This window comes from Sorex fumeus, unplaced genomic scaffold, assembly GCF_029834395.1.
Source record: "Sorex fumeus unplaced genomic scaffold, SorFum_2.1 ptg000054l, whole genome shotgun sequence".
In the NCBI taxonomy this organism is placed as follows: domain Eukaryota; kingdom Metazoa; phylum Chordata; class Mammalia; order Eulipotyphla; family Soricidae; genus Sorex; species Sorex fumeus.
This window is the reverse complement of record NW_026606111.1, coordinates 32,104,580-32,176,668: the sequence shown is the minus strand read 5'-3', so window position 1 is coordinate 32,176,668 and position 72,089 is coordinate 32,104,580. Positions and strand designations below refer to the sequence as shown.

Genomic DNA, 72,089 nt, shown 5'->3' with positions numbered 1-72,089 from the left:
GAGGACGAAGAACCTCCAGCTCCGGGCACATCTCTTTGATTCCACTGTTCTTCCTGCATTAACATATGCCTCAGAGACCTGGGCCCTACGCAAACAGGAGGAGAATGCTATTCAGGTCTCCCAAAGAAGAATAGAAAGAACTATGCTTGGAATATCACGTTTCACTATAAAATCCAGATCCCGGACGAGAACAGTGCAGTCTCTGCCCCCGCGCCTGGGTGTTCCTTCCCGGAGTCCCTTGGAGGGGAGCGGGTCGAGCTTTCCTCCCCGCCCCGACCAGGGCTACGGCAGCCGAAGACCTCCAGGACCAGCCACCACCATGCTGAGACCACTCTCCGCACACATGAAGGTACTGGCAGAGGGACAAAGCCACGCGGGTTCCGGGGCCGAGACCTCCAAGCCTACTCGAATTGGAGTCGAGCATCTTCCACCCAGATCCTCCAAATTCCAGTAGGCGGGGGTCACACCCACCACCTGGCCCCCTGGTGCCGTGTAATCCCATCAGCGGCCAAGACTCAGAGACTATAAAATCCAGATCCCGGAACCGCGTGGCCGCAAATGCGCATCCTGACAGAACTTTTTTTTTATGACATCTTATTGTCTTATTCCTACTTTGGACAAACTTGCAGGCTATCGAATGTAGCCTGCCCACAGGGCAGAGTCTGGCAAATTCCCCGTGGCGTACCAAATATGCCAAATACCAGTAACAATGATGGGTCTCATTCTCCTAAATAGCCTTGAATATAATCTCAGGGCTAGGATGAAAGAGACGTTACTGGGGCCTGCTCGAGGCAATTGACGAAAATTCACTCAAATGAGAGAAAAAATCTGGAGTTCAGACATCCATCGACGATCAAGAATCAGGGATGCTGTCTCATTTGCCAAGGTGTCAAAAATCAGATGGGCTGGTCACGTAATGAGATTTAAAGACGACCACTGGACTAGAGCTGTTACTGACTGGATTCTATGGGATGTCAAAAGACCACGTGGCCGCCCACCTACCAGATGGTCAGACTTCTTCGTGAAGATCATGAACGATCGGTTTGAGGCTCTTCATGATCCCAGAGCAAACAGATGCCATTGGGCTACACTAGCACGCGACAGGGACAAATGGAGACGTTACTGGCGCCCGCTCGAGCAAATCGACGACTAATGGGAAGTTAAGTGATTTAAGTGATAAATACTGATTATTTAAGCTTCAGAAGAAATAAAAATGTGCTTGTCTAGTAAAGTTACCACCACAAATGATATGCAATAAAAGCAAACTATAGGGATGAAATGATAGCACCAGGATTAGGTACTTACCTTACACATGACAGACTCAAACTTGATCCCCAGCACTGCATATGGTCACCCAAGGACCACCAGGAGTTATTCCCTAGCGCCTCTGCGTGTGTTTCAAACACCCTTTACTCTCCCTCAAAAAGGAAAGAAAACTATAAAGCATCTGATGGAGCAAAGAAACTAAGTCTTAATATCCTACTTCTAAAGCTTTGCCTAAAAAATTCTTTCTAAAACCTAATATACCAACAAGTGCATATATTTAATATGTCAACAGGCAGGGGGAAAAAATCTAGTTTCAAATACTCCCGCACTAGGAAAACAAAATATCCAAATTGTGATACCTTACCATCAACTGAGGATTATGAAGAACATTATTGGCACAAATGTTACTAGATATTCCATAGTGAAATACTTAATGCTTTAGAAAATAAGAAAACTTTGTTATAGAAACTAGAGTGAGTAGCATAGAGGGCCCAATCTTTGCGGCTTGCACACACTCAGGTGGAAATTATTGCTATATTAAGAAAATATGGCAATCACAACCCTTTTGGAAAACAGTATGGACGATTCTCAAAAAATTAGAATTTGATCTCCCATTTGACCCAGCAATACCACTCCTGGGAATATATCCCAGAGAGGCAAAAAGGTATAGTCGAAGTGACATCTGCAATTGTTTGTTCATTGCAGCACTCTTTACAATAGCCAGAATCTGGAAAAAACCTGAATGCCCGAGAACAGATGACTGGTTAAAGAAACTTTGGTACATTTACACAATAGAGTACTATGTAGCTGTTAGAAAAGATGAAGTTATGAAATTTACATACAAGTGGTACTACATGGAAAGTATCATGTTAAGCGAAATGAGTCAGAAAGAGCGGGATAGACACAGAAAGATTGCATTCATCTGGGGAACATAAAGCAACAAAACGGGAGACTAACACCCAGGAATGGCTGAGATTAGTACCAGGAATTTTGCTCCATGACTTGAAGGCCAGCCACATGTGCTAGGTGAGAAGGAAGCTCAGATAGAGAAGAGAGCACCAAATAAAGGGTGTTGTGAAGACCCTCCCAGGGTGGGAGAGACGTGCTAAAAGTAGTCTATAGACCAAACATGATTGCCACTCAATGCCTCTCTTGCAAAACACAGTACCCAAAAGAAAACAGAGAGAACAAGGGGGAATGCCCTGCCACAGCGGCAGGGTGGGACGGGGTGGGGGGGGATGGGGGGTGGGAGGGATGCTAGGACCCGTGGTGGGGGAGGATGGGCACTGGTGGAGGGATGGGTACTTGATCATTGTATAACTGAAACCCAAGCACAAAAATTTATAAGTCTATAACTGTACCTCATGGTGTTTCACTAATAAAAAAAATGATAATAAAAAAAACAGTATGACAAAACCTGGTACCTAAAATAGAAAAAAAAAAAAGAAAAAGAAAATATGGCAATCACTTGGTAGCACTGTAGCACTATCCTCCCGTTGTTCATTGATTTGCTCGAGCGGGCCTAGTAAAGTCTCCATCGTGGGACTCTGTTGTTACTGTGTTTGGCATATCAAACACATCACAGGTAGCTTGCCAGGCTTTGCCATGCAGGCGAGATACTCTCGGTAGCTTGCCAGGCTCTCCGAGAGGGGCGGAGGAATCGAACTGGGGTCGGTCAGGTTGGCTGCATGCAAGGCAAACGCCCTCCCTGTTGTGCTATCGCTCCAGACCAATAAGCAATATGAAATAAATTACCATTACCTGCTAAGGGGGCAGGCTTGGGGATGGTTGGGAAAGGGGGACAGTGGTGGAGGGAAGGTCACTCTGGAGCTGGGGTTGGTGTCAGAACATCGAAAGCCCCTAACAACTGCACTGTGAACAACCCTGTAAACCACGGTGCTTAAATAAAGCTTTTTTTAAAAAAAAGAAAAAAGAAGAAGAAGAAGAAGAAAGTTCTAGAACTTGTCCAAGTCCAAATCACTTGGTACCCAAAAACAAAAAGTTGAGGTGGAAAAAATACCACATGTCAGTTACATTTCAATAAAGCTAAGAGAAGTAAGGCAGTGTTAGTGAGAGAAGAAAGTGAAGACAAAGTTAGCTGCCCTAACCAAACTGCTGCATGATATAACCATTTTCATAAAGAGACAGAATATAAAATGATATTGAATCTTCAATAGTTTATGATGTTAATCAAGTACTTTTGCTCAACTTTAAAAAGAAAAAGTATATGTGCATATATATGTGGAGTGATAGCACAGTGCGTTTGCCTTGCACATGGCCAACCCAGGTTTGATTCCTCCATCCTTCTCAGAAAGCCCAGCAAACTACCTAGAGTATCCTGCCCGCACGGCAGAAACTGGCAAGCTCCCTGTGGCATATCCGATATGTCAAAAACAATAACAACAAGTCTCAAAATGGAGACGTTACTGGTGCCAGCTGGAGCAAATCGATAAACAACAGGAGGACAGTGATGCTCAGAAGGCCCAAGGGTCCCTTCAGGTGATTTTTTAAAGATTGTTTATTAAATTTTCCAAAATCACCATGATTGACAGTTATTCATAGATGAGCTTTAGACATACAATATTGCAGTACCAATCCCATCACCAGTGTTAGCTCCCTCCACCAGTGTTCCCATGTTCCTTCCTATAGGTTCCTCCTAGCTGCCCTCTTGACAGGCATCTTTCTAAGTTCAATTCTTAGAAAGTTTGGATCTCTTGATTTCAGTGTTGTTGACTTTGTGGTTTGTATATTTGGCCCTATCATCCCTTAACCCCACCTTTGCACCTTAATCTCCTGACCTGGCCTCCTTTCCCTCTCATCTGTCTCTTCTCCCCCTCCACTCCACTCGTCCTTTCCCTCTCTCCCGATACTCTGTGGCCAAGAGTGATCTGGGCATCACCCCTTTAAACCACTGCAGTCCTTCATTCAGTTATTCTAAATATCATATATAAGCGATATTTGTGTTTATCTTACTTCTTCTGACTTCATTTAATGTGATGTCTTCCTGTTCCATCCATGTTGCCACGAATTGCATGATTTCATCATTCCTTGCAGCTGTGTGGGATTCTGGTGATTTTTGGTGACTGTGGCAGCTATTTACTGCAGAGGCCCTGCAATGCTGAAGATTAACTGGGTCACACTCAGGGGCCTCAGGGACCACACCCAAGTCATTCTTGGGTGGCCTCCAGAGCTGCATCCAAAGATGCTCAGGAGACTATGTGACACTGGGATCAAACTTGGGTTGATCTCATACAAGACTCTCCAGTCCCATAACTCAAGCTTTTTTTTTTTTTGTATTAACATGAGCATAAATGGGGAATGTAAGAATTTTACTGGCAATTTGATGGTCAAATCAACCTTTAATTTTCCAATTAAACCTAGTCAAAGCTAATGTGCAGTTGCCTCAGAACTTTTATATTTTTCTTCTTAGATTGGGATAAAGAATCTAAGATTTACCTTGAGTTAGATATAAAGTCGCTTTGGGTTCATCGTAGAAGGTAAACATTTCTCATTGCCAAGGATCTTCTGGCATTAAATGTATCCCTGTAGAGATTTGTATCCCTCCTTCCAAGCAAATAAGTTAACATGTTACTGTTCCCTGGCTGCTGACAGAAGACAGGCACTTCTGATTAGGGGATTCTTTTGACTGACACCTTTTAAGTTTGCTTAATAAAGTTTGGGTTTCATTACTTCAGTGTTGTTGACACTGTGGTTTGGCTATTTGGCTCTATCATTCCTTTGTACCTGGATCCCCTTGACTCTGTCCTCATTTCTTCTCACCTATCTCTTCTTCCCTTCTTCACTCTTATTTCTTTCCTCTGACCCCTGTACTTACCAGGGTCAAGGGTAATTCAGGCATTGCTCCTCTAAACTACTGCAATTCCTCCTCTAGTTACTCTAAGTACCACATAGGAGTAACATCATCATGTGTTTATCATTCTTCTTCTTACTTCATTTAATATATCTTCCACTTACATTCACATTGCACGAAATTGCGTGATTTCATCATTTTTCATAGCTGTGTAGTTTCCATTGTGTATATGTACCACATATTCATGATCCACTGATCTGTAGTTGGATATCTAGGTTGATACCAAATCTTAGCTATTTTACTAAGTGCTGCAATGAATAATGGTGTGCATACGCTCTTTTGAATGAACGTTTTTCTGTGCTGGGGTACCCAAAAGTGGATTTGCCGGGTCATATGTTGGCTTAATTTTAAGTTTTCTGAGAACCATCTATACTGTTTTCCATAGGATTGAACTAGACAACATTCCCACGAACAGTGGATGAAAGTAGATTCAGAATTTTCCATGTCATCAAGCAATTCTACCTTGTGCTTGTTCTGACCAGTAAGTTGGGTTGAATCTACCTGTCATTTAAGTCTCAGCAATCAGTTTCACTTGCTCAAGGACAAATTTTTACCACTTTTTTAAATTAGTTCAGTCACACATTAAGATAACTGATCACAGAGTAGGTCATTCCTCTCGGGAGTTTTTCTAAGTTAATAAGGTGGCCCCCCAATAGACATAACTCCACAGACACCCTAGGGCTCTTCCATCCATTAGTGGTTCCTGAAACACCTGAAACTTTCATGACCATATCTTGCATGCAAGTTACTATAACCTTAGTAGTGAAGAAATTAATGCTTAGTTTCCACACTAGAAGTATAGCCCTGGGGGTAAACGAAGTAACCCCAGAAACTTGATTTGAAATGTTGGGGTTCCCCTATGGGACCAAAATAAATCTAGGTGTACAGACTAGTTGTGCATCTGACATGGTAAAAAAAAAAACCAGGAGTTTATGGCGAAGAGTTTCAAAATTAGGACCCTGTTCAGGCAACTGTCTTTAAATCTGCTTCCTGGTATTCAGCCCACAATCCCCTCCCCAAATGGTCTTCATCAACTTCAATCCCTTCCCCACCCCCCATACACACACACACACACACACACACACACACACACACACACAATTTCTCTTCATCAACAAGCAACAAAAGGAAAGTGCTTAATACCTAGGGGACTATATAATTTGATCAAAATGTTTGCCACTAAATCTCAGGTGTTCCCTCAGCTATTGTAAGTTGGCTGACAAGGCTTTCCTTTTCATAGAATCATGCCCCTTTAACCATCTTATTTCATCACTAAAAACTGTCCAAAAATGTGAAAAATTCAGCCCATTTGCAAGATACAAGATAGCCAACCACAGCTTCGAAGTTGCTGATATAAAACATGAGACTTCTCTGTTAAAGTTATAAGATAATTTTTTTCAATTTTATTTTTTCTGTACCATTTCCCCCACCCCCTAGAGTCAGAGGTAATTGATCAGTCATAATAGCTATGACCATAATGTTGGCATTCTTTTTTTTTTATCTTTTTAATTTTTTTGGTTTGGGGAGCCACACCCAGCAGTTCTTGGTGCTATACTCAGCTCCATGTACTTGTGTTGCTTCCAGCATTGGTCAGGGGACTATATTGTGATGGGGATTGTACTTAAGTTTTCTGCAGGCAAACCATGGGTTTTTCCAATTGAGCTATCTTTCCCACACCAGTATATTTCTGTGTGTCTGTGTGTGTGTGCACATGCAAGTGCTTGTGCAGTTGCTCTAAATCCCAATTTTTATTTATTTTTTTATTTATTTTTTCTAATCATCATTCCCAATAGTGCTCCAGTGCTTAGGGAATGTCATAAACATCAATGTTTTGAAAAGGTTGGCAGATCCAAATGGTACTGGAATTCCAAACTGGACTCTTGCTTATGTAACACCTAAGCCACATACCTATTCCAAATCCCTAGTTTTTATAGGACAAGAGGAAGAGAGCCAGAGGTGGGAGAGGTATTACAGCGTTAAAGCTTGACTTGCATGAATTCAAACTTGGAAAAAACCCCAGCACCACATATAGTTCCCCAGGCTCTGCTAGGAGTGATCCCTGAGCACAGATCCAGGAGTAAGCCTAGAGCACTTCTAGATGTGACTCTCCATTCTGCCAAAGAGGAGGAGAGTTAGATGACCTAAACTTGCATTTGATTTGCATTACAGGAGGAGGAGCCCTTAATTTACGGAATCTACATCTATGTAAAGGGTAGCAATTATTCTGCTGAGGGAGTGAGTACTTTTCCTTCTCTTCCAAACCTGTGCACTATGCAAAGATCTTTGAATAGACTGTATGGAACAAAAGGTATTCAGTACCTCTACTCTCAGGATAATTCAAAAACCCATAAAGAGTTTTCAATAGTGACCTGGATTGTACTCAGTTGCATATACAAAATCCTGACCACAAAGGTTGAACCATCCGTACTGTTTTTATTCAACTTAAAAAAAATGTAACAGTCAAGGAGTCAGGTGTCAGGGGGTGGGAGGGAATCTAAGGCAAGGGATGGAGATACCAGAAGGTAGGAACATCGCACTCCTGAAAGCTCACTGTAAGCAACCACAGAAATAACGTGTCTAAATAAAAGGGAGGGGGAAAGTGTTGTTTTGCTTATTCTTATCTTCCAGATAATAAGATGTGTAAAATCTTGGCCTGGAATAGGTAGAAATGAGATTCTCAAGAATCAGTTTCCTAACCAGCTACTCCACCATTCTCTTTGTTTAGCTTCCACATAACTGTGAGACCCCACATGCACACGCCAAGGCCATGTCTGGTGCTCAGTGGAGAATAGTGGTCAGTGGTCAGATTTGAAGGGAAGTTGAAAAAAGGTGAGATTGGAAGAAGAAGTACAATACATGTGGAGGGTAATTAGGAGACACTCATCAGTGCATTTTCCCAGACATAGTGTTGAGTAAAAAGTTTTACTAGAAAAGTTATACAAGCACACAGAGTGGATTAAATAGTATTGTGCTTTCAGGGTCACAGACAAAGCATCAAGCAATTCAGTCTAATATGTGCTTAATGAAATTAAGTAATTTAGTAGATAAGCTGTGACTGAAAAATATGTTTTAAATAAAAATGGGTAATTTCAAATTTTATTATACAAACTGCACAGTTCAGATAGCACTATAATCTTTCATTATTTGGTGCTGCTGTTCAGATTTATGAGTTACAGCTGTAGAGTACTGTGTGAAAATAGGCACCATGCTTCCAAAGAGATCAGAATTCAGCTTGAGACTGTTTAAATTTATGATAACATCCTGATGTTAGACATTATATTTCTCTACTTCTCTTATAATCTTATAGGATTGCTCCATGAAATATACACAAACAAATCTAAATTTACTTGGAGCAGAAATACACTGTAACACTGTCCTCCCGTTGGTCATTGATTTGCTCAAGCGGGCCCAGTAATGTCTCCATTGTGAGCTTGTTGTTACTGTGTTTGGCATATGAATACGTCATGGGTAGCTTGCCAGGCTTTGCTGTGCAGGCGAGAAACTCTCGGTAGCTTGCTGGGCTAGAATATGAATAATTCTTTTATAAAAATTATTTGGTAGCAGGGTTTCATTTTAAGCATAAACTGAGGCAACTGTTTTCAAAATGGTCTTGTTTTTCAATATAATCTGTCTTTTTTACAGATCCTTTCACTGAATAATCTGAAAATACCAAATATCTTCAAGATTAAAAGAAATAATAATAAATAGAGACAGGGAGATACTCAAAGTGTTGAGGAATATAGAGCCCTGCCTACATTTCAAACAGTAGATGAAGAGGAACTATCAGAGGCAGTGGAGTCTGCCCAGTGTGATAAAGCTGAGTTTGCTCAACAATCAGAGCATGCCCCATGGTTCTTCACTGGCTCCCAGTGAGAATTTCTGCAACAAAAGTACTGGAATACCTGTCTGTTATGCATAGGGCCAGGGTTAGATTCCTAGTACCTTATGGCTTCCCAAGCATCTCTGGCGATAATGGTCCCAGGCACTGGTGAAGGGGTCCGCCTCAAAATAAGAGAAGAAAAGAAAAAGGATTTAAGAAAAGTTAAGTCCGTACTTATAGCACAGAAACTAAATTTAGAAAGTTTAAATTAATTGATCTCACTTATTTGTTCTACAATCATACTCTTACCTTCTATAATCATGCTCTCAACTTGCTCACTTCTACTATATATTGTCTAAAACTTCCATTTGTTTCTTCTTTCTTTTTTCTTTCCTGGTGCCACACCCAGAGGTGCTCAGGAGTTATTCCTGGTTCTACACTCAAGAATCTCTCCTGGTGGTGCTTATAAAACTTCCATTTTCTAATGCTTATAAAGGTCTGATAGAGAGGAATATTAAGCATGGTGAATAAAGTCTGGAGCTTGGTTTCTGATAATGCATTTGATCTAAAGTTTGTTATATGTGTTTAGGAATATCATTCTTTCATCTGTTTTGATTCCCCGCCCCCTTCCCTTCCTGTTGTAGTGCCTGGGTTTGCACACACACCTGGTTGTGATTCTTGCAGAGGGGTGCACACTTGTGGCACCAGGCTCACAAAGGCAATGCTGACAGGACAGTACTTGGCAACTCATGTTGAACTTTGAACAACTGTCGTCACACTTGTAAGGGAGGTGCCCTGCTACTGAGCCACATCACTGGGCTCCTAGGAACACAATTCTTATGCCAGCTCTTACTACTCGATAAAGCTCCAATGCCAGTTTCTAAAGGAAAGATAGCACAGTGGTAGGGCGTTTGCCTTGCACGAGGTCGGCCAAGCCGGGTTCGATTCCTCCATCCCTCTTGGAGAGCCTGGCAAGCTACCGAGAGTATCTTGCCTGCCCGCAAATTTTCACTTATTGGTTTAAAATCATGAAGTAATAAGCCGCATAACAAGTTCTTCATTCGGGTTGAGAGGGATAGTACAGCAGGTAGGGTGCTTGCCTTGTAAGTGGCTGACCCAAATTTGATCCCTGACACCTCATATGGCCCCTGGAGCACCACCAGGAACGGTCTATGAGCACAGAGATACGAGTAAGCCCTGAGTATGGCGGGCATGGCCAAATAACCAAAACCTAAACCAAAAATAACAGAAAAAGAAAAAACAAATTGCTCATGCAGTCAAAATCCATATTCAGGTTCTTCTTTCAAGTTTAAGGCTATGGATGCAAGCAGTAAAAATTATTATGACTACCATTAAAATAATAATGATAATTTATTATATTTGCATAGTTTTTTCTGTTATTGCTGTTTTGTGTTGGGGGGGCTTTCTTAGTGGCGCTAGCAGCTACAAGGGCTACACTAGACAATGTTAGGGAGACCAGGCAGCGCTGGGATCAAACCTAGCCCTATGCATGCCAGTTATGTGTTGTGCCCCAATCCTCTGGGTTATTTCCCTGACCACTTTACTGTTCTTTGTTGCATATCACTTGATCACTTGACTTCCTGTTACTCATCGATTTGCTTGAGCGGGTGCCAGTAATGTCTCCATTCGTCCCTGTCGAGTGCTAGTGTAGCCCAAAGGCGTCTGTTTGTTCTAGGAGCATGAAGTGCCTCAAACCGATCGTTTAGGGTCTTGACGAAGAAGTCTGACCATCTTGTAGGTAGGCCGCCACGCAATCTTTTGACGTCCTGTGGAATTCAGTCGGTAACGGCTCTAGTCCAGCAGTCGTCTCCAAATCTCATTACGTGTCCAGCCCATCTAATTCTAATAATAAATAAGTAAAAAAGTAAAGTAAAGGCCCTCCCGTTGATCATCGATTTGCTCGAGCGGGCCCAGTAACGTCTCCATTGGAGACTTTGTTGTTACTGTGTCTGGCATATCGAATACGTCACGGGGAGCTTGCCAGGCTCTGCCGTGCGGGCGAGATACTCTCGGTAGCTTGCCGGGCTCTCCGAGAGGGGCAGAGGAATCGAACTCGGGTCGGCCATGTTGGCTGCGTGCAAGGCAAACGCCCTACCCGCTGTGGTCACAAGGTCAACCTAAAGTCAACCTGCAGCAAACTAATAATAAATAATAAATAAGAATAAATATTCTAATATTAATTTATTGCTTCAATTACTTTGATATTTCACTCGAAATTTTTAAAAATTAAAATATTAAAGAAACTTAATTTTCTTATTTGAATAATGATTTGATTCTTTGATGATAAATTTTTAATTTTCTCATTTGAGCTACTTGACATTCATCTGAGCAGTTACTCTCTAAGCAACACTGCCTCATTTGACTGATAAAGCAATTCAGGCACACAAAAAGTAACTGGCCTTAAGTCAAAGGAAGCACAGCCATAGTTCGGCCCCTTCTCTCAAGTCACACTGTTCCAAGTCAAGTGTTTAGTGAAGTTTTGGAAGACTGTGACCAAGGAAATCAAGCTGGGCTAGAAGGGTCTACATCAACCACCGGGCAAAGTGGCAGAAAGACGTTTTGCTGGGAGAGGGAGAAGCAGAAGAAAAAGTCTGAGAAATCTTCCCAAAGTGAAAAGACTTCCATGTCAGGTTTCCTTCAGCTGGCTCTTAGAATACCATTTGCTTCTTCAGAAGAACGAACTTATTCTGCTCTCAAAAATCTATCACATGTATTTGGAAATTGAAAGAACAAAACTCTGAACCTCACTATATGTAATTAACTTGACTCTGACTCATTGTTTCGCCAATGTTCCAGTAGGAACTGCACCAGAAACCTGGAGTGCCTGTTAAAAAAAAAAAACACAAAAAACCGGGTGGGGACAGAGCAATAGTACAATGGGTGGGGCATTGCATAAGGTTTACTCCTGTTTGGTTCCCTCATCACCGCCTGGAGTAATTCCTGAGCAATTTCTGAGCAGAGTTTAGAGTAAGTAATCCCTCAGCACCTCCCGTGTGACCTCCCCAAGCCCAAAACCAAACAAACAAAAAACATTGGTGGGGTGGGGGAGGAGGGCTCCACTGAAATTACTTTCTCTAAATTTCTTTTGGGTGAGGTTCAGGAAATTTGCTGCTTAAGGATTGAAATCTTGAGGAGTTTGATGGAAATCAAATAGCAATAGAAACCAAAAGGCCCTTGCTTTAAATTAAAGCCCACTAGTTTTGTATGCCGGTGAGGGAGAGTATATTTGGGGACAATTGTAAATAATAAATTTAGGACAAAAGTACAGCATTGCATAGTGTTAATTCTCCACTCCTTCATTTGCAAGGCTTTGAGTTAGGAGCTTGATAACTGCTTGTGGTCTTTAACACAGGAACACAGCATTTATAACTCCCTTTCTCTTAGTATTCCGGCTCCAATTTTCCAGCGCGCCGCAGCAGCAGCAGCAGCAGCGGCATGGAGTAGTTTGTTGCAGATTTTGAAGACTTTAAGAAGAATTTTGAAGAATTTAAACCCCAGACCATCAATGAAAGGATCCAGTTCCCCTACATGTTCTTACTTAGTTAAAAAGCAATAATAATAATAATAATAATAATAATAATAATAATGCTCTTGGGGAGAGTGGGGTTATCTCAAATATCTTAACAAGTATCTATTATAAGCGGGTATCAACGGGATACATTATAAATGCAAGTACTTAGAATCGAGTTGTTCACAGAAATGCTCATTCAAAGCCAGGCAGTACATTTCACAAGTTAAAGTCTGTAATAGGTCCCCGTGGGAGGTCAGAACCTCGGAGCAATAATCAGAAGAATAAATGAAAACCCCCGTAGCAGTTGTGGGCTGCAGGTTGGAGGGCTCGTGGGGGCCGGAAGGGGTGCGAGGGTGGTATATTTCCCCGCCCGGCTCGTGGCACGTGGTCGGCAGGGCGGGAGCGTCGCGACAGTGGGGGCAGGGAGAGGCGTGGGACGCTGCGGAGGGGGTCTGGGCGGCCCCGGCTACGGTTGGGATGAGTCGACTGCGCATGCTCGGGATGGGCTCTACCACTATGCTCAAACACAGAGGGGGAGAGGTCCACCAGGCTCCACGCTTTTCCCACTTATAAAGAGCTTGCCTCCCTTTTTTCCTGTTTACTACTAGGATTGACGTCGTTCTATCAGAGTCCGTTTTTATTTTTTAAACCTCTTTTGTCAAGATTCCTGAAAGCGTATTCCTCGAGTTGTACCTCCCCTCCCCCCGTGGCGGCTGCAGTGGCTCCGTCCCATCTCCCCTCGGCCTCCGGAGGTGGTTTGGCCGCCCCCTCCCCCTCCCCAGTGTCGCGAGTTGGCGCCGCTGCCACCCCCCGCTCTGCGCTCTCGGCCCCTCGGCCGGGCGGTTCCGAGCCCTCCCGCTGCCCCCTTTCCCCCCCTCCCTGCTCCGGCGCCTGCTTTTCTTCCCCGCGGGACTGACCCCTCCACCTCTGCTCCAGCGCCCCCCCCACTTTTTTTTTTTTTAATCTCCCCGCTGAACCGCGGCGGCAGTAGCCGGAATAGCCCAAGCCGGGAGGCGGCGGTGGCCGGGGAGCCCATGGCGTACAGTCAGGGAGGCGGCAAGAAGAAAGTCTGCTACTACTATGATGGTGAGAGCCCGGGCGGGCGGGAGGCCGGGCGGGCAGCCGTGGGAGCCAGGCCGCCGTCGCGAGTGGGCGCCGGGGCTGAGGGGTGGGGAAGGAGGAGGGACTGACGTTTGGCCGCTTCTTAACCCGTTCCCCACCCGACGCTTGCAGGGGGTCGGTGGTGGGGGGCGGGGGAGAGCTCCCCGCCGACTCTGCGCGGGCCGCAGCGGGGAGGTCCGCCTGGCCTTTCCCCCTGCAACCCGCGCTCTTCGGGCCGCGCGACCAGCCGCCGCCGCCGCTGCCCCGGCCTAGCCGGACGCGGGGTCTGTGGCCACGGGGTCGCGCGCGCTCTCGAGTTCCCGCCCCGCCCCCCGTGGGCGCGGAGAGTGAGTGGTAGGGGGGTGCGCCCGGCTCGGGCCTCCCGGGGCCCAACGCCGAGCCAGCTCGGTTGCACACACAAAGCCCCGCGACCGCGGGAGCTCCACCCCTTTGGCCCCTTCCCTTCCTTCCATCCCGGCTCGGTCCCCTCCCTGCCCCTGGGGGCTCCCGCGGCCCGAGCTGGTGCTTTTTCCCCCGCGGCCAGGCTCACCACGGACCCCCTCCACCTGGATCGGGGCTGCAGAGCGGGGGGAGGGGGGGAATCCCAGGTCCAGGCCCGTGGGGCACGCTGTCCCCGGATTGTGCAGCGGGGGTGCAGCCCTCGCCTTTGTTAGCCGGGTTTCGTAAGCCGTCACTTTCCTCGGATTCAGTGACCAGGCACGGGGTCCCGGAGGGGCTCGGTGTGTGTGTGTGGGGGGGGGGGGGGTGTTGTGAGCGGTTGTTACTTCCCTCTCCCCCCCCCTCCCCGTTTCCGAAGGGGAATCGGCACTGGGGAGGCGCGGGAGCTGCGGGTGCGAGCGTGCTCGGGTGGAACTCGATGTGTCCTGGCTTGCCTCGGTGAGAGGTGGTTGCCACCCACTTCTTTGTTGCGGTTTGCTCGGTCTGGAAGTGCATCCAGGTTTGGGGGGGGTGCACGGCCGCAGAAACTCCAGGTTTACTCCACGCTGGAGTGGGAAAACTTTGAGGATTAGTGCAGAAGTAGTCCCATCATCCAGTGAGCTCAAGCAAGGTACAGTGAATTTGCGAGAGGCGGAGCAGCTCGTTTTGGTGCTTCTCTCGTTGGCTTTTTTTTTTTTTTTTGGAGATTTTTTCATGAAATTCAGTTTTCGGTGCCACTGTCAGTGGTGACAAATGGACTAGTGGCCTGTTTCGTAGATTGCTGCAAAAACGTTTAACTTCGCTAGAGTTTCTACTTGGTTAACACACCAAAGAAGGAATTCTTAAAATATCACCAAGGAGCTAGTCTTAAGGACATGCAAGTTCCCATTTTGCGCATAGTCATACAAATGTTTGAGGTTGGTTTCCTTAGTTGTAATTGTAAAATCACAAAACCTTAGAGATGGGGAAAAAGATTTTTGAGCATAAAGTCAGGTAAATACGAGTTTAATCTGAAAATGGTCATGCGGTGTATCTTTATGGTAATCATTGAATCTGTTATATAAAAATGACTAGCTGCTTGTGTCATTTGTGAAAATTATTATCTTATGAGAAATTGAAATGAACGTTTGGTAGCTAGTATTAGCAATCTTTTTTTTTTTTTTTGCTTTTTGGGTCACACCTGGCGATGCACACACAGGGGTTACACCTGGCTCTGCACTCAGGAATCACCCCAGGCTCAGGGGACCATATGGGATGCTGGGAATCGAACCCGGGTTGGCTGCGTGCAAGGCAAATGCCCTACCCGCTGTGCTATTGCTCCAGCCCCCTAGCAATTGTATTTTAAAAATATTTTTTTAAGAGGGCCACATTTATGTATCATGCAGAGTGATTTGGAGAGTATGCCATTTTTGAAGGGTAGAGAGAAGGAAATGGAGTACGTTGTAACTTTGACATGGATTCACTTTCTTAAAAGTTTCTAATTTCGGAGTTTGTGGCATATTTTGGGGTCACTGGCAAAAACCTTTCCAGTAAATAGCCTTGTGTCAGCTTATATATATATATATATATATATATATATATTAAAGGATATTGTTTAAGGTTTAGAGGTTTGTCAGTGCTTGGGCTAAAGGAGAAAGTTTTTTCAAAGGTTGGACAACCTGGTGCTGCAGCTTTCTCTGCAGCGCTTGCTTTGACACTCTGGTAGGCTAAGAGATAAAGTACTTTTCTTTTTTTCACCAGACCTGAACTGGGCCACCAGGAGATATTTAAGTGGTGGTGGTATGTTTGCAGGCCCATTTATGATGGGCCTTAGTTGACAGGATGGCATCCAGACATTGTTCCTAAAGGCAAGCTGAAGACTTGATAGGCAGAGTGGAAAAGTTTTAGCTGTGAGCTGAAACTTTATTGTAGACACTCAGCTAGCTACTTTAGCAACTAGTTATATAACTAAATGTTCGCAAATATTTGATTATTCTATGATTTCTTTTCAGACTGAAATTTTCAGTAGCTTGTATTTAAAAAAATCTTTGGGTTATTTAGGGGGAAATGTACTTTTGTAGATTATGCTAGGTAGGTAGTAATGTTAATTATAAGTAAAAGGTAAAGGTAAAGGCCCTCCCATTGATCATCGATTTGCTCGAGCGGGCCCAGTAATGTCTCCATTGGAGACTTTGTTGTTACTGTGTTTGGCATATCGAATTCGTCACGGGGAGCTTGCCAGGTTCTGCCGTGAGAGCAAGATACTCTCGGTAGCTTGCCAGGCTCTCCGAGAGGGGCGGAGGAATCGAACTCGGGTCGGCCATGTTGACTGCGTGCAAGGCAAACTCCCTACCGCTGTGCTATCACTCCAGCAAATTATAAGTAAGTCGATATTACTTTGCTAAACTTTACAATTCCAAAAACCTAGTTTCATTTTCCAAAAGACCCTCTTTTGTCAGTTTATTATAAGGTAGCAATAGTAATTTTTCTTCTTTTTACTTTGTGAGGGTTCAAGCAAAGTAGCTTCTGCATAAATTTTTATTTATTTAAGTCAGAATTTAGGGGCCTTGCCTTGCACAGGATCCAAGTTGAATCTTGGGCCCCTGCTTGACCTACAAGAACACTGAGGGGTGTGGTGCTGGGGACCCCTAAAACTGTTGGGCCTGGAGTCAGAGCAGTAGTACAGCAGTAGGGCCTTTGTCTTGCCAGAGTCTGGCCTACTTCAAACCCTGAGCGCTGCAGGATGTGACCAAAAAAGTTGTTGGGCCCAAGTAACCTTTGACTGTGTGGCCCTGTTGTTTGGCAAGTATTGTAGGACGTGGCCCCAGACCCTCAGAGAACTGGTTGGGAGACTCCCTCAAAATGAAAATTTGTGGATATCAGCAATTAGACGGTTTTTACTTGGTAAAAGAAGGGTACAGGGAGGGGCTGGAACAATAGCACAGCATGTAGGGTGTTTGCCTTGCACACGCCGCCGACCTGGGTTCGATTCCCAGCATCCCGTAGGGTCCCCTGAGCACCGCCAGGAGTAATTCCTGAGTGCAGAGCCAGGAGTAACCCCTGTGCATTGCAAGTGTGACCCCCCCCCCAAAAAAAGGTAAAGGTACAGGGGAAGGAAGGAGTAGCAAATTCTCTAATCAGGGAAATTGACTTGTAAATCATTAGACACATTCTATCCAAGACATATCTCTAATGAAAGAAATGTCTCAAGTATTTTTCTTCATGTACTTTGTAGTCTTTAGTATTACACCCTTTACTGGAGTCACTGGAATTCTGGTTCCAAGTGAATTAATTTACAGGTATCAGTAGATTGAGGTATCCTTAAACCTTGTGGAAATAGGAGTAGTTCTTTTTTAACTTTTGACTTCTGCCTTCAGCACTTCCCAAAACATACTTCAAAATCTTGATCATCTTGTGTGTAGAATCTTATATCTTCTTGTATGCACTGTACCAATAATCTATAAAATGCAGTTTTCACTGAGAATCCTTTCTGACTTCAAAGAGACAGAGAGATGATGCAAAGGTTTGGGCACTTGGCTTGCAAGTGGTCTTCTGACTTTTTAAATGTTATTGTCTATTTTAGAGTAAATTAGCACACCAAACTGTTAGGTCCTGCTTACAAAACTCATATTTTTAATCTTTCATCTAAAGATGTTAGGTATATTTTGTTTTGAATTAAGCTTTTAAGATATTTAATTTCTGGTTGATGGTTATGATATATGTGGTTGTGTCCATACTTGGTATATTAATGTGTGCTCTATTTTTCTCACTCTGATAGGGAACAACAAAATGGAGACACGTGTTCAGAGAAAAGCACTTTTCATTCCTTCTATATGTTAATAAGATCCTGTTTCCTAGTATACACCTAAGTTTAAAAATTTCTGATTGGCAGTCTTTTGCTAGATAGGACTTAAACTGCTTAGGTTCTTAGTTGTACTTGAAATCTTATTTATAAAGCAGGGAATCATTTCTTTGGGTGTAAATGAGTGCTCTACAAATTAAAGCACAGTTTATAAATTGAACATTGTTGTTTACTTATATTAGAGTCCTATTTCCAAAATAAGACAGCATTTTTCTCATTATTTGGATTTCATTCTCTTGGTGTTATCAATGACTTCTTTACAGTTTTACCCACTGTATCAGAGGCTTTGTCCTGTTACCTTAAATCCCATTGTTACCTTTCTCCCTTTCTTATATATATGTAAAACTCTGTTTTTTTTTTTTATACTAGAACATATGATATGCTTTTTGGGGGTAATCTTTCTACCTTCTGTTTATATTGCCATTTTTTTAAAAATTATGTTTTTAAACTTATCGATCAAATCAGTGATAAGTGATCATATAACATTCTCCCTAATTTTCATAACGACTCTGAATTAGACATGTAAATGGATTTTATCCTTGTTTGGCTCAAAATCCATCATTTACTGCCTTTTCTATGCATTTTCTTTTTTTATCTTTTGGGGCCACACCTGGCAATGCTCAGGGGTTACTCTTGACTCTGCACTCAGGAAACAGTCCTGGTGGTGCTTGGGGAACCACATGGGATGCTGGAGATCGAATCTGGGCCAGCCACATGAAGGGCAAATGCCTAACCCACTATACTATTGTTTCAGCTCCCTTTTCTATATTAGCTAGGATTATGTTCAAGGAGAGATGAGCACCTAATATCTAAAGATTGGTATTACAAGATTGCTACTGTCGTTGATAGCTCAAGGGTTGAATTATTTTCACTACTTAAAAAAATCGTGTGTGTGCTACAAAAATAGTATCATTAAATACTTCCTTAAACAAAAATTTGAAATGCTTCTGTTGAGAAATCCTTAAAGGAAACATTTCAGAGGAATGAATGCCTAATACTCTCTTAGGGAATGACAACTAAAACATGGATGAGATCACACTTAAAATTTCAAGTATAAAGATGTTTGTACTGGTTAATAAATTCTAGTTCTCTTTCTATAGCACCTAGCTTGTATTTTACTTAGGAAATTTAGGTTCAGAAATGTCACATGGCTTTATTAAAGTCCCTACTCTATGCCAGGTAGACGAAAGACTATTTAACAGCCTAATCTGTCCTGTCTGTCTGTCCTCCCATTGTTCATCAATTTGCTCCAGCGGGCACCAGTAACGTCTCACAACAAATTGTGAGACATTGTTACTGTGTTTGGCATATCGAATATGCCATGGGGAGCTTGCCAGGCTTTGCCATGTGGGCAAGATACTCTCAGTAGCTTGCCAGGCTCTCCAAGAGGAGCAGAGGAATCGAATGCGGGTTGGCCATGTGCAAGGCAAATGTCCTACTGGCTGTGCTATCCTCCAGCCTAATAAGGAAATAAATAACTGTAAAAGAGTAACAGGACCTTTGTTGAGTTCTCAAAGACAAAGGGAACTCAGAAGGAAGAAAATGTGTTAATAACCCTTAAGAATTTCTGGAAAAAACCTTGCAAACTGCAAGAGCAGTAGGGTGTTTACCATGCACGAGGCCGACCTGGCCAGGGTTCAATTTCTCCGTCCCTCTCTGAGAGCCCTACTCGGTAGCAAACTACTGAGAGTATCATGCCCGCATGGCAAAGCCTGGCAAGCTCCCCATGATGTATTCAATATGCCAAAAACAGAAACAACAAGTCTCACAATGGAGACATTACTGGACCTGCTCTAGCAGATCGATGAACAATGATCGATGAACAATGGGGGGACAGTGCAGTGCAGTGCTAACCAGGTAGGAAGCCAGTAGAAAGACGTGGGCCAGGTGGGGCCTGTCTTGGAGAACATTAAAACTTGTTTAAGTGGAGATAAGTGTTAATAAGAAAAACATTGTAATAGATGGTCTGATAAAAGACTGAAAGCAGTAATCAAATGCTTGTTTATATAAAATTTAATGTTTGCTGGGGGTGGGGAGTACAGTTGGGATAGTACAGTGGGTTCATTGAACATCTTCACGACTTCATATCTGAATTCTTTCTCAGAGAGGTCCTTTAGGTGAGTAGCCCCTTCAGAGGCTTCTGGATTCTTTTCATCTTCGTCCCCGCGTGGTGGGGATTTGCGTTGTTTCTTCATGTTGGTGTGTAGGTATGAGAACTGAGATGTCACAGGAAATTTCTTGGTATGAGCAAACTATCTGCGGCTGCCTGAGCAGCAGCTGGCCCGAAATTAGGCCACGCCCACCCCTAAAGAGGCCACGCCTCCACGGCAACCTGGTGTGTGCCTGGGGGGGTACTAGCTGGGAGAGGAAGAAGACCAGCACAGCGTTGGGGACAAAGAGGAAGAGGCTCAGGGCTGCTTTTGTCCCAGGGTCCTAGAGCCGGGATATAGTACAGTGGGTAGAGAGGGATCATGCTGCTTACCCCGGTTTGATTCCTGGCATTGCATATGGCCCCCTGAGCACCTCCAGAAGGAATTTCTGAGTACAGAGTCAGGAATAACCTGCCAGGAATAACTCCTGAGCACTGCCGGGTATGCCTCCTGCCCCCCAATAACACAAAACAAAACAATTCGTGTCATCATCGATAGAACTGGACTTGCTGGAGAAGACGGTGCAAGAGGTATGACGTTTGTCATTTATGGTCCCTTGAGCCACACCAGGTATCACTCTTGAGCACAGCATCAGGAATCAAGTAGCCTCTGAACACCACCAGGTGTGGTCCATCCCTTTCTGCTTGAAATATTTAAAAATATGGTATCAAGTAATCATACAGTTTTTATTTTAAAAAGAAGTGGATACTTTTTTTTAAAAGGAAGTTTCAGATTAAATCTATTGAAACTTCTTGGTAGATTGGAACTACAGTTTTAGGCAGGGTGATGCAATACAGAATAGACTGTTAAGTTTGCATTATTTTGGTGGGACTGGGCCCCTAAATTGTAGCCAAAACAATATTGAAAGCTATATATATATTGAACAAAATTGAGAATTTCAGAGTGCGTTACTTTGATGAATAAGGAGTTTCATATCTTTATTTTCTTTAATATCTGTATCATGGGGTTGTTAAGATTAATAAGTAATCTAAGAAATACTTAGTACTTCCTAATATGTAGTTGATAATATGTTAAATGCTGCTATCCCACTCCAAAATAAAAAAGACAGTTCATCTCGGTAATTCTTAAATAGTGGAAGAAACTATGTGAAGACTAGAGCTTCTTTACTCTCACACTCATGCTGTCCTTTGTCAGTGATAGCAGTTATTTTCCTTATCTTGAAAATGATGCTGTGTAACTCTAGTGAACTTTGTATGTCTAAAAATTCATTGAGTTCTTTGAAGAAACTGTACTGCCACCTGTTACTGAGCTTGGTAGTAGCTAGCTATAGCCACATAGCTCTGCTTTCCTCCTTGTGTTTTGTCTAAACTTTGTTGTTGGCTTCTCCACTGAGATGACTTTCCCTTTAAATGACTGTGTATACAAATTGTTTTCAAAAGAGAACTTGTTGAAAATGAGTAAAGTAGGAAGTGTAACACCAACAAAGTCAAATGGTGGTGTTTGTGTGGCAAGAAATGAATATTCATCTTGGGTGATTATCAAATATATAGGAAAAAAGTTTTCTAGCTTAAACAGAGTTTTAAACGTGTGGTATGTGGGGGCCAGAGCCATAATCCAGCAGGGAGGGCTTTTTTTTGCCTTGCATGCAGCCAACCTGGGTTTGGCATCCCATATGGTCCCTTGAGCACTACCAGGAGTGATTCCTGAGTAGGAGTAGGAGTAACCCCTGAGCATCACTACGTGTGACCCATCCCAAAAAATGTGTATGTAAGCAGAATTTTTAAAAGTTAAATTGATCTTGATGGTGGAAAATAAAAGGATTATCCAAAGACTAGAAATTTCTAATTTAATACAGTTCTTAAAAGTGTCCAGTAAATTGGGGCTGGAGCAATAGACAGCGGCTAGGGCGTTTGCCTTGCATGCGGCCGGCCTGGGTTCCATCCCCGGCATCCCATATGGTCCCCCAAGCACCATATGGTCCCCCAAGCACCGCCAGGAGTAATTCCTGAGTGTAGAGCCAGGAGTGACCCCTGAGCATTGCTGGGTGTGACCCATAAAGCAAAAAAAAAGTGTCCATTAAATTATGTTTTTAAAAATAGTATCAATTTAGGATGCTTTCTTAATACATATTTTTTGGGGTTTTGTTTTTGGTGGTGCCAGAGATTGAACTAGGGTCCCACACCTACTTGCAAGTACTCTGCTGATCCCTGATCGCGTCTCCTCCCTTTTTCCTTCCTTCCCTCATTCCCTTCCTCCCTCCCCCTCTCCCTCTCACCCTTTCTTCTTCTCCCCCTCTCTATTCACTGACGCTGCCTCTCCACCTTTCTTTCTGGGTTACTCCTGGCTCTGCACTCAGGAATTACTCCTGCAGTGCTCATGAGATACTGAGGATCGAACCTAGGTAAACCTCTTGGAAGGCAAGCATCTTACCCACTGTACTGTCTACCTAGCCCTCAGTTTTCTTTTTTAATGTCACTTTTTATTATAGAAACACTACAGGTTTGCGCTAAATACTCATTTCATTAGATTTTGGTATATTAAAATAGTATTTTGGTTTTGTTTTAAAATTTTTTTGGTCATACCTGTTCATGCTCAGGGAATACTTCTGGTCCTGCACTCAGGAATTACTCCTGGTGGTGCTTGGGGACATATGGGATGCCTGACATCTAACCCAGGCCAGCTGCATTAAAGTCAAATGCCCAATCTGCTGTACTATCCCTCTGGCCCCTGTTTAAAAATCTGTTGCATGAATTTCAAGTCACTGTGTAAAAGATGTCATTAAAAAACTAGGAACTGTAACTTTCAAGTCACGAATGGTTCAAAATGCTATTTTTATTTGTTTTGGTTTTTATTCTTGGGCTGGGCCTGGTGATGCTCAGGGGTTATTCCTGGCTCTGTGCTCAGGATAACTCCTGGCAGAACTTGTGGACCATCCAGGGTGCCAGGACTGAATCCAGGTTGCCTGCATGCAAAGCAAGTGCCCTTACCCACCTGGCAGAACTTGTGGACCATCCAGGGTGCCAGGACTGAATCCAGGTTGCCTGCATGCAAAGCAAGTGCCCTTACCCACTCGCTGTACTATCTCTCCGTCCCCCAGAATAGTAATACCTATTTAATATTAATATTTAATTAGCATATTGAAAAGTATGTAAGTCAGTTTTCTATTTTAAATTATGCAATACATAATTATTAAGGATTTCAGATCTTATTTTGAATGTTCAGTGCTTTTTCATGGTGAACTTGCAGTATTCTGTATTTCATGAAGATTCTCTTGTCTGTGTTATCCATTTGTCTCCTTTCTATTTTAGGTGACATTGGAAATTACTACTATGGACAGGGTCATCCCATGAAACCACATAGAATTCGCATGACTCATAACTTGCTGCTAAATTATGGCTTATATAGAAAAATGGAAATATATGTGAGTATTCTTTTGGATAAAAGTATATTTAACACCAATTTTCTTTTTTTTTTACTATCTTGAAACTTCTTTGAAAGACATTTAGCAGATGAAAAGGTCTGAAAGAAAATGGTTTTTTTATTTAAAGAAAACATGGGACTTGTTTTTTACCTTTTTCACCTCTTCAACCTTTTATAAAGTTTTCTTGGGTTGGAGAGAAAACAAAGGGTTGAGATGTTTTTCCTACATGCAGTTAACCCTGTTAAGATCCCTGGCTCTATAAATACTCCCCTGAGCACAGCTACAGTTGTGTGTGAGCCAAAAACATAAAACAAAGTTTCACTTACCCCTAATACTTAATTTCTGGAGAAAAACTTTTAAGTTTTAAGTTAGCATATTGTTTTAAAAGTAGTTAATATGTTCTCAGTGCTACTGAAGAGTTGGCCAGGTGATGTTAAAACAAGAACTATGTGGAAAATTAAGCCTACAAATAAACTGTTGCTTCATGGGAACACTGTATTGTACCAGCAGAGTACATATAAACTACAACTGCCTTGTATGTTTTTGTAGATAAAGATGGGTGTATGTATAGATAAATATAAGTGCAGCAACTCTTAGCTGTGGAAACAACAGTAAATGGGGTTGTATTAAATGTGAGTTATTTCCTTTTTGATATAGACATATATAAAAAAGAGTAAGGTTTTTTTACACAGAAAGCTTGTGGGATTTGCTTATCATATGTGAAACAAATTTTTGGAATGAGGATTGTTATGATAGACAAATGGATGAGATGAGCAGAGTATTATTTGGTGAAATCGCTGTAGGACAGAAACTAAATGATGAAAAATGAGTGGAATTTGAATATGGATTTGACTAAGGGTTCACCTATTTCTGCTAAAACAAAGGAGTAGTTCTTAGTTGCTGTTAATCTAATGCTTTAAAAAAGGTTTTGTTATTGATACAGCATGATTTGCAGTAGTGCTGTCTGTGATTTTGGTATAGAAAGTTGTTCCACTACTAACACCACTATCAAAGAAATCTGTGTCTTTAAAATAATGGAATACAAATTGACTTTGGGTTGATTATTGCTTCCTAAAACATATGTATAAGTTTGAATTTTTTTTGAAATTTGCCTATTTGGTTTGGGCAAGTCTAAGCTCTTTGGAGAGGACTGTTAGGGAATTAATTGTATGCTTGGCATTTGATTACTCTGATAAACCAATTGTGATTTCACAGTTCAGATACTTATTTTTCTTCACAGAGACCCCATAAAGCCACTGCTGAAGAAATGACAAAATACCACAGTGATGAATACATCAAATTTCTACGTTCAATAAGACCAGATAACATGTCTGAGTATAGTAAGCAGATGCAAAGATGTACGTCTTTATTCTAAAAGTTTATACATTAGTATTAAGTATTGATGAGTATTTTTAGAAACTTATTAAATTGATTTATCCAAATCTAGGTTTTATTCCTGATCTGATACAGTATTTTCATTTTGTTTTTGAGAAGGTAATGGGACAATACTAAGACTACACTTAAAAAAAACTTCCATGTACAGGCCTGCCAAAGAGCAGTTTGCATGTTCTGCTCTCTTTGGTCTCATACTAGTTCGGGATAATAATATACCTGTATTCTTCTGCTTAAAAAAAAAAAAGATTAAAACCTACTGTTAGTCATTTTTTTATTTGTATGCATTAGTTTGCATGCAAATATATAATCTGCCTCTCTTTGTGATGCTTTTGAAGTTTGATTCTCTATGTAGTGCTCTTATTTATAATTTTACTGCTAGCAATTGGTTGCTTAAAGGTAGAATGCAGAATGTCATCTGAAATGATTGGAAGTGGTTTTTTTACAGCTCTGGTCTTCATTCTTATGAGTGTTTCTATTGATACTTTTATTGAAAATCTGCGATTAAATTTTATTAACCAAAGTTCAGTTATTAGACACTCATTCACAGAACTCACAAAATCACATACATATTTCTATACTTTGATATGAAAAAGCGCTATAATATTAATCATTTTCAGCCTTTTCATGCCTGTGAACTTCTGCTGTTCTCTTGTTGAAAACTAGTAATATTCAAAGACGTATTTTTGTTCTGTGGAGATTCTAAGACTCAGAAGACTTCAATATTTGTAGGACAAATGGATTAACAGGACTGATTCAAATTTTATATAATTACGAGCCGTATTAAGATTAAGATCTGAGCAGTAAAACTAAAATATATTCATAATGATACTAATATGTTGTATGCAAAAAACATAAATAATGACAGTTATTCATAAAGAAGTTATAATTTGGGAGGTGGGGAAAAACATCAGGTATGTTATGTGACCTGTCAGATATCTCTATATTGTTTTCTATACCTTAAGTGTCTTTTCTATATCTTGGCGAACATGCATCGAATTGACTCTTACTATCTCTCAATATCAAAGTTAACCACAGGCTTATTAATCAGCCAGATCTGTCTTGTTAATAATAAAATACATTTCAGTTATAGATAATCTGTGTATTGTTAGGGAATGTAAGTAGGGGCCAGAGAGATAGTTCAGTGGATTAGGTGCTCGCTTGGCATGACCTGACTCTGGTTCAATACCCACTTTCTATAGGATTCCCAGAGCACTGCTGGGATTTAGCTCTGAGTACCATTGAGTCACTGTCACTGTCACTGTCCTCCTGTTGTTCATCGATTTGCTCGAGCGGATTCAGTAACGTCTCCATTGTGAGACTTGTTACTGTGTTTGGCATATCGAATATGTCATGGGTAGCTTGCCAGGCTTTGCCATGCGGGCAAGATACTCTGAGTAGTTTGCCACGCTCCCTGAGAGGGGCGGAGGAATCAAACCCGGGCCGGCCAGGGCAGCCTAGTGCAAGGCAAACGCCCTACCTGCTGTGCTATCGCTGAGTAACACTGGGTATGGCCGAAAAACAACAACAAAAAAGTTAAAAAAGATTATAAAAGTATACAACACTTAATTAAAATATTATTTTCATATATTTGAGAAGAAATAGAAAATTATGTTTTTTTAAAAAAGTAATAAAAGCAAAGCTCTTTCATAAGAAGTTCTTGATTACTAATATAGTCCATAAATCCTGACAAGAATTGGTGGTGGCATTTCACATATAGCTTTAATTACTCTGGATAAAATGATCGTATTTTTAAATTTCAAGCCAGCGTCTATGACTACATCAAACAAAAAGCATTGGAATGAAATTATTTTTGTAAGGAAAGCTTCCATGAATTAACAGAATTAGTTGAAATCAACAAGACCCCCCCCCTTTTTTTTTTTTGCAGTTAATGTTGGAGAGGATTGTCCAGTATTTGATGGACTCTTTGAGTTTTGTCAGCTCTCAACCGGTGGCTCAGTTGGTAAGTATCCTGATCCAATCAGGTTTGGAAAGTTTGTTCAAACTTTGCTCTGTATTCATTGGATTATTTATCAGTAAAGAAGCAGAAAAAATTCATGGAGGTGGATTTTAATAACAGAAGGTACTTTTTTTCTGCCCCCCTCCCCCAGTTTTGTGTGATTGTCTTTAAAACTGCTTATGTTTTATGTTTAACACATCACTTTGAACATAACTTTTGAGGGAGGGGAAGTTATGGGCATCAAACTCAGGACTCATACATGTGATATATGTACTCTATCATTAAGAAACATTCTCAGGATTAATCTGTTGAAAAAAGAAATAAGTTCCTAGCTCTTAAAACATTGTTTTCTTTTTTCTTTTCGGGTGGTGGTGGGGAGGGTAACATCCAGCAGCAATGCTCTGGGGTGACTCCTGGCTCTGTACTGTGGAATTACCCTTGGCAGTGCTCAGGTGACCATATGATCAAACCTGGGGAGGCTGATTACAAGGCAAGCGCCCTCCCCACTGTATTATCTCTCCAGCCCCAACCCCTTAGAATATTTTTGTTTGTTTGTTTGTTTTCTTTTTGGGTCACACCCAGTGAAGTACAGGGGTTACTCCTGGCTCATGTACTCAGGAATTAGTCCTGGAGGTGCTCAGGGAACCACATGTGATGCTGGGAATCGAACTCGGTTCGGCTGCGTGCAAGGCAAACTCCCTACCTGCTGTAGGGAGTCCAGTCCCCCTAAGAATATTTTGTGTTTTCACTTTTTGGTTTCTTTCCTCTCTTCTTGTTCCATTATTACTGAGACTATATATACTATTAATTAGATCGTAGGTATAGAAAAATATTTTTCTCGAGAAAGTCATCTAGATAGTGATCCTTAATATTTATAATTATATTTTGCCTATTTACAGCAAACTCTTCTTTAGGACTCTTACCTAGTTAAAATTATTTTATTGTTTTTGTTTTTTGGGCTAGCTATAACTCACAGTACTCAGCAGTTATTCCTAACTCTGAGCTCAGGGATCATTCTTAGTGATCTCAGAGAACCATATGGTGTGCTTGGGATTGAACCTGCGTCAGCTGCATACAAGGCAAGCGCCCTACCCACTATTCTATTGCTTTGGTCCTATGTTTAAACATTTTTTAACTTAATTTTTTGGTTTTGGGAAACACCCAGGTTTGTGCTCAAGGAGTCACTTCCAGCAGTGCTAGAAATAAAATGCAGCTCTTCAGTATGTAAAGCATGTGTCAGTCTGTGTAATTCACGGGCTCACTTTTTAAATTTTAAGTCTTTCCTGTCTTGTTTCATAGCTGGGGCAGTGAAGTTAAACCGACAACAAACTGATATGGCTGTTAACTGGGCTGGAGGATTACATCATGCTAAGAAATCAGAAGCATCCGGATTCTGTTACGTTAATGATATTGTGCTTGCCATCCTTGAATTACTAAAGTAAGTTAATTTGTAGTTATATCTTCTTATGGAAATGTATTGTAATTAAAGCAATACAGATTTATGACTTTGGGGGCTTCGCAATTGGTTTGCAGTGTTGGGAATAGAGCCTTGGGCCCATTATGACTTTCGTTTTTCGATGTTGACTAAAGATAGGTTAAAAGTAATGGTGAATCTTTTATGGATTCATTCGAAACCACTGTTAAGTACAGGAAATTTGCCATATTCTTAATAGAACTAAGAATGAGAAGTATATGCAGTGATCTAAAATTGCTATTAAGCACTCTTTTAAACTTAGAAGCTTGTATTCTAACATTTTAAATTTTAGTTTCTGGAGGCAGAATTTAAACAAGAGCTCAGACATAGATTCCTGAATCCATGTATAACTTTATTTTCAGGTATCATCAGAGAGTCTTATATATTGATATTGATATCCATCATGGTGATGGTGTTGAAGAAGCTTTTTATACAACAGATCGTGTGATGACTGTATCTTTCCATAAGTATGGGGAATACTTTCCGGGTACTGGAGACTTGAGGGTAAGACTGATTTCTGTCATAAATACTAAGATTAGTCCAGGTGGATAACTAATCTTATTCCTGAACTAATAATTTGGGTGAGTTTAATCATTTGAAGCTTATATGCAGAGATGAGTCATTTTGTGTGCTCTCACAGTATCTCTTAGGCTTTTGTTTTGTTTTTTTTTCAACCACACCCATGAATCTTTCCCTGGTAGAGATTTGTGCTCTGCTGGGAAATAGAAACTAGGTCTCTCATTGCACACACTCCAACCCTTGGAACTATAGCCCCTGCCCTATAAACTAAATTTAGTGATATCTTACAGGATGTGTGTGTGTGTGTGTGTGTGTGTGTGTGCGTGCGTGCGTGCGTGCTGTTTATTTTCTTTGGATAAATGGTCTTAAATATGATTCCTGGTGAGGTTTCGGAGACCACATAGGATGCTGGGTATCAAACCCAGGTAAGCGGCATACATGGCAAGTGTCCTACCCACTATACTACTACTGTGATCCCCAGAAACCCTAACACTTAAAAATTTGGACTGCACCAGGCTATTTTCAGGGATCAGTTCTCACAATATTCCACAGCACCATATGTAATGCTGGGGTTAAGTATGAGTTGGCACCTTGAAAGGCAGTATCTTACCTACTGTACTGTTTCTTCAGCCCTTAAAAACTTTTTTTTTTAATATTGCCTTTTATAATTTTTTTTTTGTCACATTCAGTATTCCAACACCAATCCTACCACATTGCACCTTTCCACCACCATTATTCCCAATTTTTGGTCTTGATTTTAAAAAGTCTCATCATCTTATCTTAATGTTTCTGAAATTTGTGAGATATACTGTTCGTGTACAGAAAGAATATTGTAGCTTAGCCTGTCTGCTTACTATATTAAAGGAATTTATGGGGCTGGAGCAATAGCACAGCAGGTAGGGCGTCTGCCTTGCAAGCGGCCGACCCAGGTTCGATTCCCAGCATCACATATGGTCTCCTGAGCACCGCCAGGAGTGATTTCCTGATGGCAGAGCCAGGAGTAACCCCTGTGCATCGCCTGGTGTGACCCAAAAAGCAAATAAATAAGTAAATAAAGGAATTTATGTCTAATAAAATTTTGTTATCTTCCATGTTATATTATTGTAGTATGTATATATGGAAACCACTGATCAAATCTTTCATGAATACTCTTGACATATTTTTTAACTTAAGTATATGCATTTTTATTTAGAAACTTTAAAAGCTTTTTTTAAAATTCAGCCACAGTATATGCAAGATCTCTCTTAAACATGAGTTTTAAACTTCTAAAGTTATTTTTTAAATCTGGTTTGTTAAAATCTATTAGCAGCCAAAAATTTTAAAGGGTGACTTTAAAGTGTTTTTTAAATGTGTAACTTTATTTAACCACAAGATGGTGCCCTCAGTAAGTTATAGTGGATGGTACCTTTACATAAAAATGTGTGGTCAGTTTAAACTTGTGCGTTTTGGAAATAAAAATTTAATAATTTCAGTTCCATGTAAGATAGTGTATATTCAGTGCCCATATCCAGTTGGTTGATTTGTCTTCGAGACTTAGGGGTTTTGAGGTGTAATTCTTAATTAACCACCTTTCCCCCCAGAGCACTGCCAAAGTGTTCCTTCACACCACTCTTCAGTATAGTCCCCTGGTCTTTATTTAAGTGTATGTGATCAGAACTAGATACTTTTTGTGATTCTCACACATTAAATTTTGAGAACTACAGCTTAATTAGATTTTGTCTGCAAACTTTATTGCATCCCACTGGAAATTAGAGAAGAAGCTTTCTGAGCTTTAAGCTTAAAGAGGTGTCTTTACAGTATAATTGTAATTAATCTCAAATCATAGATAGGACTGGACTGATAGGACAGTGCGTAGGGCGTTTGCCTTGCACCTGATTGACCTGGCCTTGATTCCCAGCATCCTATTACTGCCAGGAGTAATTCTTGAGTGCAGAGCCAGGAGTAACCCCTGTGTATCACCGGGTGTGATCCCCCCCCAAAAAAAAAAAGAAATCACAGATGGAGACCTTTGACAGCTTTATTTTCTGAGACTGAAAAATACTAAGAGAATGTGGTTTTAAAGATTGGATAAGGACTTTCATCAGTTAAGATTTTACTTCCAATGTATAAAATGCTATTATAATTCTTTTTTTTGATATTATAAAGGCATGTCTTCTTAAATTTTGTGAAGAAGTTTATATCAGTCATCATGAATAATTTCAGTTGACGTTTTCTTAGAGTGCAATTTTGTTGTCTGAATTGGCAATTCATTGAAATCAGACAAGAAGATTCCTCTGATCTTAGATCAGTTGCATCAGTGCTATAGAGGGAATGGAATCAGTGTAATAAAGTAATAGTTTGGAATGAGTGATGGAATGGAGGGCTGGAGAGATAAGATAGGAGGGATTTAAGTACTTTCTTCCCACACAACTAACCCTGGTTAAATCTCTGGCACTGCATAGGGTCGCCTGAGCACAGTCAGTAGTAAGCTGTGAGCACTCTGAGGTTTGAACCCTCTCAAATCCTTCTCAAACCCCTCTCCCCAAATATAAAGTTAATTTCCAGCATCTAGCTTAGGTAAAAGCTGACAAAATGTCTATATTCTGAGTCTTAGTGTTAAAGTACATTCCAGCTGTATTTTTCATTGAACAGTATAAGGATTCACACAGTATTTTAGTTTATCCACTTTTGTATATTCTATACAAATGTATTTAGTTATGTATAAGGACTGAGATTTCTTTCAGATAATTAGGGATGTTAATTATATATTTTTTTGTTTTTATATATCCACACATATAACAGTTCTATAAAAACGTATGTGTATGTAGAACCTATACTGCATTTCTCCGTTGTAAGTTTGTTTTTGTTTTTTAAGGCATTGACCCGTCCTCCTGTTCTTTTCTCCCTTTTCTTACTGGAATCACGTATAGCAGAGCAGTTAGGGTTTTCCTGGTCTTTGAACTCATGACCTAGTGCTTGCAGAGCTCTAATATCTACCTAGAATGAATTGACTCAGCAGGTAGAAATATTTGTTATGAGTTCAATTAAAGATAAGATTTCAGTGCTGTAGTCTGTAAGCAGTAAAACTTCAAAAATCTAAGCTTCTCCTTCATAAAGAAACCTGCCAGATTGTGAATTACACATTGACCACAGTGACAATTGTCTTGCTGGATTCTTTGACATAACATGTATGTTTTCAATAGTATTTCTTATTTAGTTGCCAGATGTTGTACTGTGTAAAAAACTATGCACGCTGAAGGTTGTGTGTTCGCGGGCTCTCTGGACAGCTCTATTTCACAGCCCGCGTTTGGTGCCCTAGAGCCGCTGTGTGTGGCCTGCATCTGGACGGCTGTTGGCCAAGGGCAGATGAAGGAAGAGATGAGGGCCAGGCTGGTTGATCTTAGTGGCAGTTTATTACAAGGAAGTTTTTCCCATAGAAGAACTTACGTTATGGAGGGCCTAGGTTCTCTCAAGCACACGTTCCCCTTGCTAGTCTCTCAGTAGTCCATCTTTCAGCCCTCTTGTCTGGGCTGACACTCCACCCCCTCTGGTCGCCAAATCAACATAAGAAAGCCCTTCCAGAGGGCCCATCTAAAAGGTAATTCTAAAGCCCTTCCTGACTGCCCAAGGGCAAACTACCTCTTAAGGAACTATCAGATATCAACTATTCCTGAGGTTATGCAGGAAGGACAGAACAGTGTTATCTTACAGTACCGAATGAATATTTTGTACTAATACAAAATGCAACTTTATATTGTCTTTCATTGTCATTTTTTTTCTTTACCCAATTAATCATTACAGGGCACTTGGATATTCATAAGAAATTCGTAAATATCAACTTGTATATTTTCTTTCCCAGCCTAGAGATGGATTCATAGTTGAATATTATTTCCTAGTCTTTTATTCTTTAAAAATATTTTAACAAATAAGTTAGATTTTACTGTGAAATATTGCACTAACATTTAAAACTGCATTTTAGGATATTGGTGCAGGAAAAGGCAAATACTATGCTGTTAATTTCCCAATGAGAGATGGTATAGATGATGAGTCATATGGACAGATATTTAAGCCTGTAAGTACTTTTTTAAATAATGTTCCATTTTTCAAAATGAAATTTTAAATTGTTTCTAGAGATACTAACATTTGTTATCTATTATTATTGAACATAGATCATCTCAAAGGTTATGGAGATGTATCAACCTAGTGCTGTGGTGTTACAGTGTGGTGCAGACTCACTATCTGGTGATAGACTTGGTTGCTTCAATCTGACTGTCAAAGGTAAGTGATGTAAAAGGTGATACTATCAGAAAAAAATTTCTCCACCCAAGAACATTTGATGATACTTGTAATTTTTTTGGTCTCTTTGAACACACAACCATATGTTTTGTATATGGTTTGTGTTTGGAATAGATTTTACTTTTATTGGCAATCTTGTCTTAGTAAATTACTTGTCAAATGCATGTATGTGTGTATTCATATGTGAATACTCTTATAAGTCTCATTAAAGTTCCAGTCATAATATTTTCGACCTTATTAATAATTTGATCATTCTCTAGATAGCATGAAAATTTACTACTGCTTTTATTTTATCTCTGTATATTTACTTCTGGGACTCCACACCAGGCTGTTTTCACTCAGGGCGCCCCAGGTTAGGACGGGTGAGAGCCCTCCCCACCCCAAGGGACCCGGCCCCGGCAACTGACCTTCACTACCCAACCGCTGCCACACTCCAAGCTGCTGTTCGGATATAAAAAACTTCCTATCCATTTTCCATAATTACCACACCATATTTGATGGGTTTCAGACATTAGGTAACAAATCATAGAGAGAAATATATATTTATATATATATATATACTTACCTGGCAGGGGAGACACCATGATCACGAAGGTGGTTTTCCCAGGGCGAGGCTTATCCATTGCACTCCGGATGTGCTGACCCCTGCGATTTCCCCAAATGTGGGAAACTCGACTGCATATATATTTATATAGAAATATATATATATATATTTCTCTCTATGATATATCAGAGAGCCCGGCAAGCTACCGAGAGTATCCCTCCCGCTCTGGCAGAGCCTAGCAATCTCCTCGTGGCGTATTCCATATGCCAAAAACAGTTAATGATAACAGGTCTCATTCCCCTGACCCTGAAAGAGCTTCCAGTGGTTGGGAAATACCAATAAGGAGAGGCTGCAAAATCTCAGGGCTGGGAGGAATAGAGACATTACTGGTATCCGCTCGAGTAACTCGACGAACAAAGAGATGACAGTGATAATTTCATTATTGAAGAAGGACATTTTAGCCTTGTTAGGCCACTTTGTCTTCAGCTACTGCCTTCCATTTTTAGTTTAGTTGCACCAGAATTTTGATTGTGGTGTTCTGTGGTTACAGTATCAGCCAGTAGCACTAAAACACTTTTCAGTGTTTGTAAGTTTTTTTTTTTTTTGCATGACTTGTTTTTCCTATCAGTTTTTATTTAAGTTAACTTACTATAAATTCTTAATGTCTGCATAGCTTTTTATGTTCCTGTGCATCCAGGGTCTTGTGTTTTTTCAATTGTAGTCTTCTTGGAGAAACAGCATTTTACTTCTTAGACTTGGTAGATGGATAACCTAGTAATTATAGAGTTATTCTTTGCTTCTCTTGTTGTATTGATTACTCTCACTGCTCTTTTTTTCTGGGTTTTTCTTAATTTTGTCTCGTTTGGGAGATGTCTTTAAGAAGCTTCCTAGAAAAGCTAAGTGAGGTTGAAAGTTCTACCAAGTACCTATATTTTGTTCATACGTTGAAATAACATGTAATAGATGTCCACAACCAAAGTACATTTCAGAATAATCTGCTAGTGTATACAGTGAAAGTTTTATTTAATAGATTTTGTTTTTATGTGGATTAGTATTGATTTATCATGGATATTATATGTAATTTGGGATGTTTTCCTTGTAAACTTGTTAAGAAGCAAGTTATTATTTGATTCTTAGGTGGATTCTCAAGTAGAACTTTTTCCATAATAGCTGCGTTTACCCAGGTATAATTACTATATAGGATTGCTCTGTAATGAACAGCATTAGAATTATGGAAAAATCTGTTAATTCTGCATTTATTTGGTTGGATCATGTGAAAATAATTGTTCCTTTAAAATAACAGCTTTCATAAATACAAACTGCACATTTACATTATATTTCAGCTGGCTGACAACTATAGTTATATGAAGAATATATTTATGATTGCACATATTCAACATGATCTAGCTTGCTCCACTGCCAACTTAAATTTTGTTTTCTATGGTTAAAGTCAACAAGTACCTCTTATCTATCGCCTTCCTACTGCCTTTATTGACTTTTTTATAGATTTTAGTCTTTAAAACATACTTTTATGGGTCATTTTTGTCAGTTTTTGGGATGAAGTAGTTAGTAACTATAACATGACTATTTAACTATGACACTTAAAGAACAGATTTGTTTCATCCTCAAATTTATTTTTTAGTGTGAAATTTCTAATTTCTTTCAAATTTGTTTTTGAGTATGAAATTTCTTTCATACTCAGAAAAATTGGATGAAACTTTCAGAATTCTGATAATTTTATAATCTTAGATGAGCAGATGTTTTCATAGCACCATTACCTTAAAAATAATCTATAGCTAATCTATATGCCTTTCTTTTTGTTTGTTTTGGTACTACACCTGTCAGTGCACAGGCCTTACTCCTGGCTGTTTAGGGATTGAACCTGATTGACTGCATGAACGCCCTACCCACTGTACTACCTACCACTCTGGCTCCTGTTTGAACTGACTTTCAAAAGCTTTTTGTTAAAATTCCCTCTAGGTCTTTGGGAAAAGTGGTAATAAGCCAAACTGTAGGTGTATAACGATTTATTGTAACTTGACCTTTTCCTCCTATGTATCCCCCACTTAAGCATCCCAGGGTTTAAATAATTAAAAAGTCGACCTGGGTTTGATCCTTGGCAACTCATATGATACCCCAAAACCCACCATGAGTGATCCCGAAGCAGAGAGCCAAGGAGTAAGCACTTGAAGCACTGCCTGGGTGTGGTCCCAAAACAAAACAGTTATATTTATTCTTCGGTGTGCATTTGACTTTCTATCAGGGACACTTGATAAAATAGATTGTTTATTATGTTTGCTAAACTTTAGATCAGGAATTAACATTCTTAAAAATTACTTAGAGAATCCATTTTGATGAATGCTAGTACTATCTTTATGATACGCAAATTCTTTCATATCTTTATCTGTTTTAGGACATGCTAAGTGTGTTGAAGTTGTAAAAACTTTCAATTTACCATTACTGATGCTTGGGGGAGGTGGATACACAATTCGTAATGTTGCTCGATGTTGGACATACGAGACTGCAGTTGCCCTTGATTGTGAAATTCCCAATGGTGAGTGTTCATTGTCAAAATATAAAATAGATATCTTATGTTTAGTGTAGATTCCAAAATGTGTAAAGAGAAGCATGGTTGGTTAACTAATTTTGATCCCCCTTCCCTTTTTTTTTCAACAGAATTGCCATATAATGATTATTTTGAGTATTTCGGACCGGACTTCAAACTTCATATTAGTCCCTCAAATATGACAAACCAGAACACTCCAGAGTATATGGAAAAGATAAAGTAAGGCATCATTGTTTTTTTAAACATCTTGGTGTACATTTAGAAGCATTCATAGTCTTAAGTAATTTTTTTCTGTTAAAACGGGTTTTTAAGTTGCACGCAGCATTATAAAATTTTACATTTTTTTGCACTGCCTCAAACATTTTAATAAAGCTATATATTTAAGAACAGAATGGTTTAGAGGGACATTTATAGAGACATAGGTTCCTGGGTTGACATCCTGACTCCACTGTACCCTACATGTGTCACACCTCGCAAGTGTATTTTAGCTCCCATGCTTGTATTTACTGATCTGCAATGCAGTAAATGTTAACCCAGAACTTAGAAGTTAAGCTAGAACTGAGTTTCCAAGGTTAATTCAACCTAATACCCACTTTTAAGGAAAACAAAAAATCACCCACTCTCTTCTAAAGTGCCTTTCAGGGGCTGGTGGGATAGCACAGTGGGTGGGGTGTTTGCCTTGCATGTGGGCAACCTGGGTTCAATCCCCGACATCCCATATGTTCCCCCAAGCACTGCCAGGAATAACCCCTGTGCATCTTCAGTATGACCCTAAACGCAAAGAGGAGAGAGAGAGATGGAGGGGGGAGGAGAGAGATCTTTTAAGAGGGTGCTATTACCCACTTTAGGAAACAGTGCTCTAGAGAAAAGATGTTATATTAAGAATATTTATCTAGCACTGGAGAGCTTTATAGGGGATCCCAATTCAATTTCCAGCATTGCATATGGTCCTGCTGAGCACCACAGGGTGTGGTCAAAAGCCCCCAAAACACTAATTTTCTTATATATGAGAAGAACTTGGAAAAAATAACTTGCCTGATAACTTTGTTTTTGTGATTTAGACAGCGTTTATTTGAAAATTTACGCATGTTACCTCATGCACCTGGCGTTCAAATGCAAGCTATCCCAGAAGATGCTGTTCATGAAGATAGTGGAGACGAAGATGGAGAAGATCCAGATAAGAGAATTTCTAGTAAGATAATGCCTTGATTTGTGGGTTTTTTTCTTTTTTTGAGGAGGGGGTTATTTTTTTTAAAAAAATATGACCAGTTGAAGGTTTTAGTTACCTAGGAACTTCTCTATACATCTTAAGCACTCTGTTATTTCTTTTTTTTTCTCTCTAATTAAATTTTTAATGGGTTTAAATTCTTTGAAGTCTCAAGTCTTGATTGGATTGAGAAAGTTAGGGCAGTTTCAGTTCAGAGGACTTCATATGTATGACAAATTTATGTAAATTTACAACTTAGGCAACTCATGTTTAGGAGTAAAGAAAATAATGCCATTTATTTCAGAGAACTGAAAAATTACCTTGTACTTGATTTTACCATTTCAGTTAACCAATATAATTGTTAGATTTGGGCTGGAGCGATAGCACAGTGGGTAGGGTGTTTGCTTTGCACAGGGCTGACCGGGGTTCGATTCCTCCGCTCATCTCGGAGAGCCCAGCAAGATACCGAGAGTATCTCGCCTTCACGGCAAAGCTGACAAGCTCCCTGTGGCATATTTGATATGCCAAAATGAGTAACAAGTCTCACAATTTGTTGTGAGATGTTACTGGTGCCCGCTCCAGCAAATTGATGAACAATGGGAGGGCAGTGCTACAGTGCTACAAGTGTTAGATTTCTAGCATAATGGTATGTAATGCTATCATAGATGTTCTAATATATTTGATGTTGCTGGTGTGTATGTGTGTGTGTGAGAAAAAGTCTGCATTTTAGGGGCTGGAGTGATAGCACAGCAGGGAGGACATTTGCCTTGTACGCGGCTGACCCGGGTTCGATTCCCAGCATCCCATATAGTCCCCTTAGCCCCGCCAAGAGTGATTCCTGAGTGCAAATCCAGGGTGCCATCGCTGGGTGTTACTCATAAAGCAAAAAAAAAAAAAAAAAAATCTGCATTTTAGATAAAAAAAAAAACCGAAACCTTGTCTTCAACTATTTCTTCCTTGTAAGATTTGGGTGAGGGAGGTATGAGGGGGTGTCCTCCGGCAGTTACCAGCCTATGTGGATTGGTAGTTCAATGTGAGAGGCCCAAGGATATGGTGCTGTTGAGTCCTGTGACCTTGTATGGTTTTAACTGAGATGCTGAAATGTTTTATATGTGTCTTTGAATTCTTCCTAAACCAGATCTAAGTTTTCAGTATTCAGTAAACCATGTGTTCTGTTCTAATCTGAAGATCATTACTGTGGTGACTAGTTACTGCATGAGTGTATATGTTTGTTAAGAAGATCTGTGACTGCTTTTTTCAATATTTTAATTAAAATACTAGTTCGGGCATCAGACAAACGAATAGCCTGTGATGAAGAATTCTCAGACTCTGAGGATGAAGGAGAAGGAGGTCGTAGAAATGTGGCAGATCACAAGAAAGGAGCAAAGAAAGCCAGAATTGAAGAAGATAAGAAAGAAACAGAAGACAAAAAAGCAGGTCAGATTTGATTATTGGTAAATGTATTTTAATGTAAGTTTTTTTAAGCAGTTTTTATGGGATTATTTTTGTTTTATAAAAATATTTTGGGCCTGTACTGGAGCGATAGCACAGCAGGTAGGGTGTTTGCCTTGCACATGACCGACCTGGGTTCGATTCCCAGCATCTCATATGGTTCCCCGAGCACCGCCAGGAGTAATTCCTGAGTGCAGAGCCAGGAGTATCCCCTGTGCATTGCCAGTGTGACCCAATTAAGCAAAAAAAAAGGGGGGGGGGCTACACCAGGCTTACTCCTGGCTCAATGCTCAGGGATCATTTTTGGCAGAGCTTCAAGGCCCATTTATGATGCTAGACATTAAGCATGACAAGTGCCTTACGATCTGTACTGTCTCTAGCCCCTTTATGGGGCTCTTCAGTGAAGTGTTGAAGAGGGTAGATGGTGGGCAATAGAGTGAAGCACTGGAGTGCATATTTCACATGCAGGAGTCTCAGGTCACCCAAGCCTCTAAACCCTGCTAATTGTGGCGCACCCCAACCCACCTGCCCCTGGCTTGAGGATTTGAGGATTATCTACAGGGTAGATAATACTGAATATCTGAGTTTTTCATGCAACTGATGACTTTGCTCTTAATTTTTTTTTAATTTGGAGCTCTGAATGTTAACATTTTCTCATACCGGAAGCCACTCACACTTACTCATAATACAGGAAACAATTTTACCTTGTCATACGGGCCTAAAGGGGCATGGTGCTGTGGTATTGACTGGGTAATAACGTACGGAGTATTATTAAACCATTTGTGGTCTCTTAAGTAGAATTCAGATTCTAAGGGATGTTTAACTTCCTAAAGTTTATTTGATAAAAATAAAATACAAAAAAGAATGAAGTTTTTATACCAACACCAGCTTGACCATTTTGAAAAGGCTCAAAACAGACTATTGAAATTGAAGAAAACAGGCAAAATAGAGAGAGATTTGGGAGCTAGGTTGAGACAAGAGATAATACATAGTTTTTTTTTAAATTGCCACCTTTATCAGCTTAATGTGTTTAAAAATAGATCTTTTGGACTGTATAAATTTGCTACTTTTATCTGTTCATTTTTTTCTGTTCCCTGGTGTGTGTGTCGGGCCAGGGGTGGGGGGAGGTGCATTTATTTATTTAAGACAGTATGTTGTAGCACTTAAAGGGATTTTATATCTTACTATTAGATTGAGTTCCCCTTGCCTGGGATAGGGGAAGGATAGGGGCATAATATCTTAAATTTATCTTGAAACTTAACTTGTCTGTATTATTAGTACTTTGTATCTTTCTTGATAGATACGTGATATCTATATGCAAAAATTGTTATAAATACAAGTCTTGGTTGTCTTTATGTTGATCCTATAATTTGTGAAAAACAGATTCTCTCACATTGAAGTGTTTTAAGCTATAAACATGACTATAAAGATAAGAATTTATAGCATATGTATTTCTGTTCTATAACTTGGGTATTTGTATTTGATAAAAATAAAATACACCACTGTAGGTGACTATCTAGCTCGTGTTGTATAAGTCAAACTTATCAGTATATTACAGTGATGGTTCCAGTTTACTCCTACGCACTGAGATGTTAGGGTGATTCAGCTTAGATGTAGGATTGTTCTGGTATTTTTCTTTTCTCTCATTATTACCTCTCTTTTTCTTTCCTCGTTATTACTGTTTATGTCTTCTCTGTTACCTTTTGGGGTTCTTATTTTTAAATGTCTATTTCCATGAATTTTTTATACTTTTTTTTCTTTTTTGGGTCATACCCAGCAGTGCTCAGGGGTAACTCCTGACTCTGTGCTCAGGAATTACTCCTGGCAGTGCTTGGGGGACCATATGGGGACCATATGGGATGCCGGGGATGGAATCCAGGTCAGCCACATGCAAGGCAAACGCCCTAGACGCTGTACTATCACTTTGGCTCCCGTAAATTCTTTTGCTGCTATTTTAGCTATAATGAAAGCACTTTTAGATTTGGCTCTATTAAGAGGTGTGGAAGTGAGGTGGTGCTCAGGCTTGTTCATGGTTTGGTGCTTAGGAGACCATATGCAATGTCAGAGTCAAGCCACGATCAGCCATGTGCAAGGCAAGCACCCTAATCCAGTCTCTTGCTGACCCCGATTTTTATAGGGCTCTTGAAATGATTAAAAATCCCTGAGCATAAAAATACAAAGTGAAATACTGTAGATTTTTATAACTATGGGTACAGACTTAAAGTCACATTTCTTCCTGATTCCATATGGAACTTTGAATTGTTTGTCCAAAATTAAGTCAAAGATTGAAATCAATGCAGTTCATATTCTTAACATGTGTTTTAAAATTACTAGTTAGACCAGCTCCTTGAAATGCTTATGTAGAGTGCTCCATGCTGTTTTTTTAATTATTATTATTATTATTATTATTATTGTCTCAGCTTTCATTTGCTTATTTAGAAAAAGCATTCACATTTTGGGTTAGTATACTTGAGCTATTTGAAGTTCACGGTTTTACTTCTATGTTAACTATTTTACTGTCCTTTTTTTTTTTTTTTTAAACTAAAATGTAATGTTTGGGGGCAGGGGAGAATAGTACAGAGGTAGTTAGGGCTTGTGCAGGAGTGCACATGACTGAAAGCCCTGAACACCACTGGGGTGGGCACCAAAGTGGCAGAGCAGTGTTCTATCCCTATCACTGAACCACCATCCCGGTTGGCTAAATATTTACTATTGCCTTTCCCACCCAAAAAGTGCTTTGATACTGATACATCATTGGCTCTCACTCGAGAGATGAGATTTAATTAACCTAAATTACAGTTTAAGTGTCAACATGTTGTTGTCAGGGAACCTTTCAAGTGTGGTAGTCTTCCCACACCTCCCTCCAGGCTATGCACATGTTATATTTTCCACATCCGATACCCCAAGTATAATACTGTTCTCTTGATGCCTTGAAATTCTCATTTAGCACCCAACACAAGTAGCTTTAGTTATTTAATTCAAGGATAGTATGATGGTATATCACAGCTTTTTACATTCTAAGTAAAATTTTATTTTTTTAAAATACAACTCCCAAATAGGTTCTAACTACTATCATTTTTGCTTTTAGATGTTAAGGAAGAAGATAAATCCAAGGACAATAGTGGTGAAAAAACAGATACCAAAGGGTAAATTACATTTCTCATTTTATAATTTTTAAATTAAACACACTTATAACTATATTTGTGCTCTTTATATATGTGGTTTTCCTAATATTATAAGATGGGTACGTTTAAGAAATGCTGGTCTAATGGAACATTTACAAGTAAAAGCATCATCGACATTTTTATTGTAAGAAAATTTGTAAATACTCAGCTATAAACAGTTTTGGTAGTCTTTATATTGGATGGGACTCCACGCCAGGCTGTGGGGCGAATGAGAGCCCTCCCCACCCCAAGGGATCCAGCCCTGACAGCCGACGTCCACTGCCCAACCACGGCCAAGCTCCAGGCTTCTTTGAGGCTGTGCAACACATTATAAGACACTTTCTACCCATTTATGTCTCGGAGAGCCAAGCAAGCTACCGAGAGTATCCCGCTCACACGGGCAGAACCTGGCAAGCTTCCCATGGTGTATTCAATATGCTAAATATAGTAACAACAATAGGTCTCATTCCCCTGACCCTGAAAGAGCCTCCAGTTGTTGGGAAAAGACGAGTAAGAAGAGGCTGCTAAAATCTCAGGTCTGGGAGGAGTAGAGGTGTTACTGGTGCCTGTTCAAGTAAATCGAAGATCAACGAGATGACAGTAATACAGTAAATTATATAGGATAGCTTGAAGTGAATTGTAAAATCATTAGACTAAAGATGAAAGCAGTTGTTACAGATACAAACACTGTATTTATTTGCATTAATCTTCAAAATCTGATAGCTCATTGCATTTAAATTAAGATTATGTCATTAAATCTTTATTCCTCTTTTAACAGAGCCAAATCAGAACAGCTTAACAACCCTTGAATTTGAGTCTCATCAATTTCAGAAACCATAAAAAAGTGAAAGTGAAACTATTGGGAAGAAAATGTCTTGGGTTTTTTTTTTTTTTGGAGGACTTCTGGCTTCATTTTATACTATTTTGGCATGGACTGTATTTATTTTCAAAATGGCTTTTTTGTTTTGTTTTTCTTGGCAAGTTTTATTGTGAGTTTTCTAATTATGAAGCAAAATTTTCTTTCTCCACCATGCTTTATGTGATAGTATTTAAAATTGATGTGAGTTATTATGTCAAAAAACTGATCTATTAAAGAAGTAATTGGCCTTTCTGAGCTGATTTTTCCATCTTTTGTAATTATCTTTATTAAAAAATTGTACTTGGATTTGTCTTTTGTCTGTTTATTATAACATGATAATTTTTTGGTAGAATAATGATGTGATGATTTTCTGTAAAAATAGAATACACTAAAGGTGGCAATGCTTGACTCAAAGGCATCCGTTTACTATAATTGTTGTATGCTACAGGGAGGATTTTACTATCTTCTCTCTAGGTTGAGCATTCAAAATTAGTGAAAACTGACATTGCATTGTCTACTGTTTTTAGTATTTTGACGCTAAACCTGAAAATGGAAAAATGCCTGTTTTCATTGACATATTGGCTACTTATGAAAATTAGGTTAAAATTAATGAAATCTTTGTCAGACCTAAGTTTTTTGTTTATATATTTACTGAGGTAATTGGTTTTACATGGTGTAGATGTTTTAGATTTTCAGTGTTTTTAGCATAACACACTCAAAACACCAAAAGTACCAAATTCTTTCCATGGTGCATAGGTCCTTTTCTGTCTGCTTCCACCTCACTGCATGCCCCATATAAACCTCAGTTTTTATTTCAGTGTCCTAAGAATTTATTTTCATTTATTGTTATCTATTCCCTTGCTTGCTTTATATGATATGAGTACAGTCATTTATGATTAATTATTAATCTTTCTCTGACATTTCACCCTCTTGTTCTACTGATGGGATAGCAAATACAGTGTGTGTGTGTGTGTGTGTGTGTGTGTGTGAGAGAGAGAGAGAGAGAGAGAGAGAGAGAGAGAGAGAGAGAGCGCGCGCGTACAGAGTGACCATTTTCATCTGTCCTTGTAATGCCTTCCCTGACCTGTCCCTCCACCTCTCTGGTAGCAAGATTCTTACCAAGATTCTTACCTGCTCTTTGTATGGCTTTGGTCATTAGTTCTTCCTGTATTATCCTTTCTTATATCCCACATAATATGAGATTATTCTGTGTCTGTCCGTCTCTCACTCATTTAGCAAACTACTCTATTGGCCCATTCATGTATCCGCAAATTGCATGACTTCCTTTTGTTATGGCTGAGTAGTAGTCCATTGTGTATAAGTCCCATAGCTGCTTTATTCAGTCATCTGGGTTTCCAGATTTTGGCTGTTGTAAATGGTTCTGCAATGAACATAGGCCTGCAGATGTCTTTCTGCATAGTGTTTTTGGGCCTTTGGGATTTATTTTCAGGATTGGAATTGCTGGGTTCTATGGAAGTTCAATTTCTGATTTTTTGAGGAATTCCCTTGTTGTCTTCCAAAAAGATTAGGCCAATTGATATTCCCAATGGACCTAAATGAGGGTACCATTCCCCCCACATCCATTTATTTTTGTTGAGTGCCGATCTCATCTGAGGTCATATCTCATTTTGATTTTCGTTTCCCTGATGATGAGTGATACAGAGCATTTTATCTATGCCTTTCAGCCATTTGTATTTCTTTGAGGAAGTTTCTATTCATCTCGCAATTTTTTGAGGTGGTTTGATTTTTTTTTTCTTGTAAATTTTATCAGAGCTTCAAGTACCTTGGATATTAATCCTTTATCAGATGAGTGGTAGGTAAGTAATTTCTCCTAGTCTTTAGGCTATCTTTGTATTCTGAACTTGGTTTCCTTGAAGTACAGATGTTTCCTAATTTGTAGTTCCATTTGTTTATCTTTACTTCCAGTTGCTTGGCTAGTGGATTTTCATCCTTTAAGATACCTCTCACTTCATCATCATGGAGAGTTCTATTTTCCTTATGTACTTTGTGGATTCAGGTCTTGTATCAAAGTCTTAAATCCATTTTGATTTGACTTTTGTGCGTGGTGTCAGAGGTTTGAGTTCAACTTTTGCATGTGGCCGACCAGTTTTACCAGCACCATGTGTTGATGCCTTTAATATCTTTCTTGCCTAAAGCAAATACTTCTTGCCTAATTGCTAATAGCAAGTACTTCCAGTACCGTATTGAATAGAAGTGGTGAGAATGAGCAACATTGTCTCATGCCTGAGGGAAGGCCTTTACTATTTATTCCCCATTGAGTATATTTTCTGGGCTTGTGGTAAATGGTTTTGACTATGTTGAGGAAAGTTCCTTCAGTTTTTATTTTAATGAGAGTTTTTAATTATGAATTGGTGCTGGATTTTGTCAAATGATTTCTCTACATATCTGTTGTTATAAACATAAGAATTTTTGTTATGTATTTATGTGGTGTATTACTTGTGTGAGTTAAACATCTTTGCAAGGAAGATAGCTGATAACGATTTTAGCTTTTGATTTTCTGGAGGTGTTATGTCTTGTGACCCAGCATGTGGCCTTTCTTGAAGAATGTCCCATGTGCACTGGAGAAGAATGTATATTTGGCTATTCAGGGATGAAAAGCCCTATAAATACCTACAAAACCTTTCTATTTTGTTTATTCTTTCAAAGCAAGCATTTCCTTGCTGAATCTTAGTCTAGTTGATCTACGGAGAGATGACAGTGGTGTTGTAGTCTCAAACTATTACTGTGTTCCTGTCAATTTCTTTAAGCCTGTTTTTTTTTTCTTTTTTCTTTTTCTTTTTCTTTTTTTAATTGAATCACCATGAGAGCAGTTACAAGGCTTTCGGGTTTAAGTCTCGGTCATATAATGATGAAACACCCATCTCTTCACCACCAGTGCGCATTTTCCACTACCAAAAACCCCAGAATACCCCCCACTCCACACCCTCCCCCCACCTGTGTGGCAGACGATTTTCATATTTCTCTAATTTGATAACATTCAATATTTCGACACCAGACCCACCAAAATTACTTGGGATTTTATTCCAACACTCAAATCTGCCGAAAAGGCAACATTAGACCATTTGTTTTCTATTGCTGGTTATGAATTGCATATGATGTCCTGTGGCTGCAGTAGCAATTTTGGAACTCTGAAGTTTTGATAATTAAATCTCTAGGGATTTCTGCCCCAAACTGCTGGGTTCTGAGATTTGTTTCTGAGTTTCTGGAATCATGGCCGATAAGCACCTCAATCAGAGGGCTTGTTTGTGGGCAACAACTCTGGGTCTCGTGGGGTGGGGGAGGACTGGCTCCATCCCCATCCCATGAGGCCCCATGTTTCTCTTCACTGTGGGCCCCTACCTGGCTGTCCACAGGCTTCTGGAAGATGGCGATGACCAAGCCACCAGGGGGAACAGGCCAAGGCACAAAACCTATTCCCATCTGCGGTGGTCCAGCACTGGAAACCTAAGTCCGATCACATTTCTGCCCAAAGCCCCAGGGTTCCAAGATTTGTTTCTGAGTCTCTGGAATCATGGCCAGTAAGCCAAAGTTTGTTAGTTTTATGTATTTTGCCAACTCATTAGGTCCATGTATGATTAAGAATGGGAGTTCTTCCTGATGTGCATATCCTTTGATCACTAAGAAATGACTGTCTCCATTAACTTTTTGAGACCTGAGTCAGTGTTGTTTGGTACAAGTTTGGCCACCTGGCCTTTTTGTGGAGGATATTTGCTTGAAATACTATATTACTCTGTTTTAATTGGGCATTTAGGCCATCGGCATTGTGTGAAATTATCATGGAGTTTTGTGCCGTCTTTCTGTAGAAGTTTGGCACGTTGGTGAGATTTGTCTTGTCCTAAAGTAGCCCCTTCAGTTCTTGTAAAGTTAGTTTTGAGCTTATGAAGTTCTTTAGCCATTGTTTATCCTTCTGTATTGATTCTTCTGTATTGATCCCTCAAATCTGAATGAGGCTGGGTGAAGTATTCTTGGTGAGATGTTCCTTTCATTTTTAATTTTTCTTTTAACTATCTCCCCACCCCACCCCCCGCATTGTCTTTGGGCCCAGAGTCTCATTTGATGAATCTTTTGTAAATCTTAATGGTGCTCCGTTATATGTAATTTCCTTTGTTGATCTTGCTGCTTTCAGTATTCTATGTTTTTGTTTTTCTGATTAGGATATGTCTTGGAGTGTCTGTGTACATGTGTTCCTAAACTGGAGACTTCTCAGAGACGAGTTCTTTGACTTTGGTGGTTGCTTCTTCATCAGAATTCCCTTCCTGGGCCTCCAAGACCCCAGTGATTCATATGTTGTTCTTGAATTCATCCAAAGTTCTGTTGTCTACTGATGGCTTTTATCCATCTTCTGCTGGTGTCTAGAGGTTTTCTGTATCCCATCTTGGAGCTCATTCTAGCTGTGCTTGGTGTTTGTTTTGGATTGGGAAGTATTGTGCAGCCTCGTCAGCAGCAAACGCTTCTGGGAGGCCCAAATAGAGCTGTTCTCAGTCTGGGAGGCTTGTCCCTGCCAGACTGCAGTTGCCTTGGTTGCTCAGTTGTTGATGCTCACCTGGGGATTTCTCAGGGTTTGGAAAGAAGCAGTGTGACTGTGCCACAGGTTGGTGCTGTCCCCTGCCTCTTCCCTATCTACTTTAGCCATAATTTATTTTGTAGTGCAAAAACTTCAGATTCATTTAGTTTCATTTGTTCAGTTTTTCTTTTGTTTGCCAGTAGAGTTGAGTCATTGAAAACTCCTGAAGTCGGTATCATTTGGTGTTCTATGTTTTTTTTCTATACATTTTATAGATTGGGCTGGAGCGATAGCACAGTGGGTAGGGCTTCTGCCTGGCACACGGCCAACCCGGATTTGATTCCTCTACCCCTCTCAGAGAGCCCGGCAACCTACCAAGAGTATCTCGCCAGCATGGCAAAGCCTGGCAAGCTACCTGTGATGTATTTGATATGCTAAACACAGTAACAACATGTCTCACAATAGAGACGTTATGGGCCCGCTGGAGCAAATTAATGAATAATGGGAGGACGGTGCTACAGTGCTATTTTTTTATAGATTTGATTGTAACACAAAGGTTTTTAATTCTCTTTGAGTTAACTTTCTCCTTTTGGTTTTGGGCCACACTTAGTGGTGACTAGGCTCAGGGCACCATATGAGAGGCTAGGGATTCTACCTAGGTTGATCACATGCAAGGCAAGCACCCAATTGACTTTTATTTCTTCAGGCCCTGGATTAACTTTTATGAAGTAGTGTGTTTTTTGCTTTTTTTTTTTTGGCCTGTGGCTAACCAATTTTCCCACTACTGTTTAAGATTTCCTGTGTCGAACAGGCTGCTTGTGAGAGTATATGGTTCCGTACAAATCTTAATACTATTTTATCCTTAGAAGAATGCCATTGAAATTTTGAGAGGAATTGCACAGGGTCTATACCGCATTTGTGTAGGCTGAATAAACATTTAAAAAATTGTATATTCTAATTCATGAGTATAAGATATATTTTGATTTAATAGTGGCATAGCTTTTATTTACAACAAACTTTAAGTGGATTACTAGATACTTGATTCTTTTGGATTCAGTTGTATATGGGAATTTAAAAAAATTAATTTTTTCTTGCCTAATTACTGTAGAGATGGTTTCTCCTACTACCTTGAATAATAGTGGTGGTATTAAACATATTTTTTTGTTGTGCCTGAACAAAGTAAGAATGTTTAAAAGCTGTGTTTTAAAAGCAAAGATGTTTTAAAAGCTGGATGTCAGAGCTACAGTTCCCAGTTTATGGACCATGCACCACCTTATTTTATAGAATACAAAAAAGAAAAAGACACTTACTACCTGCTTAGAAATTTCTTCTTTAAATGGGCAACAAGCTTGCTTATATGTGGATGTACATGCTGAGTGAAATGAGTCAGAATGATCGCATTCATTTGTGGGATATAAAAAAATAAACCACCATAGTAATGAGAATAATACCCAAAGATAATAGGGGAGGGGAAGTGCAGTTGGGACAGGGAAGGAACCATTATGTCAGTGATGTTGGAAATGATCACTGGACAAGAACTGTGTGCTGCAAGGAGATAAAATGATTTGCATGATACCCTTTCAGTAACAGTATTGCAAATCACAGTGCCTAAAAGGAAAAAAAAAAGTGCCATAGAGGAAGCTGCCAGGGAGGGGTGGGAGTGGGCAGCGGGTGGCACAGAAGTGAAACAGGACATTGGTGGCAGTAAATGTATAGTGGTAAAGGGATGGGGTTGGAACATTGTATGACAAACTCAATCATGGACAGCTTTGTAGCCATCTCCAAAAATTAATATGATTCTATTGACTTCATTATTTTTTTTAAAGCAAATATATAGAAATTATACAGAAGAGCAAATAGGAAACATACAAATCGCTGCTTCCCCACTGAGTCATTTTCCCAAATTCTGTATCGTTATTGAAAGCTGCAACATAATACGTTCTGGGAACTCTGCTTTATTACTGAAATGAATTATTGCAGAAGTGAAATGTAACCCTATTTCCTGTGTGGCTTTGGCACCCCTCTCTCCCACAGTGGTAATACAGTTGTGTGTGAAAGTCTTGTGTGTGAACGACGGAAACTTTCACCATTAAATATAAATGTCCATTCTGTGTTCTCCAATGCAGTGATCAACCTTTTGTGTTTCTATCTGTAATAATAGCATAACGTCTCCCCTTTCATTTCTGGTATTATTTATTGTGGTTTTCTATTTTTTCTTTATGAATCTAGTTAAAGGGTTGTTTTGTTTATTTCACAAAGAGCCAGCTTTTTTGGTTATGATTTATGTGTCATTTTTACTGACTTTTCGTTTTTTTGCTTTGGGTTTCACTTGTTCTAGGCTCCTAAGAAGTGAGGTGAAATGGCTTATTTGAACACTTGTTTCATGAAGTAAGCCTGTATTTTTATGAACTATTGCTGTATCTCATCTGTTCAGATAGCTCATACCTTCATTCTTGTTTGTTTTCAGGAATGCTTGTTTTTTGTTGAGTTCCTTTGATCCAGTAACGATGTTAAGTCTTCAAATGTTTGATTTTTTTTTTTTACAGCTTGCTTTTTATGGTTAATTATTACCATCATAGCATTGTGATCTGAAAAGTTATTTGATGCCGTTTCAATTATCATGAATTTATTATAAATTATTTTTTATTCAGGCTGTGGTTTATGCGGAGAAAGACTCTTGTGGTCTGTGCTGGGGAAGAATCTGTATTAGACTATTTGGGACTGAGGGCTTTTTGCGTATGCGTTAGGCCCAGGTCTTCTAACTCCTCATTTACTGTGGCTGTTTCCTTGCTGGTTTTCTGACTGGTTGATCAGTAGTGATCGTGGGATGTGTTTTTGTCGATGTCTCTAATCAGCGCTATTAGCAGTTGTTTTTAGAACTTTGCTGCTCCTTCAATTGGTGCATATATCTGTTTACTTATCTTGATGTATTAGTCCCTTTGTATATAATATCCATCTTTATCTCACAACCTTTTTAAGTTTGAACTCCTATGATAATGGCATCCCTGCTCTCTTCAGTCTTTCATTTACCTGCAATAAAATGTTTGTTTTCCATTACTTGTACCTTTGTTTATCTTGAAGAGTAAGTAAGCCCTGTAGGAAGCAGAAGGTTGAACTGTATTTCTCAGTCTGTCTTGATTGGAGTGTTCAAGCCATTGATTTTATTTATTTTTATTTATTTTTTTAATGTAGGAGTATTGCTATTTATTCAGCCACTGATTAGCTGATTGAATTGGGCATTAACTCCATCTTTTTTTTCATAATTTTATTTATTCTTATATTTATTTATTGAATAACTGTGGGAAAAGTTACAGAGCTTTCAGGTTTAAATCTCAGTCATACAATTAATCAAACACCTTTCCCTCATCAGTACTCATCTTCCACCATCAGGAACCCCAGTATTACTCCCCATCCCACCCCTCCCAGTGCCTGTGAGGCAGATGATTTCTACTTAACTCCTCTACATTGATTACATTCGTGATTTCGACAAAAGATGCACCATTATTGTTCAGCATTTCCCCCCTAACAATCAGAATTGCTGAAAAGGCATTGTGAAATACTTTGTTTTCTATAGTTGGTTATGAGAATCATATAATGATTTTAGATTTCTGCAAAGAGCCAGATAATTATGAGATTGGTTTCTGTGTGTGCGTCTGATGTTTAGGCTGTGCTGGAGAGCTGCTCGTGGGGGGCAACTCGTGACCTCAGTAGGGTGTGAAGGGCTAACCGGTACTGCCCCTCCCCCCCCCCCATGAGACTGCAGTTGCCCCGTCACCACTGGTTCATACCTGACTTTCCAATAAGCTTTGAGGTGGCAGCCACCTTGCTGCCGGGGGGGGTAGGGAGGCAGAAGGGAGCAACACCCATTTTCTTCCGGGGAGGCGTGGCGCTGTAGATTAACGCACAGTCCATTCACTTTTCTGCCACAAGCTGCTGGGCTCTGGACTAAGTTCTTTTGCCTCTGGAGCCATGGCCGTGCCGGAGAGCTCATGGGGGGCAACTTGTGACCTTGGTAGGGCATGAAGGACGAGCCGGTACCGCCCCACTTTCCATGAGACTGCAGTTGCCCCGTCACCACCAGCTCATACCTGACTTTCCAATAAGCTCTGAGGCGGCAGCCACCTTGTATGCGGTCCAGATGCATTTCTGCCAAAAGCTGCTGGGTTTCAAGATTTGTTTCTGAGTTTCTGGGATCATGGCCATTAATCAGCTTGATCAGGGGCCAGAGAGGCCATTTGTAGGTGGCAACTCAGGGTCTTGTTGGGATGGGGAGCAAAGGGCCGGTTCCACCCCCATCAGGTGAGACTCCACGTGTCTCATCACTGCAGGCCCAAACCTGACTGTCCAGTGGCCTCTAGAGGATGGCGGTCACCGGGCCTCCAGGGGGAACGGGTCAAGGCATGAAATCTATTCTCACCTGGAGTGGCCCAGCGCCAGTAATCTACTGCAGTAACAGGACGCATTTCTACCAAAAGCCTTTGGGTTCTGAGATTCCTTTCTGAGTCTCTGGGATCATGGCCATTAAGCAGTTTGATCAGGAACCAGAGAGGCCATGCTTCCAATTATATAGCTGGGCCGGAGGTGGTTTGTGTGTGTGTCTCCCACATACCTAACTTTTGGCCATTTACTTTCTTGGTAAACTTTGCCCCAAGTTTTTGGATCTGGACAAAGGCACAGCAGTAATTTAGGGGTATCTGAAAGTCTGATGGTGCCATCAGGCTGCTGATGCACTCGCCTCACAGGTACAGATTGACCTGCTGATGGCACCATAACCCCAAAGCCATTGATTTTAGAGAAATTACTGAAATTAAGGAATGTATTGCCATTTTTCTATATGGATTGTGGGTTTTTTTGCATGTTTTTTTAAATTTTATTTTGTCTTCCCTATTTTCTGCATTTGTACTTTAATTTGCCTGTTAACTTTGGTGGGGTGCTCCAAGTGGTCTTCAGGATTGTCCAAGCATGCAGTGCTGTCAGGACATTGTTGGGGATAACCAGGCCTTCTCAGCTGTGCTTGCTGCTGCAGCTACACCCAGCCATGCTTCAGTGACCATCTGGCTGCAGCCATTATGCCAGAATTCTGCATATCTAAGTAATAGCCAGTAGTATGCAACACTGAGGGCTTGGCAGGCCTGTAACACCGAGAGAGAAAAAGACTGTGCTATAGCCACTTAAATTGACTTGGTCCCAGTGTGCCCGAGTGCTACGTTTGAGCAGGCCTGGAGGATGACGAGGAGTGTGCCTTCACTCGTAGTAGGCCATGCCAATTTCCAATCTTGTTGGGCTGCCTCGGGCGCAAGGTAACTAGTGTACATGGATGGTGTTTTGTGCCGGTTTGCAAGGACCCTGCCAGCCAGGGCTTATGAGTGCCCAGGAATAGCCCTGTGCCAAGTTTGTTCCATTTTGGGGGGGGGCCTGGGCTCCAGGTTGCAAATATCCCCAGGCATCTGAGCACCTGTTGAGAGAAACTGAGTGGCAGGGAATCATGGCCAGAGCCTGGCAGTCCCTGGTGTTCACACAGTTCTGTGTGTGGGTGTGTAAGAGTCGTGGGTGGGGCCAGGCTAAGAGGTGGCTGGAGTCAACTGTCTCCAACAGCTGCCTTCAAACTGACGGCCGCTTTGCGGTTCGCTGGGCATGCTTTGGAGGCTTGGCCTATTATATCTACTGGGCAGCAGCTGTGGGCTGGAGGGGTCTGAATGTTAGCTGGGCCAAGTGTCAGGCCCAGGTTTGCCCAGCTGTTGTTTTGGAATGGGTGGGACTCACCTCAGTTAGTGTTTCCCTTATCCCTATTGCCATTCTCCCTGGGATGTGTCTGCCGGTGACATTGATAGCAGTCTCCAGTTCACAGCCTGCCTCCTGTTCACTGGTGGCAAATGTAGCTGTTATATTTGGGGAACCTTGAAGACTTGTGAGTGACCTGCTTCACAGTACTTTAGAGGTTTGCAACTGAAGTTAAATTCTCACAGCTGCTTCCATTCTCCTCTGCTGTGACTTCCCAGGCCTAAATCTTCCCTTTTGTTTCCAGTAGCAGTTGTTCAGTGCACTGATCTTCCCCACTGGGGATATGCAGGTTTGAGAGAAAAACAATGTAATGCTAAGGGCGGGAGAGATAGTACAGGGTTTTATGCATGTTACTTGCATGCTGTCTACCCCAGTCCCCTGAGCCTCATTGGGCATTGCCCTGGAGGCCACTTGAGCTCCACTCCCCACACCCCACTCCCAGAAAAAAAAAAAACAAGGTTCCAGAAGATTGATTAAAACATCTCCTTATTAACTTCTGTGGGTTTTGTTTCAGAATCACAAAAGCACCACCAAAATTGTATAGGAGTCACCTACTTGGATTTGCTAGGTCTTTCATTGTTGTCTTAAGTGGTTACTTTTCTTCAAATAAGTCAAGCAGTAGGAATTGAAGCTCTTTGCGTGTACTTTGCCATTTAATCTCCCTCCTTCCCCCTATTTTTAAGTTTGTGATACTCGGATCCATGTAAATGCTGCATGATTTACTACACAAAGCATAAGGATATTAGAAATTGAACTCAGTCCTGGGACTGGGAATGTGGTGTAAGAGATAAACATCCCTTAAATTTGAAGATCCCTGTCACCTGCTGTACCACTTTGCTCCCTACCGAGTGGCAGGGGGAACCTCCAGGGAATCTGGGGAATCTGGGGAATGATTATTTTAAACTCAGTCCTTCTTGAAGAAATTGTAAAATGCATTTAGTTTTTGTGACGCACATAAATACTACCACATAGGTGTGACTTGTTCTTTCTAGACACTTTATGGTCTACCGTTGAATGAGTTTAGTTGATTTCAACTGCTATCTATAATGGCATAAGAATGACTAGAAACTTTTTTGTATTTTAGCCAATCTTGGACAGATTTAAGTTTGTGTCTTTATTTGTTTATAAGTAGAAGAATCTATATGAAACTGAGGCCCCATGTGAATGACGTATTTGTGACAAGCAAATGCAGATGATTTGGTTCGTTAATACTAAAATCCATTAACATCCAATCACCCAGATCTATTTGAGGAACAAAGACCCTGTTTACAGTAGAAATGACAAAAAGTTCTAGAAATAAATGTGAAGAAGCTATGGTTCTGTGGTGCCATGTACAATGGTATAAAATAATTGCAAGAGCAGAATGCCAAGATTAATACATTTGCAAAGGATCATTGGATTAAAATTATATTTCAAATTGTTTAGGGCAGACAGTGACTATTCTGTAAGTGGCTTTAGGATAATGGGCTATCAAATGAAAGTTTCATGCCTTCCACTGAAGAATTATTTAAATTGCCAAGGGAAAAATGAAACCATCTTTCGAAATTAGTTGACTAATGAAAGAAACCAAACTATCAAAAGAACACTGATATATTTGAATACAATATTTTTGTAGGCTAACTTTGATGTTGAGAAAAGTGACAAATATGGGAGATGAGGAGTAGGGAATTGTAATGACCCAGTTTAAAAAACTGAAATACAGAGCCAGAGAGTACAGTGGTTGTTTGGTTTTATTTCAGCACCATATATGTTCCCCCAAGGCTGCCAGGAGTGATCTCTGCATGTAGAACCAGGAGTAAGTCCTGAGTACTACTGGGTATGATACCAAAAGAAAAATAATAATGTGAAACATGTAGGAATGGAGATTTTTAAATACAAATGGTTATTAAATATGAAAAGTTTCTTTTTTATTTTCTGTAAGAAGTGCAAAGTTTCTTGAGAGATACTTCAGTGGGTTGGACATTTAATTTTCACATGGCAACCCGGGTTCGATCCCTGGTTCCCCATACGATTTTCTTAGCATAAAACCAGAAGTAAGTCCTGGTCCCTATTTCCCCAAAGTGCAAATTAAGAGCTTCTATTTTAACATAGTTTTTGACACTTAGGTTGACATTTTCTTTAATGTTGGCAAATTAATGAAATTGTTTTTGCAGACGGTTGTGGAAGTCAAAATCTTGACCTTATTTGATATGCTCGATCAAAACTTTAAACGTAATCCAGGATTTCATTTTGGAATATTTTACATGCTTGATATGCAAAACAACTTTTGGAAAATTTTCAATGTGCAATACTTTCAAATAATAGGTTTAAACTAAATGTTCAGAAAGAATAAGAATTATGCAGAGCCTTACCAGGTATGAGAACTATGTACTATACATGAGAAGATCAAGATAAACTATTAGTTTTACTCATTGGATGAATGCGTGCTCTAAGTCAGCACTGGGACTGTAAGGTAGGTATATCATTACTAATCTTTGCCTTTTGCCAAAGCTCCTATGTTCAACCCATAGAAGTTTTTGCACTGAAACGATTTGCCTACATCTAATGGTCTCGATGGCTTCAGTAGAAATAAAACAAAAAATTTTCCTCTTAAGTTTGGGATTCGTGACATTCTTTGTGATCAACTTGGGTTTTAAATTTTAAAAATTCAACTGTGTTGGCTGGAGTGATTGTTCAGTGGGTAGTGTGTTTGCTGTGCATGTGTCTGATCCAGGTTCAATCCCCAGCATCCCAAGCACCACCAGGAGTAATTCCTGAGTGCAGAGCCAGGAATAATCCCTGTGCATCGCCGGGTGTGACCCAAAAAGCTAAAATTTCAACTGTTTATCACAGTGTCAATAGTTCAGCATTTCGTTTCACCATAATCTGTGCAATTTTTTTTAACATTTCTGTACCTTTATTGCTTAAAGAAATGAGGAAGGTGATAATAGTTCTTAGCACATAGGGTGCCAGGGATAGTTAATGAATAATTAATGTTAACTAATGCTCTTATTAGAAACATTCTTGGTATGTGGTGTCAGATGTCACACCTGTCTGTCAGGAACATGCTCTGTTAACAGCAAGCCATTGTTCCAGGCCCTCTGTTGGGTTTAAGGAGTGGGAGATGACACCGAAATGATGCAGGACGAGATTTAAATTTTTAAGTTCTTTAGACATCAAAATTCAGTTGCATTTGAGTCTTATCGCAGCAGCCTGCTATATGGTGTATTGAGCAATTTTAAAACTGATTTTAGCAAGGAAATTAATACGATTTTCCAAGTAGAGGAGATTTTCAATATCCCAGCAATTTACTTGAGGATATGTCCAAAAATTGTTATGTGAGTATGTTCCGGAAAAAAAGTTAATTGTGTCTCTATTGGCCATTCAAGGGGAAACAAAGATAATGTGAGGAGGTAATGACAATACCCAGGAGGATTGTAGTTGTTACTCAATCATTGCAATTCCCAAATTTGCCACAAGATGGCAGATATTTCACTGTTTAAATTCTTATATTTCAGCAGAGTAATGCAGGTTCTTTTGAGTAATAGAATGCAATAGAATGATACTGGATTCAGTGCAATTGGAATTAAACTAAAACTTAATGTACTGTCTTGAATTTTACTTTAAGTACAATCATAACACTTGTTCCTCAGCATTTATGTTCACAAAACATGATAAGAGTAGTAGTATCTCTACATTGTAGCACTGTCCTCCCATTGTTCATTGATTTGCTTGAGTGGGCAGCAGTCACATCTCCATTGTGAGATTTTTGTTACTGTTTTTGACATATCGAATACGCCACGGGGAACTTGCCAGGCTCTGCTGTGCAGAGTAGTAGTAAATTACATTTTGACTTCTCTAATCAAAAGTTAAATGGAAATGACTCTTAAAGCAGGAATATTTTTCTGTTTTTGTCTGGATCTGATGGGCTGGAGCGATAGCACAGCGGTAGGATGTTTGCCTTGCGCACAGCCGGCCTGGCCGAGCCAGGTTTGATTCCTCCACCTCTCTCGGAGAGCCCGGCAAGCTACCAAGAGTATCTCGCCCGCACGGCAGAGCCTGGCAAGCTCCCCGTGATATATTCGATATGCCAAACACAGTAACAAGAAGTCTCACAAAGGAGATGTTACTGGGCCCGCTTAAGCAAATTGATGAACAATGGAAGGACAGTGCTACAGTGCTACGTGTCTGGATCTGAAATTATTTGAATTACATGATAGAAAAGCAGGAATGAAATTTATTTCTAGGAAACATAGCTGGATTCTTTGTTCACAAATTTTGCTATTAACCTAAATGCATAATCTCTTTGATCTCTGAATTTATGAATTGTGATCAATATTGATACATTTTTGTGGTGGAATAATAAGGGAAGAGAAGATTTCTTGATTAAATTCTGTTATTCCCCCCCCCCCCTTTTTAAACATAAGAGTATTGGGTCAAAGAGATGGCTCATTGGGCTGGAGAACTTTCTTTACATGAAGAAGCCCAAGTTTAATTCCTGGCACCACATGGGCCCCTAAGCATCACCCAGAGTAACCTCCACCAAGCAGGGAGGAAGCTGAGCATCTCTAGGCGTGACTCAAAATGACAAATTAAAAATTAAAGAGTAAAAGATGAACACTTACTCTAAATATACAAAATAATCATTTCTAAAATTAAATTAGTATTTAGAACAGGTACATTTAGATCAGGTAAGTTGTTTTTGTGAGGCAGGCCCACTTTGTGAGTGGTGGTGTGTGTTTAGGAGTGAGGTGAACAAAGTTATGATTGACATCTGAGGCTGATTTCTACTGGGGTGTGGATTTTTTTTGTTTCTTCAGAAATCAGCATTTCAAGAGTCACCTCCAATCATGTGAGATATACTTAATATTAAGGTTGATAGGTAAAGTTTCCCAATGAAGAAGCAAGTTTAGTGAGGCAGTACCTGAGTTAAAGATACACGATCAAAATTATGCTTGCTAAATAACAGCAAACAGTCATCGTGTTCTGGCAACAAATAAACTTTGACCTACTGAGACAGGAATTTTTCCTTTATATTTTTCAGTTGCACTATGTTTTGTCTTTAGGTGAGAAATGAACTTAGGAAATTCCTTCATTCCACTGCCTAGAAAGACATTTAGAATTTGTGTGTTTCTGACTAGAGTCTAGGTAAGAATGAGGTATCCGAGAACACCCAGTGCTTAATGCAGAATGGCCAGCCCTCTGCAGGAATGAGGGCTCTCCACCGCATCAGTATTCAGAAGTTCATTATCTTTTAATGGACTAGATTTCTAATTCCCATAGGACCTACTGGAAGTAAATAATCAGCATCTTTCAAAAGAACTTTCTCCACAATCCAAAGTGCAAACTGCTATTCAACTGCCATCCTTTCTGTCCATCAGATGTAAAGTGAATTCATGTTTCTTAGGATATCATAAGATGCATATGAAAAAATATAGCTTTATATAAAGTTTATAAAGTAATAAACTTAGCTATAAGTATTTTTTGCTTTTCCATTTTGATAAATACCCTTTGAAAAGATGAACAAGCTTTGAGGTGTGTTTCAAAATCTGAATTTACATATAGCTTTATGTGGCTTACTTTCCACTTCATTGCCAGTGTTTAGAATCGTGACCAATGCATAAAATCTTGGTGATTATTTGTGAAATGGTATGTTATAGAATCGAGTGTAGTGAAGTGAAACAGAATGAAATGAAATAGAATAATGCCAGGTTTTGCAGTCAGAATATCCGAGTTTCATCTTCCCTCTGCCACAAATCCAATAATCTTAGGAAAGTCCTTTATCTCCCTTAGTTTTAATCATTAACCAAGTATGGATGTCACAGATTCTACACTCTTTGCTTCAGAAGTAATAGAAAGTGTGAGCTACTTTCTAAAGTTTGGGGTCCAAATATTTAAAATCACTGTAAGAAACAATTTCAGATTTATACCGAATCACTTGTTAATCTGATGCCCTATCAAGCCCTAAATTATTTCATGTAAATTTTCTAGAAATGATGTGCTTCCTGGAAGTTAACACTGAAACATTTACCTGCTCCTCAGAGTCTAATCAAGTTTCACCAAATATCCCAATAATTGCCAAGAATCCAGTTCAGAACTGTGTGTGGCCTTCACTAGTGAGGGGGCTGGTGTATCCTGTGCTCTGGAAGTTCCTTTTTTGACCTTCAGCACCTTGACACTTTTGAAGAGTTCTAGTACTAGCCACAAGATTTTGTTTGTTTTGTTTGGGGGGCACACCAAGCTGTGCTCAGGCCTTACTCCTGCCTCTGTGCTCAAGGATCACTCCTGGAGAGACTCTGGAGACAATATAGGGAACAAAGAATTGAACCCAGGTCAGCTTCTTGCAAGGCAGCGTTGCCTACTGTACTATCTCTTGGGCCCCTTGCTGCAGGTTTTGTAGACTTTTTTGTTTGTTTGTTTGTTTTGATTTTGAACCACATCTGGGCAGGGCTCAATGCTTACCCCTGATTCTGCTCATAGATCACTCCTGGCTGGACTTGGGGAACCATATGGCATGCTGGGGATAGAATCAGGGTCAATCTCATTCAGGACAAGCACTCTATTCAATGTCTAGCTCTCCAGCCCCTATAGACTGTCTCTTGATTTGGGTCATGCCTGATACTTTCTCAAGGGGAGGCATTCGGTTGTGCATCTCAAGAATGACGGGCCTCAGGGCACCCAAGCTCTGGCCTGAGATTGGCTTGTCTCACTGCTGATGTTATTCATTTTCCTCACTTGGTTATAGTTTCTGTCAGTTTCCTCACTGTAGTTATTCTCTTTATCTGTCATTTTGTGGGGAAGTCTTTTTTTTAAATGGCATAAATAGCCAAATTTCATATTATAATAGTGTGAACTCAGTTTTATGTCTTATTCAGTAAGGGATAATTTATTACTACCATTTTTAATTGTCATTTTGTTGTTTGTTTGCGCGCGGGGGCGGGGGGGCACACCTGGCAGTTCTCGGGACTTGCTCTGGCTCTGCACTCAGGGACTACTCCTGGTGGGATTTGGGGGACCATATGGGGTGCCTGGGACTTAAAATGGGTTGGCCAAGTGCAGGGCAAGTGCCCTACCCTTCACTTAGCCCTCCTTGCTCCATATTCTCTGAGTGTATCCCCCCTTTCCCACCCTCCCCCTGCCTCCATGGCAGACATGATTCCCCATAATCTATCTGCTTTTGGACATTATGGTTTTCAATACAGACACTGAGAGGTTATCATGTTAGGTCCTTTGTCCACTTTCTGCACACATCTCCCATCATAACCAATACCTTCAGTCATTTTTTTCTTAGTAATCCCTTCTCTATTTCAGCTGCCTTCTCCCCTTTGTTCATGAGGCAGGCTTCCAGCTATGGAGCAATAATTTAATTTTTTTTGTTGTTGAATCACCATGAGATACAGTTACAAGCTTTCATGTTTGAGTTACAATCATATAATGATCAAACATCCATCCCTCCACCCGTGCACATTTTCTACCACCAGTATACACCCCATCTTCCCCATCCAACCCTCCTTCTGCATCCATGGCAGACAATTTCCCCCATACTCTTTCTCCACTTTTGGGCATTATGGTTTGCAATACAGAGAGGTTATCATGTGTGGTCCTTTATCTATCTCCCATCCCGATCAATCCCTCCAACCATCATTTTCTTAGTGATTCCTTCCCTTTTCCAGCTGACTTCTTCCCCAGCTCATGAGGCAGGCTTCCAACTATGGAACAATCTTTCTGGCCATTGTGTCTACTGTCCTTGGGTGTCAATCTCATGTTATGTTATTTTATATTCCACAAATGAGCGCAGTCCTTCTATCTCTGTTCCTCTCTTTCTGACTCATTTCATTAGCATGATACTCTCCATGTCTATCCACTTACAAGCAAATTTCATGATTTCATCTCTCCTAACAACTGTATAGTGTTCCATTGTGTAGATGTACCAGAGTTTCTTTAACTAGTCATCTGTTCTAGGACATTCAGGTTGTTTCCAGATTCTGGCTATTATGAACAGTGCTGCAATGAACATATAGGAACAGATGTCATTTCTACTGTGCTTTTTTGCAACCTCAATATATATTTCTAGAAGTGGCACTGCCGGGTCATATGGAAGCTCAATTTCTAGTTTTTGAAGGAATGTCCATATTGTTTTCCAGAAAGGCTGGACCTGTCAGCATTCCCACCAACAGTGAAAGAGCGTTCCCTTTTCCCCACATCCACACCAGCACTGGATGCTTTTGGAACTGTGCATTTTTTAATGTTTTTAGGCCTTATGGTATTAGAAAACATATAGAAATTAGTTGTTTGTTTTAGTATTATTTACAATAGCCATCTGGATTTGCTATTTACTCTTAGAAATTTTTTAAGGAATTATGGTTTTTTAATTCAGTGGAATACTAATTATTCCATTAAAATAACTTTACATTAGTTTTAAAAATATATTTTACATATGTAATGTGGTTGGAGCTGGAGAGATAGCACAGCGGGTAGGGCATTTGCCTTGCACATGGCCAACCCAGGTTCAATTCCCAGCATCCCATATGGTTCCCTGAGCACCGCCAGGAATAACTCCTGAGTGCAGAGCTTAACTCAACTCCTGACTGTGACCCAAAAAGAAAAAAAAATGTGGTTAACTTTAGATCATTAAGACTAACATTTTCTAGCTTCCATTAACCAAGGAAAAATGAGGTGAATAATTCCTTCCCCACCAAAAGACCAACTTTGAGGTTTTCTCTATTTTATTTTCAACAGGACTTTCAAAGGCATTTCAAAGAACCCTTCTTGAGTAGCCAGAACAAACAGACCTCAGGAGACCCACCAAGAAACAAAAGGGAATGTCCGGTTACTGACCCAGGGAGGATCCAGCCCTCACCCTCATGATCCCAGTTGTCAGTTTTCATTTAGGAAAAGCTGAAAATCTCACAGAATCTCAGGCCAATATTACAACTCATGTCTCCTGTAGTTTGCTCTGCATATGCTGGTCCCACAATATATTAGCAGTAAAACGAGAAAAGTTACATGATATATAACCATTTGAAAAGTATTAGGTTAATATTGACAAATTTGTTTTCAGGAGCACCTTTGTAAAATCTTGAGGGCTCAGTGGGTTATTACCCCAAAAGAGTTATCATATCTACATTTCACTGATATCCGCATTTCTAGATGCTTTAGGGTAAAAATGTCCTGTGGTCAGCACATTAGTGAAATGTGCCAGTGAGTTAGATAACCAGTTTGGGGTTTAGTTTTGGTTTTTTGGGGGAGGGGGGACTTGGTGGTTAGGGGGTCACATCTGATGGTTCTCAGAGCTTACTTCTGGCTCTGCACTCAAGGATTATTCCTGATGATGCATGGGAGATACATGGCATGCTGGGAATCGAATCCAGGTCTGCTGCATGCAAGGCAAGTGCCCTCCCCATTGTACTGTTGCTCTGGCCCCCAAGATAACTTGTTTATCTTAGAATTTCTTTTGCCATCATTTCCTGTTTTTATACACTGGAATTTATTTTTCCCCTTATAATAACTTTTAGAGGTCCAGAAAGATAGTACAGAGGTTAAGGCTGTCAACCCTGATTCAATCTCTGTACTATATATGGTCTCCATACACTGCCAGAAATGACCCCTGAGTACAGAGCCAGGAGTGAGTACTGAATACAGCTGAGTGTGCCCCCCCCAAACAAAACCCACAATAACCTTCAGATGTTTTCATCTCTAATTATATATTTATACTGAGCTTCTATTATATCGCAAACATTAAAAAAAGCTGATGATTTAATGTTATGATTTAATGTTATTGAATTTTGCTTCTGTTTATTAAGTAGAGACACTGAGATTGGGCATCTTACTCTAGGTCAAGAAACTCAAGTTTAATTGAGATTTGACTCAAACCCTGTGGATTCCGTGCTTTCCCCAGGAGCACATACATTTTCATTTTAATTCTATTGTAATGGAGAATGGTCTTGGTAAAATCCAGCAAATTAGTCTTCCCTTAATCCTGTCTCCCCTCTACTGTGCTGCTACTTGAATTTCTGGTTACATAGATCTCAAAGATTCCCCCAAAACTTTAGATTGAGTATGACAGGGCAGGGACCAGTGGGTTTCCAGAGGCTTCCCAAAACTTTATCTGTAGGGGAAAAAATGATCTGCAGCCATTAAATTTTATTTGCTTTTAGTTTTGGGGTCACACCTGGCAATGTTCAGAGGTCACTCGTGGCTCTGCACTCAGGAATTATTCCTGGCGGTGCTCATGAGACCATATGGGATGCTGGGGATCGAACCCAGGTCAGGCACATGCACAGCAAATGCCTTACCCTCTATACTATCTCTCCACCACCACCACCCCCGTTATTAAATTTTTCAAAGAAGAAAAAAAAAGGTGGTTATGTAATTAGAAGGTGTGACAGTGACAACGACAAGAGCCCTCAAAGAGTAGCCCTCAAGTCAGGTGACTGTGGAGGGGAGAGGGATAAGGCAGGATGATCCAGATGTTTGCCTCCTTTCATTTTGTTGCCCTCCCAATGTATCTAGGGGAGGTGGGTTTCTCTGCTGCTGGGTGACTGGGAAACCTACCAACAATCCACAATGGAAACTGGAAAAGGAAACTGATGTTTTGATTAAGTGAATAGTTGGAATTATTTCATTCCAAAGAAAAATACTCCAATTAAAGAGCCAACTCTTCAATATTCACAAACAGAAAACAGATGCAACATGTGTTCACTTTGAAGCTAACTTGGGAATAACTCTCCATAAACTTGAATATGGACCTATTTAAACAATTTATAGCAGAGTTCTAAAAAGGTTTCTAAGAAGATAAAGGAATATTATACAAGCATTTTACTATCTCAGAGTTTGGGCATGCACCAAATATAATAATATATGTCCACATTTTCACTCTGCAGTTTTTACAGGCTTTTAAATTGACCGCAGTACTGAATTACAGAGGCACTGAAATCTCTCTTAGAATTATATATAGTGGCAATGTTTTTAAAACCAAATTATAAAAGTGATTAACCAGTGGAAACTATTTTTTCTACTTCTCAAGTTCAGTGCTTTCCTAAAAAATAATTTCTACTTCCTGATTTGGAAAATGAACGTGGGAGCCAAGATGGACTTTCTCTTAGAAAGGAAACGTCAACAAAGTTTTCCCTTTGATCCTCTTAGACTAATGAGGCTTATCAATCTTCAGAAAACTCAACTCTCTGGAGATTTCTTGCATTCCTTTGCATAAATGTAAAGGTATTTTCCAGTGCAAATATAGGTTGGTAGTTTAGTAGGTTTCCCCCTTGCTGTTAGGATGGTGAAAGTTAATTTTATAATTGTTTTACGTAAGAGGAGCAAAAAAGTTGTAGCAGGTCCATAAAATACTTTCACATATTTCTTATTGGGAAGAATGAAGGTGGATAGCAAACTGACATTTTACAATGAATGCTGAAATTTGTATATATTTTTTGTTGTTGTTTTTCTTTGAACAAGTGAAATTTCTCACATTTTAAATGTGTTAGCAAAACTTCCACAGTTCAAAATCTAAACCAAACAAAAAATAAAAACATACAAAAGTGTAATAAAAGGGAAAGTTAAGTAAAATTAGAAGTATATAGAGATGGCCATGTCAACTTAGATTGTTACATAAACACACGTTCAAACATTTGAGATTATGTGGTTGAATTTTGTTTGTGCTTTGGGCCACACCCAGTGCTGCTCAGTGAGCACTCCTGGCGGTGCTCAGGGGAACCATATGTAGTACCTGGAATTGAATCAGTCTCTGTCGCATGCAAGGCAAATGCTTTAACATGTGGCATCATCAAATTTAAATCATTAGACAGCAACAGTTTCTACTGTTATAAACCTGTACACTCTGTCCCTGGTAGAAAATTTCACTGACACACTTTCCTTCATTCCAGACTCTTCCATGTCTGTTTCCTTTTTGCCCTGCCACGCCGTGAGGCTCTCCCACAGAAAGCACACTCTTACTGCCTATTGTTTATATGGAGTGCGTTCTCTTTCTTGAGCTTATTCATATTGTTTTCACCAATAAAACGACGATGTGAGAGTGTGACACTTCCAAGACTAGCCTAGATGTTTTGTATCTATGTCATCTATAAAAAGATATGCCAAAAGCTAGTCATAGGTACCCAAAGAAGGAATTCAGACATGTGGGCATGAATTTCCCCAGCTAAACTATGCGTAAGAAACACAACCTTGCCCACAACTCACAACCAGCCTATAACTTGAGCCCAGTTCCAGTTACTGTTCGTAGTTTTCCAGGACTTCCAGAACAATATCCACAGAGTCTTTTTTGTTTCACAGTTTTGAAGGAAGTCTGAGAACAAGGTGTTGGCAGGACGATTCTCCTGAACCTCTCTCTCCTTGGCTTGCAGTTGGCTGTCTTCATATTCACATGGTGATGTTGTTCTTAAGTGTATTTGTCTAAATCTTCTCTTCCTGTAAGGATGCTAAACCAGAATAAAGGTCCAGCATAATCACCTATTTTTTCATAGACTAATGATTTTTTTTTTGCTTTTTTTGGGTCAGCCCCGGCCATGCTCAGGGGTTACTCCTGGCTCATGCACTCAGGAATTGCTCCTGGCAGTGCTCAGGGGACCATATGGGGTGCTGGGAATCGAACCTGTGTCGGCCATGTTGGCTGCGTGCAAGGCAAACGCCCTACCCGCTGTGCTATCGCTCCAGCCCCATAGTCTAATAATTTTTAATGTGTAAATCTTTCACATCCTTTATTAACTTGATTTTCATATATTTAATGGTTTGGATACCATTTCCTCCCTTCCTTCCTTCCTTCCTTCCTTCCTTCCTCCCTCCCTCCCTCCCTCCCTTCCTTCCATCCTTCCTTCCATCTGTTGCATTTTTTTGTTTTGATGTCACACCGTGAGGCTCTTCCACAGAAAGCACACTCTTACTGCCAATTCTTTATACGGTGTGCGTATAACCCATGATGCTCAGAGGTTACTCTTCTTTCTGCACTCAGGAAGTACTCCTGACAGACTTTGGGGACCCTATATGGGATGCTGGGGATTGACCTTGGGGTTGGCTACATGTAAGGCAAGCAACCTACCCTATGTACTATTTCTCCAGTCCCTGGGTACCGTTTCAAATGGGATTGTCTCTTTTTCATTCTTTTCTGGTTAATTAATTTTCAGTTTTTATTAAGGCATTGGAGCGAAAGCACAGCGGGTAGGGCATTTGCCTTGCATGTGGCTGACCTGGGTTTGATTCCTCTGCCCCTCTCGGAGAGCCCTGCAAGAGTATCTTGCCCACATGGCAGAGCCTGGCAAGCTTCCTATGGCATATTCAATATGCCAAAAACAGTAACAACAAGTCTCACAATTGAGTCATTACTGGTGCCCGCTCGAGCAAATCGATGAACAATAGGAGGACAGCGCTACAGTGCTATTCCTTCTGAGTAAAAAAAAAAAAATCATTTTATTTTTAACAAAACTTAGTATCTTTCTAAGGAAAAGCCTCAACGGCAAGTATTTTCTGTGAAATATTTGACCCTATTTCTTGCTCCCTCGGGCCTTGGCCAGCCATCTGTTAATTGTGGGTCTAGTGTGTCTCCTGATTTCTGCTATGCCATATCAGGTTGTCTGGTCACAAGCCAACACTGAGCATGTGAGGAACCCCTTGGGCAACTAATTCTACTAAAATCGGTTGTGTTTCTTATTGATTCACTTGCCATGAGTTCAGTGTTTTAAGGACCCCCATCTTGGATGTGACTTGGCTCCAGAGAATCTTTACTTCTGAAAAATGTGATAATCTTGCATGATTTCTTCTCTAGAATGCAACTCCGTTCACTATGTCAAGTGATGTACTACACAGAGGTATATTTTTCTGAAAATCTGGGAATCTCGTGGGAGGAAATGATATTTTTATCTAAGCCTAGTGTTTGAATTTAGGTTAGTGTGATTCAGAAATTATACCAAATGCATGCCAACCTAGCTCCTCTACTTCCATAGTAAATTTAGAAGTTACAGATTGAGGGAGCTATAGAAAGTCGTCATTGCAGTGCTGTGTATGCTCAATATTAGACTTCTAGGAAATAGCCTGTTGGATAATGTGAATAGAAAGTGTATCTGTCATATGTTTACTCTAGAGCTCCACACAGAGTTAAAGTTTTGAAAAGCAGGACAATGAAGTACACAAGATTTTATATGGGAAGTGAAAGAATATAAAGTAGGAATAATAACATAACAACAACGATAATAGTAATGACAATCACAAGAGCAACAGAAATTTATATATTGTTTGGCTTAAGATTTTTTTCTTTAATTTGGTGAGTGCACCTAGCACTCAGTGTTTACTCCTGATTCTGTGCTCAGTGATCACTCTGGGTGGTACTTGAGGAACCATATTGTGGTGCCAGGGATTGCACTGGGGTTGGCTGCATGCAGGACATGCACTGAATCCTCCTTACTGTCTCTTTGACTCCAGAATTTTATAGAAAATGTTATATTGCTTAGCATAAAGCTAACTACATTAAAACTTTACCTTATTTCTTCTCCACAACATCACTGAGTCAAGTAAACAGAGGTTAATTAATTTGCTTATCACTTTAGGATAGAAAGTTATAGAACTGGAAATTTTACCAGCCCCTGGATTCTGAATTATTTCACTCTACTAAATATAAAGACTTGTCTTTCACTGTTCTTTTCTGTTTCGTGCAAACTATCGTTACTTTTATAAAAGTATAATAATTATATATTAAGTTAAGGGATAGGACTGGAGTGACAGCACAGTGGTTAGGGCGTTTGCCCTGCATGTGGCTGAGCCAGGTTTGATTCCTCTGTTCTCTTGGAGAGCCCAGCAAGCTACTGAAAGTATCCTGCCTGCACAGCATAGCCTGGCAAGCTACCCGTGACATTTTTGATATGCCAAAAACAGTAACAACAAGTCTCACAATGGAGACGTTACTGGTACCCGCTCGAGCAAATTGATAAACAACGAGAGGACAGTGGACAGACAGTGCTAAGTTAAGGAATTAACTTTGCTTAATTTTTGCTTAAACTTCCTTATTTGGAGAAAATCACCATTGCAGGTTGCTAAGACCCAGGTCTGTCAATAGCTATATAACTGTTGCAACTGTTGACACATTTGTAGGATTCAATCTTTTTGAATTCATGATTAAACAGGAGGGCTGGAGTGATAGCACAGCGGTAGGGCGTTTGCCTTGCGCGCAGCCAGCTGGGCAGAGCCAGGTTGAATTCCTCCACCCTTCTCAGAGAGCCCGGCAAGCTACCGAAGAGTATCTCACCCGAATGGCAAAGCCTGGCAAGTTACCCATGATGTATTCAATATGCCAAACACAGTAACAACAAGTCTCAAAATGGAGACGTTACTGGGCGCGCTCGAGCAAATCGATGAACAATGGGAGGACAGATTAAACAGGAATGAATGATGTAAGGAACTACTTTGCGAATTTTTGCATGGGAACTCCTTTTGACAAAGTAAATTGCTCTGGAGAAGTGCAGATTCAATACTGTAAGCCTATCTTTGGTGGGGCTCCATCTCTGTCTCTATCTCTGTCTTCTTAGAGACTCATGTTAGAACTCCCCTTGTCTTAGCTTATCACTACTGGGCTTATTCTAGTGCTGTGACTGGCATTGGCTACAGTGTCATCCACGTGTTCATCTTGTCTCTGGGAATGGTGTGAACTTAGATCATTGATCAATAGATGACACACTGATTCAGGCAGTAGGGAGTAAGGGAGGCACAGGACAAGGACACATTACCACACTTTTACCTGCTCTTCCAGGCTAGCAGAATCTGCCTTCTTGGGAATACATGGTGTCCAACCTGTGAGTTTCGAAGAAAAAGATGTGGCTGTATATGAAACTCGAACATTTGGTGGCCAAGAGCCACCTCCCCAGGCCAGATGACACGTGATGGACGGACAAAGGACTGGGAATGCAGAAACAGGAACTGGGCCCTAGGCTGGTTGGCAGTTTATTTCTCTCTCTCCTCCCCTGAGTCGTCCGATTTCTCCCTTTACCACATGATCGTAGTTGTAGTTTTGGTCGTAGTCCCAGTCATCATAGTTCTATCATCTTAGTCTCCTTAGAGGCCTCAAAGTACTCTACTTTGTTATCTCTTCTTCATCATCTTGTCATAGTCTCATGGTCCCCTACTTCCAGTCATCATCATCATCTAGTCTCCTTCTAGCCTTACAGACCTTCTAGTCCTCAAAGACCTCAAAGTCCCAAAATCTCAGTTCTCATCCTCTAGTCTTCAACATCTCGTCCCCTCTTACCCCTTATAGAATAGTTACATAGAAATTATGAAGGGTGGGGATACACAATGGTGAGGTTGAACATTATCATAACAACAAACAGATGTAAAGCCACTCCTTCAAGAGATTAACTCAAGGACAAAAACTCATCTGAGGGTTCAATACTCCAGAATACTAGGAGATCTGCTCAAATGCGATATTCTATCTAGGGTGTATTGCTTTATCCTTTCCTCAGCTAGTAATTCATTTAACCAATTATAGTAAATTTACTTCTTACAATATTTCTAGAAATGTCATTTTGCATGAAGACAGTAAGAGATATAGTAAGCTTAAAGATTTGCTCTTCCTGGGGACATCTCACTATATGTTCCAGACCACAGTCCTCAGGCCAGATTCGTCTTTTCTAACCCCAGCAGGGTCCTTATTCAGTTACTTCTTTTTGGATCATGACAGAGTTTGCCATGACCATGCTCTTAACTAATTATTCTTAGGGTGCTTAGCTTCTCCTGTTTGGTACCAGGGTAGCTTACAGTTTGCCCTGGGTCCACAGAGTCCCTTTGTGGGGACCCTGCTTTTGGAGTGCTAGGAACTAAGGGCAACTGAGCCTTAATTCAAGTAAATATGGATGCCCAGGAGTAAATATTACTTTGGAGTCAATTTACTCCCATGTTACAAGGCATGGCATGAACTGTCTTCCTGTGTCTATACATAAAGGACATTGCTAAATAAACCATGCAAATGACATAAAGGAAAGAGAAAAGCAATATAGGATTATTAGTGCTTGATGGAATAGGGTGTGTCTCAGAGGCACTGTTGTGGGAGTAGCTCAATAAACCTTAAACTCACTGCAGGAGGAACAAGGACAACCCAATATTATCCAACACAACTGGTATCAGCAGAACCCTGGTTTCTGTGATGCTTCTATGATGAATAGCTTTGAAGTCTTATCAGTGCCACATCCACACATCTGTATTCACCTTTGCTTTCACAAATAGTTCATCTAAGAGCATTTGCTGCAGGCTCTTGGCCACCAAATGTTCAAGTTTCTGGACTGCATGGCCCAGTGAGCAAGTTGTTCTCAGGCCTCCTCCTTAGAGGCAGCGAGGTCTGTCTGGCATGTGTGTTCATTGATCACAAAGGAGTCTTTCGAATGCATTGTAGTTTGTCCTTCTAAGAATCAGGGTAGCAATAAACTACAGATAGAAGTTCAATGCTAATAATCTAAAGCTTTAAAATAATTCTGAAAAAAAAATAATAATTCTGAGGTATCATGATTTAAAGTACTATTAATAATAGGGTTTTCCTACCCCTATAATAGGGTTTTCCAGATATTCCTACCCCACATCCTCCACCAGAGTTTCCTCTGCTTCCCTCCACTTTTAACGTTAGTAACTTCAGCTTTTTACTTCCATAGTCGAGTACTGAAACAAATAATGGATACAACCTCTCTGCTGAAACAACAAAAACTGTACAAACCATATTAAATAATTACCTCAGATACTGGACTGCACAGAACAATAATCCTGGAGAGACAGAAAAATAAACAAAGGAAACTCTATTGTTCCAATCTGAGTGCTGTCCTCTGCCCACTAACCACCACCACCACCACCACCACCACTACACACACACACACACACACACACACACACACACACACAGATTGAAAATCTTCTCTTTCCGTGCTTCCACATGTGATTGACTTGTAAAGAGATAACTACATCACAACAAAGACATTAGGGTGGACCTCCACCCCCGCCCCCAAATATGACTTGTCATTATCTGAAGAGGAAATTTGGACACAGAGAGGAAAGACCATGTCAGGAGACAGCGAGAAATTGATGTTTTGTAAGTCAAGGACAGAGGCCTCAGAAAAAATCAAAACCTGTCAAGAATTGTGAGGGGGGGAAAAAGTTCAATTTAACTACTAAGTCTTTGACATTTTATTATGTCAGCTCTAGCAAATGAATGTAATTATGTTCCTCCTTTATTCCCAGACATGTTGGACAAGGAAGGGGAAGCCCAAGCAGAATCTGCAGTCTAATGTACCTGGAATCTGTTGCCAAAGGCAAAGAGGAAGGGTGGAGAAAAATTAAAAAATCAATCATTAATTTTTTCAATTTGATAAAAATTATGAATACATAGATCCAAAAGACTCCAATGCAGAATGACCATGAAGAAAGTGTCACCAAGGGAGATAACACATGAAGAAAGTGTCACCAAGGAAGATAATCAACTATTGACTAGAGTCAGTGATAACTCAGAGAATCGAGCGCATGTTTTGCATGCTGGAGAGCTTGGTTCCATTCCTGGCATCACATGGACCCTGAGCACTGCTGGGCATATCCCCTGAGTACAGAGCTGAGAGCAGTACTTGAGTACCCTTAGGTGTGCCTCGCAAACAAAGAAAAAATTAAATTAGTAAAACTAGTGATAAAGAGAACTCAAAAATAGAGAAGATTTTATGCACAGAATGAGAAAGGTAAGAATGACAGCAATTGGCTCATTGGAAATGACGCAGGCCAGGAGACACGATCTATCTTTAAAATACTGAAATAAAAAGCTTTCAAGATAGAATTCAATACTCAGCAAAATGCCTTTCAAAAGACAGAAATTCTTCTTTAGATATTACATTTGAAATCTGTTTGTTAAATTAAAAGGGAAAAAGCATTTAGAGCACATAATTTAAAAAATTGGCATTTAGAATATTGTATACCAGTATAAGTTAATTAACAAAATGGCCAGACAACCTGAATAGGCATTTTACTA

General features: G+C 40.2%; 1 protein-coding gene and 1 non-coding gene across 2 annotated transcripts; both read left to right on the top strand.

Moving 5' to 3' along the window:
* Positions 1 to 13,253: 13,253 nt before the first annotated feature.
* Positions 13,254 to 43,119, top strand: HDAC2 (histone deacetylase 2). The gene is made up of 14 exons (XM_056125082.1): positions 13,254 to 13,575; positions 23,289 to 23,401; positions 24,642 to 24,759; positions 26,682 to 26,756; positions 28,053 to 28,191; positions 28,590 to 28,731; positions 32,705 to 32,797; positions 32,895 to 33,003; positions 35,979 to 36,119; positions 36,242 to 36,350; positions 37,193 to 37,323; positions 38,620 to 38,775; positions 41,879 to 41,936; positions 42,733 to 43,119. Exons 1-14 carry the CDS (start codon positions 13,524 to 13,526, stop codon positions 42,761 to 42,763), a joined length of 1,467 nt encoding a protein of 488 aa, XP_055981057.1. The 5' UTR covers positions 13,254 to 13,523; the 3' UTR covers positions 42,764 to 43,119.
* Positions 33,579 to 33,739, top strand: LOC130033718 (U1 spliceosomal RNA). Its single transcript, XR_008793977.1, has one exon. It is a non-coding gene; the product is annotated as a U1 spliceosomal RNA (small nuclear RNA).
* Positions 43,120 to 72,089: the final 28,970 nt, after the last annotated feature.

What these genes read in the sequence shown, in the direction of transcription:
- HDAC2 (XM_056125082.1), top strand. Translation starts at nt 13,524, where the DNA reads ATGGCGTACAGTCAGGGAGGCGGCAAGAAGAAAGTCTGCTACTACTAT. An exon ending in TCCAGATAAGAGAATTTCTA is followed by an intron (nt 37,324 to 38,619) that starts GTAAGATAATGC and finishes TTAAAATACTAG; the next exon opens with TTCGGGCATCAGACAAACGA. An exon ending in GAAAAAACAGATACCAAAGG is followed by an intron (nt 41,937 to 42,732) that starts GTAAATTACATT and finishes CTCTTTTAACAG; the next exon opens with AGCCAAATCAGAACAGCTTA.